Raw genomic sequence first — 57,320 nt, forward strand, 5'->3', positions numbered from 1 at the left:
ATAATATAATATAATATAATATAATATAATATAATATAATATAATATTAAAACGAAACAACATCTACACGAATTGCCCTTGTCGGCGTCGTGTGGCGCAATTTGGTGTCAGGTAACCGCGGAATCGCCGATATATGACACCCTTCGGCCACAACTCCTTCTTCATGAAGCTCGACAGATGTTCGGTCGGCACTCTCATCACAACCGAATTAAAATTCTCATTGTGGCGGGACTCTAACCGCTCTACTGTACTAATGCAGTTTGGAATAATGCAGTCACAACAGGTACAGCAGCGTCGTCGATATAGCCGGACGCACCACAAAATTCGCTCTTGTCGGTCCGGTGCCATAGAGGTTACGGCTGGTGGGCTTCCTCTCCTTCTTCTCCACCTTTGTGAAGGCGTCGTTAGGAAAGGTTTAATATTGGAATTTATGTTATAGCTTGGGACCAGGTATCTGGTATGGTAATCTGACACGTTATAAATATATATATTAGTAAATTTTTTATGAGTGTTGGATCTTTGTATTAATAATTATAACAAACTAGTGGGGTAATTTCACATAAAAATAATTGAATGTCAATTCAGTACAAATTTAAATACAATGAATAGCAACATCTCTGGCCGGGACTGGTAGCTATAAAAGTATCTAACTGGGTGACGAAATATCTTAGATTTCACATTGATGGCGCTACGGTTAAAAAGTCGTTGAAAAACAAATACAAAGTTACGACGCAAGCACACAGAAAAATTCCTTAGGTCCGCTGGTTCGTTTCGTGGCTTAGTTGGTATAGCGTCTGGCACGGTATCATAGAAGAGGTCGGTTCGAATCCGGCCGGATCGAAGGATTTTTTCTGAGTGTTCGATATTTGTATTAATAATTATAACGTTATTAGTAATTTATATTTATGTCTTCATAGCTTGCTCGTTGTTTTTTATTTGTCATTATTGTTTAAAAAAATCTATGGAAATACCATTTCAACGGAACTCTAATATCAAACGGAAAACAAAGCGTCGTAACCCACGATCTGCATTAGCCTACGGAAAACGCATGAACGCACGCGTCACTGAAGCGTGGCATGCACGCGATGCGACGGAAGCGTACCCAGCTTGTTTATTGACTGCTAATTAGTTTAACTTACGTACAGTCGATTATATGTGTTGTTTATTAGTAAATAATTCAGTTTTATTTGCTTAAGTGAGTAAGACACACGGTAGTTATCATCTTTCACAGCTAAGCAAGTGTCTCTTCCAGTGAATGGGTCTAGGCTACATTCCGCCACGCTGGCTCCTTAGCAGGTTGAGGACTTTACATGTTTCCCAGAGGTTGTAAATGTTTTCCGATATGCAGGCTCTATTGCGGTGATTTCTTTTACCGTCAGCGAGAAGGATTGCTACGTAACTTATAAATTATAGTCTACTATACTACTATGTTGACCTTTCGATTGAGAGTATGTAAAAATATACTGACACTCGCCACGTGTATTAATTTTTCCCAATCCATGGAGTTCTAATTTTTAACGCCGTTAAAACGACTTTACAATGCCATCTAAGGGTCGCCTCATTTTGCCGCAGCCAGGTGACGCGATGTTATTCAAGTGATGAAAATCGTTGACCGCATAACTAGTTCTTAATTTTTGGAAATAAATAAAAGTCACAAGGTGCCAGGTCGGGACTGTACGTGGGATGGCTTATAAGGTCAACGTTGTTCACCTTCAAAAATTCCTTTTTCTGTCTGGCCGTGAGAGAACTGGCATTATCGTAGTGCAAGATGAGACGGCGTTTACGGTTATTTTCACGGAGTTTGTTAATATCTTCCGGCAAACAAATGGTCGTGTACCAATCACTATTCACGGTATAACGATTCTCCAAAGCAACAGTACCCATGTGTTCAGTTTCATTAAAAAAAGGAGCAATCATCCGCTTAGAGGCACTTTGCACGCGCGCCACTTTGGTTGTTTTCGGCTCATCTCGAAAGACCCATACGCTCGATTGCTGCTTTGTTTTGGGATCGTAACTATAAATCCATGTTTCGTCACCTATTACTATGTTCCACACTATATTTGACGTTCCTTCGTTGAATCTGGTAAGCATTGCACCAAGTGACGCGATCCGTTTTTTGAGCCTCAGTCAAATTGTGTGGGATTCACCGAGAGCACAGCTTGTTCACACCCAATTGTTTGTGTAGTATTTGATTTATTTGATTGTATTTGATTCATGCCTATGCCTAAAGATGCCCGAATCTCATGGTATGTCACATATCTGTATGTTTTGATTATACGACGCACTGCATCGACGTTTTTGTTGTTTTGTTGTGTGACGACCGCGTTTGAACTCTGCAAACCAGCTATAAATAGTCGTCTGGCATGGTGCTTCATCGCCAAAAGCAGTTTGAAGCCGAGGGAAGCTCCGCTGAGAGCTGTTGAATTACACTTAAAGTCGTAGAAAGTCATACTACGAAAATTTTCGCGAGTGGATTTATCCATGGTGATGTAGAAAAACCAATTTCTAAAATGACACCACAATGTAAAAACAAGTGACAGTCAGATGAAATAAAGTGTATTCCACAGCAAAAAGTTCCATATTCAAATATTGTAATTACTTTTTAATATTTAAAAAGTAATTACAATATTTGAAAATGTTTATGTAAGTGGCCAGTTCCGGTAACTTATAGAGCGTCCTATGTATGACTGACTGATTCAATAAAATCTAGGCAACTTTTATCTATTAACTAAGTTAGGCACACGGTAATCATCATCATTCACAGCTCAGAAAGCGTCACTTTCAATGAATGGGTTTACGCCACAATCCGCCACGCTGGCTCCTTTGCACGAGTACTAACTACTTATTAATTTGAACTAAAATAACAATGTTTGGCAAAAAGGTAATACAATAATAATAATAATAACGCGCATACACTCATAGCCCTGCACTAGGGGAATTGTGTATTGCGGATGCCATGGACACACATAGACAACCACGAATTACACCTAAAATGTAAATGTAGGCCATACAAATATTTCTCCTGCAACGGGAATCGAACCCGGAACCTCTGCGTGGCAGTTCGACATGTTAACCGTTCGGCAGTTTTAGCAGTTAGTTAGCAGGTAGATCTTTCACCAAAAGCAAAAGAAAAATCTAAGAATTGAAATTTCTATTTTTATGCGTAATTGAAAATAATATAAAAATGGCAAAAACTAAATACTGGTAAATATTTTTGTTTACGACTGTATTATGTAATCACTAGACAATCTTCAACACTCGCACCACGCATGTAGACAATTACCTTTACTTTTCGACATTGTTGCTGTATTAGAACAGTATAAAATATTTAATTGTACAGTAAGCAATTTTGTCACAACAATATTTTTTCAAATTGTATTTTATTAGCTTGGGGTGTGTTAGAGACCACGCGATGTCTTTTCAAGAGTGTTATGGAAATACAAGAAATAGTACCGCAGAAATCGCATATTTGCGACTACCACATGTATTATCATCATTCATCATCTTGCGCTTAAAAAAAAACTGGTTGTAACAGCAATCTCTATTGTAAGGTCAACTTAGGTTTAACTTAGGAATCAATACAAACTCAACTGGCTTTGGTTGATTCCGCATAGCAGTGAAAATATTGAATCAATTAATTTGCAAAAATATGTAGTAAAATTGAGGATTAGTATACGGTGCGAAAACATGATTTCTAAAAATTTTCACGATAGAAAGAAAAATACAAAATTACCTCCAAATTTTACAAGAAAACTGCTGTATTCCATACGTATTTAACATATACCAATGATTTTTTTTAATATCAACTGAACTATATAGAACACGTTTACATTACGACAAACATTTTTCAAATGGCTTTAAATTCGTTTGTAAAAAATAAATTCTGAAATAAAGCCAGTGGCACCTGCCGCTCGACTCGCGCAATAGAATCGATTCAGTATGGAAAAAATTTAATTCGAGCTGAGGTAGTATCAACTATTAACTATAGTGTTTTTTAACGCCGTCTGTACTGAACTCCTTATTTTTAGCGAAATTGAGTTGTTAACATATCTGGGATCAGCGTAACGAGATCTGCCATTCGCTATAAGCGGTTTTTTATATTTAATTTAGTTTTTTCAGGTACCAAGGACACATACATAGATAACTACAAATTACATCTAAGCTCTTTTTTATATTACTAAGTGACGGTACGAACAGGCCGCGTGTCTGGTGGTAAGCGACAGGCCTATCCATAACACATGCCATTCAGAGCTTACATCGGAAAGATCTTAGGGACACTACCACTATAGCGATTTAAAGCTGTTGTTCGTCCTGTCACGTAGTAACATCAAAAAAACTGGTCTCTGCATCTTCTGGCTGGCAGCTGGCCGTAACCGTAATCTATTCTAAAATGTAATTCAAATTACGTTTTTATGACACCAAGTGACGGGAAGAAAAAATGCGCCTGGTTGTAAGCACCACGCCTGTCCATAGCAGTTGCAGTATCACTCAGAGCTTTAAATCGCAAAGGTCTGAAGGGCCTGCTACCTCGCTCGTCACACTGAGACATAAGGTAACAAGTCCCATGTGCCTGTAATTTCATCAATAGCATTCCCCTTTAAAACTGTATCACAGTAATAGTCACATTACTCCTTCACAAGGAGCTCTACTATTGCTTATATAGATTTTAACGGTACGTGAGATCACGAAAAAACCTTATTTTTATACCCAACGTAAAAAAGTGGGAGTTGTAAGTTTGAAGCTTTTTTCCCCAATCCATGGAGTTTTAATTTTTAACGCCATTAAAACCACTTTAAAAAAACAACCTAAGGGTGGCCTCATATTACCGTATTAAGGCGACGCGATGTTGCGACGCATTTTAAACGAGCAATGCGACATAGGCTTTATTATCTACAAGATAAGATTAAATTTATTTAAACATAAAGCATGTAGTGCCAGTCCGTGCAGTTCACTTTGCATATTGCAATGTAATATAGAACTTATATCCCAGGAAAAAAGTAAAGCCGCACCACCATAATACAATAACAAGATTTCATTTGTCAAAAGTGGCTTATTTTCTCATAGATTAATCAACATCACATCAACTGCCTGCATGGCCGAACGGTTACCATGCCGGACTGCTACGCGGAGGTCCCAGGTTCGATTCCCGGGCCGGGAGAAATATTTGTATGGCCTACATTTATTTCTCTCGTGAGTTTGGGTGTAATTTGTGATTGTCTATGTGTGTATCCATGGCACCCGCGACACAGGGTTTCCCTAGTGCGGGGCTATGTTGAGTGTGTGCGTTATTATTATAAAAAAAAAAGACTGACTGCTTCAATAAAATCTAGGATATCTAGGATATGGCTTGAATCAGAATATCGATGTTTGCCAAAAAAGTAGATCTTTCATCTCTATCGTATCTGTCTGTGGAATTGAGGCTCCCAAATTGTTGTTTTTTTGTTGTTATTAATTCACTTCTATGTCACTTATTATAAGACGCTCCTAAGCCAAAAATGTACAGTATAGCGTGCTCTTGACCATACTTTAGCGTGTGGACCGCAATTATACGCACTGGCGTACTGATGACTGCATAGAATGAAGTAAATTAGTTTCGTGATGTCGTTTCACTTTAGAAGTAGGAAATTAATCGAATACCTATTTGCCAATGAAGCAGGATATTAATCATCAGTAATTATGAGGAACTTGGAGCTAATGATTAGAAAAGCTTAGAAATTTAATTTAAGCAACTACAGGATTAGTAACTTTATACAAAAGTGAGTATATATCATAGCTGTCCAACGTGTATAGACCTAAGTGGTAGATTACGGCCTACACGCCATAACCCACCACTTAGCGAGTTGGCGAGAACGCATTTGGATTAATAGTAATACAATACATTAAGAGATGGAAAAACTACTTACGTTGTAAAAAATAAAATTATTGGGTATTGAACTGCTTACAACTTAAAATTAAAAGCGTGATTGTGTGTTTGTATTAAGAAGTTAACTTTTTGTAATACTTTTTGTTTAAACGCCCACATCTAAATAGATTAATCGACTTCTGTCAGTTCTGAAATCATGGTAAACGTCCAAGCTACGATTAGATTCCCGGTAGGATCACTTTAGAAAAATAACTGTTCTACATATGATCCAATTTTAATATTTTGGAAAATGCTTTTATTTATAATATCCAATGACGGGACGAACAAGTCGTGCGCCTGGTGGTAAGCGCCTGTCCAGTGCAGTGCAACTCAAAGCTTTAAGAAGAACTGAGGGGCATTGCTACTAATCCAGTCGCCCTGATACGTACTGTTGACAATTCCCATGTGCCTGTACTTTCACTAGCGCCCTTACCCTTCCAAACCGAATCGCAGTAACGCTCACATTACTGCTTGATGGCAGAAATAGGTTTGGTGGCAGTACTTCTCTGAACGAACACTTTCACTGGGAGCTCTACTGCTACTATAGAAGTGTTTGTAGCAGTAGACCTCCTTCAGAAATGTTATGTTTGTACGAAACAAGTCAAGTGTAGATCCATAGGGTATTTTTTAAATAAGGCCCTATTTTTAAGAAGAAGAATAATACTGCCTAAATCATTATCTTTTTATTCAATGCTCTACATACATATTTATTGAGTTTCTGGGTTTTCGCGCATGTCACACTTAGGAAATGAAACAATGTTTTCGCATCTAAACGTGTATATTTAATATTTTTTAAAGACTTTGTTTCGTTCCGTCGTCACTCTCTGCTTAATCTCTGAAGCGAGCACCAGGAGTGCTTATCTTCACCTCCTAATTTTCATCCGTTTACCAGTTTCCATTTTAAATCAAGTGCCTATTTAATACCACTAAAATCTAGTAATACTTGTAAAGTACGGCCCTTTCAGGCCCTTTCTTTTACCTTTATCGTATACAATAAATTTATGTGACCGAATAATCCATTTTATTGCTCCCTATTGGCGGTTTACAACCTTTTCAACAGGGCCCGAAACGTAAGTTTGTTTGAAAAAACAAATATACGCGCTTAAATCCGAAAAAAATAGTTTCATATTCCATTCCACATATTTTTTATATAATTTCCATTTTTGTTAAACCTTGTTATACAGCTTAACAAGTGGCTTTTCACTTCTCTGTCGTGTTTGAACCATTAATCTAATGAAAAAAGTGTAAAAAAAATATTAAAGCTATTAAAAAAGTTTAACAGATAAACTATTTTGAAATAGCGAACGATCAAATCCTGTATTACATTGGTTGTAGTACTTTCTGTAACTATGACGGTTCTTTACAATACTAGTTCTGTAGTAAGTTCTCTTAGATCTCGGTAGATGGCGCTGTGTTTAAAAGATTCAATTGTACAAATACAACGTGTACGGAAAAACGTGTTTACACTATATATTTAAGATTAGTTTAATTATACGTATATCTCAGTGGCGAATGATCTTTATGACGCGATTGTAATCTCCAACTTAGTAATATTGAACGTAAAATGTCTTGCAGTGTTTGCTGGGTAACCTCAATATCGGTTTCATCAACAAACCGTTATTCGTTACACTGTTGGACATGGGTCTCCTCTAATGAGAGAGTCCTTAGACGTGCAGGTTCTACCTAGGTGTTAACATTGACCGTTAACAAGAGGTGAACTAACAAACTTTCACAAATGTATGTAACTTTGCAATTAAAGCCGCACATACGTGTCAACCAGGGTTGTTGCAGATGCAAGGTTCTACACATTTTTTTTATAACATCAAGTGACGGGGCGAACTAGTCGTGCGCCTGATGGTAAGCTATACGCCTGTTCATAATAGTTACAGTACCCTTCAGAGCTTTAAATTGCAAAGATCTGAGGGGCATTGCCACTGCGCCCGTCCCCCTGTGACATAAGTATACAAATTCCAGGTGCCTGTAATTTCACCAGCACCTTAACCATTCAAAACTAGAACACAGTAATGCTGACATTACTGCTTGGCGGCAGAAATAGGTAAGGTGGCAGTACTACCCGCGACGTACTGCTACTGAATACACACATTGATCTTAATATTAGCGAATGCTGTTTTTATATTTAAAAAAGAAACGCGAAAAATATACATTCTTACTGAATCTATCTACCGAAAAGGCTTCCGATTTTCTTTGGTCAAGACCAATAAGTCATAAAATATTATGTCAGTAATTTTAAGACATTTATTAACAAAACAATCAATCTGCATGAAAACAATCAGTCGTGCGTAGCTTAATCGTAGTGGAATTTTGTTGTATTTTAAAAACAACAAGCGTGGTTATAATATACTAGATGTACGTCGGCATCCGCATTAGCTCAAATTATTTTTAAACTACTTAGAGGGTCAATCTTTAACCCTATACTGGAGAGGGTGTCTTTGTACGTGACAAATGATTATCTACGGAGGCGACGAAAACCGCGGTTGTTACCAGTGCCGCGTGGCCGGACTAATCTGAGCCAGAAGGCCCCGCTCACATAAGCTTTGCAAATCCTAGGTAATGTTGCAGACAGAACGGACCTGTTTTCATGTACTCTGTGTGAATTCACAAGAATAACACTATGTGCTATTTGCAATGTACAGGGTCAGATTTAAGACTTAAATCCAACTCTATGCCGCTTACGATAAGAACGGTCCAAAGTACAAAGTATCAAGCTTGGTGTGCTTTTGACTTTACATATTTTATAATAATTTTATACGAGTAGTTAATTTCTTTTTTAATTATGGATTTAATGTAAGAATCTACATATGAATTTGTACACTATAGCATTGTTTATAACTGTAATGGTAGATGTTAAGTTTTAAATAAATAAACAAAAAATAGCTGAGCTGTTTTTCGGCTTGCATTTTAGGTCATGTTACGACTCGAACATCCGCATGGAATAACGCAATTAATTGCAGAGTGTGACCCGGATGCGGATATTTTATTTATGTAGACTATGCGCGGATGTAGATGCTGATATTCATAACAATCCTGGTTCGAACCATCAATATTTATTCATTCGAGATATTACTTTTCATTAATTTATTCGTGGAAAACGAAGTTTTAAAAACAACAGCTTCATAACACTTAAAAGAATAGAAATTAAAACATACATTACGGATTTTCCTCCAATCATCATCATCAATCCATTTATACGTCCCACTGTCGGGCACGGGACTCTTCTCAGGCGAGAGAGAGGCCGTAGCCCTTCACGCTGGCCCAATGCGGGTTCACCGAAAAGCTCTTGGTAAATTTCAAATTAAATTTTGCTCATAAATTCCGGCTCAATTTACATTGCGGCGGAACAAAACGGAACCGAATTTTTGTGACGATATTATACATTGTATAATGAACTTTATTGTCAATTGCGTAACTTACAAACTAGATACGAGCCAAAATCTTCCGCGGAATGTGCGAGGATTGAGAGAATTCTGCAAGATTTTGGCTCGTATCTAATTTGTAATTTCACTATTGACCATAAAGTTCATTCTTCAATATTTCGTTCCGCTGCAATATAAATTGAGCCTTAGCGATGCGAGTTGGATTCGAACTCACGGCCTCTGCTTGGCAGTAAAATCAGGCTACCATGGCTTTTTTGTACTTGCAGACAAATCAAACATTTCATTCTTTGAAAACACAAACGTTTTAAATTAATGTTCATTAATGAAATAGGAACAATAAAGAGTGCATATTATAAAATTATTAACATTGTGTATCTACATTCAACACAAGCGTAGCTATTTTGCAGCTGACTTTCACTGGTTTTGCGTAGCAATAAATTGATTTATTACCATTTTTATTAACATGGATTTCCATAAAGTCACGCCTGAATGTATTAATTATTTAATAAACAGTATATATTAACAACAAGCACTTACCAACCAAGACACAAACACTTACAAGCAAGAAAACCAACCTATTATCTACGTCAAGAGTACATACTGAATTATTCAATAAATTTAAGACAATGTCTGTAAGTTTATCACAAAGAACATTTTTTGACTTGCTAAGGAAACTCACTTAAATTCAAAGAAATATTTTTTTTAAATGGTACCTATACGTACTAAAACATGGTTACAAAAATAATACGATTATCATATTGACGCTGGAAATATAAAACGTCTAACATGCGTTTGGAAAATATAACAGGAGAGCGATTTAAAGTTTTTTTATGAAAAAAAAAAACAACTCTAATTTTATTTGTTATATGGAAAACTGGAAAGTTTCAGCTTTTCCATATGACATATTAAAAAAAATACTTTAAGAGTGGTTACACACGACTTTTAGCAGCGATGCAAATGCTCGTTCGTGAAACGCGCGTTTGAATCGCTACGAATCGCTACGAAGGAATGGCGAGTTTGTATCAATGCAGTCGCGCGCTTGCATCGCGTTTGGATCGCAGCTTAAAATCACGCCCGCGTGAAAAGGTAGACGATTAGCGATTGCATCGTGTTTGCATCGCTGCTAAAGTCGCCGTGTGTAACCGCTCTTAATCGCTCTCATGTAATTTTTTCCAAATGCACGTTAGACTATTTACATTTCTAGCATCGCTAATGATAGCATAGGGCTGGAAAAAGCTAGGTCGTCGATGTTAACGCCTGAACTATATTACCTTTAGTAATTTTATTATTACATACATGCTTACTTAATTGTATTACATTCTTAACAGTCAGGATCTTGCATGCTACATTAGAAGGTTCCAGGTGCAATGACAGTTCGGACCAATTTAAGAAAATAAGCGTTTTGAAATTTGGTATTCAAATAGTTTTCGGTGAAATAACTCCATTAGTTTTTTACAAGTAATAACAAATATTTTATTAGTTTTTAAATTGATTATTGAATAAAAATAATTTACTGGGTGTTACAAGTAGTGTTCGGAGACAAGATTTTTTTAAATAATATTAAGTATATAATAATAAGACGGGACGAACAAGAAAAATGGTATAAAAATAGTTCGTCTAAAAGAAAAATGATAAGTTACACATCTGTCCATAAAAGTTAAGATCTGAGGCGCACTGCCACTGCGCCCGTCACCCTGTGAAATAAGTTGATAAGTCCCATGTGCCTGTAATTCCACAAGCAACCTTACTCTTCAAAACCGGAACACAGTAATCCTGACATTACTACTTGGCGGCAGATATAGATTAGGGTGGCAGTACTTCCCTGGGTGAACTATTTCACAAGGAGCTCTACTGCTACTGAATTTATTTCTGTTCAAATATCACCTCTCGTGCAATGGAATAAGATCCGTCGATGTGTAGCTTGATGTGCTGCTGTCTGTAGAAACTAGTCAACTAGACAAACCAGAATTAACAAGTTTTGGGAATTCCTTCACCTACCGTATCGTATTTAGTTTTTGCGTTACACAATTGATTGATAATATTATGCTATATACATACGGCAGCACATAAAGCTATGCATTGATGGGTCTTGTTCCGTAGCACTGGTGGCAATATTCGATCAAAAGTAGAGCTTAATGGTCTGTTTTCTGTACAATTTCGTTATAAATATTCCTTACCATTCCGTTCTGCGGCAATGTGAATTGTGCCTACATGACGCTTAAATGCGTGATACGCGTTTTGTAAATATAGAATTCTCTTGCTAAGAAGAAAAGAAGAATAGAAATACGCATTTTTTAAATTTTATTTATTCATTATCATCACGTCATAAAGTAAAATTGTCGTAAACAACATAGAAATGCATCATTAACTAGACATAGAAATACAAAACAAAAAAATAAATTAACACTCTTTAAAGCTATTGACGAAATAAATTAATTTTTCAAAAAAATAAGTTAAAAATAAAACAAACTAAAAACTTAAAAGTACAATAGCACGCAGGTCAAAAATTATAAATAAATTAATGAGTATTCAGGCACAAAAATGTTTCAAATAAAATATGTTATAAAAAATCCTTACATCTTCCTTATTTCTAGAATAAATATCTTTTAATAAAAAGTACTTCGTATTGTCTCTATGAGGCAATTTCATTTAAAAATAATAAGACGTCCCATATCTCATATCTTCCAGTTAGGTTAGTATTACAAATTAATTAAATTAGATAGCACATATAAATAACTAAAAATTACGAGACATATGTTTCAAATAAAGGTGGGAAATAAAAATAAAAACAAAATCCCCATTAAAAAAATATATCACTGAGTTTTTGGTGAAAACAGCCACCCCGTCTCTTAAAAATAACTAAAAAGTAAAAAAAAATAAACAAAATCATGAAACAAATGTCTCGTTGAAACTAGAAAATGACACATCTTTACGAATTAAAGACGGCCGATTCGGTTTCTAACTAAAAATTAAAAATTAAAGCCGTTTATAAAAATTGTTCGTGTCGAAACGCCTAATTGATTTTTTGAGCTACGTTAGATGCAATAGTCTCATTGATGACGGTTTTGTATGGAACTAGATAAAAAGAATTCAAAAAATTTGAATATTTAATTATTCGTTAGTCGAATTTTCTAAATTCTAAAAGAGAGCATGCCGTTATACTATAATTTGGCCCACTTTTCTTATATGTTTTAGTTGTTCTGAAGCCATTAATAACTTTATGTTCAATTCTAATAAAAACATCCTCTAATAAATGAATTAATAACATTACTTTTCTAAAAGTTCATAATATTCAAAACACAACACGTTTAACACTTTTACACGTATCTCATCTCAAAGACTATCACATCCCACTTCAAGAGCTTAGAGTTCTATTACAGTTTCTTATAAGCCGAATAAGCGAGTTCAGAGACATCGTTATAAGACCGTCTGTCCCAGCCACCGCTGCCACCACCTCCGGACGACCAGCCGTGGCTCTCGTGGCCGCCACCGCTGTTCTTCTGAGACATAATCTTTTTGAGCGCGATTATGCCGGCGAGGAGTAAAGCGATCTGGAATTGAGAAATAAGTAAATTCAATTAAAATTTCTTATATAATTTATGTCGATTTTATATTTTTTGTTGCATAAGAGTACCTGAAGAATGAGAATAGCTTGAAAAAACATTTGTATTGGATTACTGGTTCTAATTGTTATTTGTAAGTAAAATATAAATAGGTGATTAGTTATTCACAGAAACACAAGTCTGGTTTTTTGTATTAATGACAAAACTAACAATCGAATTAAAAACTTTAGAAATCGTGCTACAGAATTGTGATGCTTAACGACAATTTCAAAATAATGAACGTTATTACAAATTCAGAAATCATGCTATTTAAGTTATGTGAAAATCATAATACAGTAAAAATCTTTACTCGTAAAGGAGGCACTAAAGTTACACGATATCACTTATCCTCAAACAAACAGACGGTCGAACGTCACCATCATTATAAGAAAATCTCGTAGGGCTCAAGGAATACGAGCCGCACGAGATTTACTTGCAACGACAGTTAAAGTATTACATTCGCTTTACGAAATCGAGCAATGAAATTACCAAAAATAAACTCATATACAGTACGGCGGCGAAAGAGAACTACCAGTGTTACGGCGTGTTGCCTGTTTATTACAGGAATTACCCTATATTTGTGATAATTTTGTAATTATTCATGTAACGAAGCACGTCGATAATAATATTATTGACAATTAGTTATTCATCTTTTTCTTGGGTTAATAATATAATTGGGTTATAACTGTATACATCGTAAATGAAACTACGTAAAACCAACTTTTCGGGTCCTTTACAGGGTCAATGGCCACGTTAGTACTGTTTAAAAAAAACAAATGTACTCGATTAACATCCGAAAAAATAGTTTCATTCCTATAAAAAAATGCATAATTTCGAATAGATTCAGTGCCGGCCCTTTAGGGCCATTGACGCAGAACTAGGTCGTCAGCTGCTGTACTACTACTTTGTGAAACAAACGCATCAAACAGCACATCGAGTTCTTAGGTTTTGGAGATTGTTGTACATAGGAAATGAAACTATTTTTCCGGATTTAAGTCGCGTATATTTGTTTTTTCAAACAATCGAACGTGAACCGTAACCATGGAACCTGTAAAGGGTCTGAAACGTTGGTTTGTTTAAAAAAACAAATATACGAGATTTAAATCCGGAAAAATAGTTTAATTTCCTATCAAACAGTACTTTAAGAAAAAGTTGTGTATAATAATATGAAAGTTACATTTAACTTGTTTTGCACATAAGATATCAAAGACTTCTATCCAGTTATTATTATTTTACTTCGAATAATTTTTACTGCCTCTGTGGCTGAACGATTACCATGCTAAACTGCCACTCTGCGTGGTACAGGGTTCGATTCCCGGGCCGGGTTAATTATTTGCATGGCCAACATTTGTATCTCTCGTGTGTTTGGATGTAACTTGTGGTTGTCTATGTGCGTGTCCATGGCACCTGTGACACAGGGTTTCCCTAGTAAGGGCTAAAGGAAAACATATGTGTATTGAAATATTAATACATTTATTTTCCCCTTATAACAGTCGATATATTCTTCTTGTGGTGAAATTACAAAATACAACTGGGACTTGCCGTGTTTTGGTTCAACACTATAGTGTAACTCCAATAATAATAATAATGTGCCAGACAATCACACTGATTGCCTGGTTTCAAACTAATATTCCCTATACTACGAGTGCCAGTGCACTACCCGGAACATCTAGACTAGGATCCGGTACTTAATAGTGGAAATGTACTTCAAATAAGAAATCTGTGTTATTTAATTTGACTACAAACACCTTTTACCAAGCTTCCTGCATTTTACATACATACATACATGAGCTCACGCCCTTGTCCCACAGGAGGGGTAGACAGATCATGACACAACTTTCCAGCCTCACATGCATCAACTACCCTTTTCTTACAACTTGTTCTATTATTGACACTTCGGATCCCAGCGTTTTTGAGGACATCACTGATCTGGTCAATATAAATCCTTGTGAGACGGCCTCTTGAAACACTTCCATTCACATTCGCATCATAAATCTTTGTGGTAATTATTTGGTTTCGCAAGTTCTTTAAAAGAATTTGATCATTCAATTTTTTTACTTTCCTAAAATTGAAGATCCTTTTACTTTTTATGGTCCAAAGTATAAAAAAGATATTTTACCATAATTTAAAAAAAACCTCCATTATTTTTCCCGAAAAGGAACCACACAGTTGTAATCTATCAACACTAATAGAATGCACTACGTAAGATAACTAATGAAACGTATGATCAACAGAAGGCTATTATATATACACAGGTATATTGCAAAATTTATTCACTTCTTACCCGATGTACACGGCATACTCAACGCTATTTCCAACCAATACTTTCTAGTTTTGTTTGGCATTTCTTCTATGTTTATACTGATGTCATTATGTTAAGCCATATTTTAAATGTACTTTCTCATCATCAACCTTTCCACTTCTGGGCACGCATCTTATCTAAGATGCGAGTTAAAGTCATAAGTCCGCCACGTTGGCTCAAGTTGACAAATGTACTTGTAATTTCGGGTTTGTAGCATCTGAACACTGGGTCTGGAGCCCAAATGTGAGTATTCAGTGATCCCGGGATTGGTTGTTTGTCAAACATAATTAAATTTGAGTCGCATCCAGTCCCGGGTACAGTTGCACCTCGAGAGATTTTCACCAGCACTTGGCAGAAATAAATTCAGAGGCAGTACTTCCCTGGATGAACTATTTTACTGTTATTAATTTATAACATTTGAATAAATTGCCTTATTAACTCTAATTATTTCATCGAAAATTATTTGTGTGAATATTTTGATTTTTATTGTGGGCACGTAAGAAAGAAAGGGCGTTTAATGTAATTTTGCCATGTTATCGTTTACAATATCCATACAATATGAAAAGCTACACTTTACAGTGTTACCATGTCCAAATAATACGAATAAAAAAGCACTGTTAAATTTTTTAGTACTATTCAATTGAAATACTAAAGTTTCAACTCGATATTATCGAGACTAAAACATCAATCTTGTGTCTCTAAAATGTCAAAAAATCGTCGGGAATCTCGAAAAATGTCTTACCTAGTTCCTATGTCAAATACCTTTGCGTCTTTAGAAATTTGTAAGTTTTATGTATTTTAGAATGTAATAGACTTTACTTTACTTTGTCTATGCAAATAAAAGAGATAAATGTTAGTAAATAGTAGCTAAACCTTGACAGTATTTCTTATCGCGTACACAGGATAGCAGCATCACAGTATAACAATATATTCGCAGCATATGGGGTGGTTGTCTTAATTTTCTTTAATTGCTTCGTTGAACTCACTCATATAAGATATAATCATTACTATCTCGGTGGTCGAACGGCTTGCACTGTGGGCGCTGGATAAGAAGGTCCCGGATTCGATTCCCTATTTGGGAAATGAAATTTTCTAAATTGGTTCTAGTCTGGGTGTTCTGGGTAAGAGTGAATTTTGTTGCTTTGGTACTCATAGTACAGGGAATTCCCTACTTTAAGACTAGGTTTTTTATTTGTGACAGGACGAATAAGTCGTGTTGCAGTGCCATTTAGAGTCTTAATTTGAGGGACACTGCCACTGTGCCCGTCACGTGAGAAGACGTACGTTGACTAGTCCAAAACAGTTATGCTCACATTACTGCTTGGCGGCAGAAATGGGTAAGGTGGCAGTACTTCCCTGGACAAACTCTTTTTTAAGGAGCTCTACTGCTATTAATATAGTTTTTACGGTACGTGAGATCAGGAAATAAACCTTTATTATCCCTGACGCAAAAAGAGGGAAGTTGTAAGTTTGAAGCCTTTGTCGGTGTATATGCCTGTCTGGCTATCGTGGTACTCAAACTACAAGGAGCTGTACTGCTGCTAAACTATATTGCTACTAAACTGGTGTAGTTGCCGGGCATATTATTATTATATAAATGGTGTAATGAATCTGTCCTTTTTTAGCAAATCAAAAAGTTAATGAAGCCACAAAAACTATTCCACCTAATTCTAACTCGCTGTTTCTGAATGCATGTAATTATGATATTTTGAAATATATTTCAGTTATGTTTTCAAATTTAATCGCTTTAAGTTTGTTATGACTCTTTTGTAGCAGTGCCTCTCGTTAACGAAGAAAAATTTCGTGATAAAACTTACATGTCGAAAAAGATTGACTACCCCTGGAAAATTTGTGAAGTATCCGCATGTATTGGATTAGTGTGGCATACTATGAGCGTAAGTTTTTTTAAAGGAAACCCGTATCCAGTAGTAGAACGTGTAATGTGTTGACGATGATAATTGCTTAAGTTTATTTTAATCGCTTATAAATGCATTTAATTTTCCTAACTTGTCAAATACCGTACCTATCTAATCAATTACCTAACTGGTTTATGAGAGTATTGTTTGATAATAGTTATTTGTTATGCAAGGCTGCAAATTTATTGTTTGACACGAGTGCTTGTATTGAAACCTGAGCAAGCGAAGGATTCTAAGATTTTAAAAATAGAATCCTAAACGTAACGAGGGTTTCACGGCACGAGACGCAAAACAACTTTGCTGTCGTGTGAAACACACAACTTTTCACCTCACTATAGCGAGCAAAATGGTAGATGAAAGAAAAACAGTTGAACTATATCACACAGTTACACAAGTTTTAATAAATATGTGGTTTAAGACATTTATTCTCACTTAAGAATTATAAATAACTCGCTTACATGAGAACACAGAGAGACATATTATTACAATTTTTTTTCTTTTGAAAGCGTACAAGGACGGTAGTTCAACTATTAAATAATAAAGTTTTACCCGCATTCTAATATAATAACAGACAACACGATCTCAGGTGCTACTAACAGACTACGCCCACTGCTTATACTAGATGTGGCTCAGTATTTTAATTAACATTTTATTTCTTTTTAGACTTTTACCAAAGACAACAAATAATAAAAAATCTATATCATTACAGGTGGTATGTTTACTTTTCTTACATTTTTTTTATTTATTATTACTATTTTTAAACATAATTAGTTATCGTAGTCAATTTAATGTCATAAAATATACCAGCAGATTTATTTACAAAAATAATGTACGACAAATCGCATAGTTGAAAAAAAAAAAAATGTAAACAACACGTTTATTATGTTTTTTTTTTCATCGAAACAAAAAGTTAGGTGCACCACAGTGCATCGTCAAGTTTGAATCTCAAAAATCTTTTCCACGCTAGCGTGGAAAACAGGCTTTTGCGCGCAGATTTCTAATGAGAAAGAAAGCCTTTCCGAGCTAGTGAGGTGACAAGGTTATTTAATTACTTTAATTACATTTAATAACTCTATCGTTGTTATGAGAAACTTTTCATAGATCTATAGAAAATCCCTTAGAGTAATCAAAAGCATAAGAAACTTGAGATATTATGTTCCGCGACAGGTAATACAATAGGTGTGTTATTGCAACGTTTTTATTACTGTGTATATTATTTGCTCGGTGGTAGAGTTCCCTGTTACCATAGAGCTTGTTAGGGCAGGTACTACCACCTGTTTGTACCCCGAAAGCAGCTTTAATGTGTTTTAGATTAACTGCCTCAGTGGCTGAACTGTTACCATGCAGAACTACCATGGAGAGGTCCCGGGTTCGATTCATAGACTGGGATGAATATTTGTATTGCCTGCATATATTTCTCTCTCGTTTATGTGTGTCCTTTTCCCTAGTGCGGGGCTGTGAGTGTGTGTTATTAGTATTGTTAGATTTAATTATTCGGAGAGCCAGCGCAATTACATCTATAGCGTTAAAGATACGTCAAGTTTGATATCCGAATGCTGTTGACGGATCTATAATATTTGTATGACTTTGAGGTTTAACGATTCGTGGAAACATCGTTCGAAAATGTACGTGGTCTCCGAATTTTCCCGAAGTTCAAATACACTGAATATGTTTATTCGATAAGAGCGTAGGTGGCTCAGTGGGTTAATGGTTGCTTCTGAATGGCGGCACGTATTTATGAATTTAATTGCTAAATCACATATATTTGAGAATGTTTATTAGTTACGCTTCGTTACGCATCGGTCCATACCAACATCTAGAGAGTCGAAGGGTTAATTATTCCCTGTTGGTAATTGTTTGCATAAACCTTGGCTGGGTAGAGGTAACATACAAGATGCTTAAAATAATTTATCCGATGTCAGGAAACAAGTTTGCGTTATTAAAGATACTTTCTTAGTACCACTAATATTTATAGGCGATTGGTTTCTAAAAAGAAAATATTTCAGAAGACTTATCTCGTATTTTTTATGATACCAAGTCGTGCGCCTGGACGTAAGCGACACGCCTGTTCATAGCAGTTGTAGTGCCACTCAGACTTTAAATCGCAAAGATCCTAGAGGCAATGCCAATGCGCTCGTCACCCTGAGACATAAGTTGACAAAGCCCCTGTGCATGTAATTTCACCAGCACCATTACCTTTCAAAGCTGGAATGGAAACAGTAATGCACACATTACCGCTTTGCGGCAGAAATAGGTACCGTGGCAATACTTGACTGGACGAACTTTTTCACAAGGAGCTCCACTGCTACTAAATAAATATAAATCAATCTATCTATCTCTAGCCAGTGTCTGTTAAAAATAATATTTTCAGAAATAGATTCCAAGATTCCTAATTAAGGTAATCTTTAGTTCATTAATTTTATTTCTCATTATAACATCTCATTTTGCTGCACCGTTATTTACTAATGTAAGTTGGTATTTTGAAATTGAATTTTAAATTTGAATTAACTCTATTCCTATGATATAAACGGTCCAAAATGTAAAGATGAGTGTACGTTGAGGATGGGCATATCTTGGCTGTACCTAGTTATAATTTAAGTAAGTGGGTAAGTCAGGGTCGATACGTGAGGACTTTACTTTCCCCTGCCCTTTGACCTCGGAACTTTCTAGATATCTGAATTCTTGGCATCAGGTTGCACGCGAGAAATACATTAGCATGCAAGTTTTGGTTCAAATCATTGAAGATTACTTTTAGAGAGTTTTTTACTTTCTTTAGAAATGCAAGCACTTGAGAACTTGAGTACTTGCATTGCTAAAAGAAACTGTTTTTATTAATTCACACCGGTAGTGTGATAAGGCCATATCTGTAAATTTACGATTTTTCAGGGGATAAGTTTAATAGATTCTACGAATGAAATTAGTCGATGACTTTTTGTATGTAAAAAAGGGAGTTATATTATTATATTGCATTATTTTTATAGCTTTCATGTCATAGAAGCACTTTTGACGTAAGATCACGTGGTTTTATTATACCAAGGGTACAAATTAGGCTATATCAAATCCGTGAAAAGATTTTTGAACTTTACGTGGAAAGTGTAGCTGATGTTTTGAAAAAGAAAAAAATTAAATTGCATTTAGTTCTCTAAGAAGAAATTGTTCAGTATTATACGCAGATATGATTCTCGACTGAGAGGACGGTGTGACGTTATATCCGGCTCGAAGGACCATATTTAAGCCCAGTGGCAAAAAATGCTAGTGGACTGTATTAACTTACACAATCGAGAAAAAGCAAATTACGAGAATTAGCGACCCATGCGACGGCAGCGACCGTTTCGTGAATATTGTTTGAGTTTTTGTTTTCAATTTTACTGGCTACTGCCCGCTCGGAGCGCGGACAGTGTTGCTATGTCTGTACTAGTACATAAAATCATAGCGTATGTCTAGACATACGCTGTGATTTTTGTCTGAATTAACTTTATTGTTCACAAACAAGAACAAAAACGGTACATAGATAACTTAGTGCTAATGTGGGCAAAAGCGGCTATATCGGTAAGAGAAATCTCTTCTAGACAACTTCGTTGAGGCATGAAAATAGTATAAACATTAGGCAACATCACATACGTTGCTCTGATCCTAAAGTAAATAACTAAAGCACTTGTGCTATGGTAATCGGAAACAACGCTAGTACCGCAAACACCCAGATCCGAGACAATATTGAAAAGTTAGTTTCTACATTTATCCGACCGGGTCGAAACCAAGGACCTCAGAGATGAAAACCGGTGTGCAAGCCACTCGACCACGGAGGTCGTTAATTAAAAGTATAGGAAAGAAAAGTGAACTAAATAGATTTGCAAGAAGAAAAGTATGTGGATTCATGTGTGATCCAATGTTTTGTTCTGAAACATATTGTTATACTGTAAAAGTTTCAATTTGATCTTTACACCTTTTTGGGGTGGTTACGCACTGAAAGATAAGTCTAATAGACACGTGACTGCAATTTATTAGATAGCAAATTTGCTGTTACAATATTTGGAGAAAAGTGGTATAATAAATAATAAGTAGTGATCGGAATGAGCAAAGAGTGAATAACCTCCCTCTGCAACAGATATGAAAATTGTATATGAAATAGACATTTTTTTTAAATGTCCGTTGTACAAATATTTAAGTAGTACATACAAGTACATACATACAATTGATCTATTACATATTATACTTCAAATTATATCATTTCACAGATTTAGACGAAATAACCGACAATAAGAATTCCCTGGAAGGCAGCAGTTATCGTTATAATCTAGACGCTAGAAAGTTTGCCTAGGCCGAGAGAAAACAATGTGAGTAATAACCGACCTAGTTTAGGACGACAATGTCGAGGGCTTTTTGTCTAGATTCTAAGTAAACCGTACAGGTATTATGGAATACCATTAAACGACCACTAATTGTTTAATTTTGAGATTATAAACTTTTATAATGCTGTTTTGCTGCATAAAGGTTTTTGTATTGGTAATTACGGAGCGTGGTATAACATATGTTTACGTAAAATGTTTTTTGTTGTTGTAGTTGAAAACAATACAGAGTACTAAAAATCGACCTCAAAAGTCATTCATCCCCAAGTTTGCCTCCCTTAGAGGTGCAATATTTTCTTCAATAAATTTGAAATCGGACTACATCTGAGGTACCTTCTTTCCAACAAAAAAAGAATCATCAGAATCGGTTCACAAATGGCGGAGTTATCGCGTAACATACATAAAACAGAAAGAAAAACAAGTAAATAAACAGATTGAGTTTGTAATTTTTTACAATTCGTTAACAGATTTCAATAAGACTTGACAAATAGATGTAACTCCACGAATTGTTTATGTCGAGTTTTTTTTAAATTTACAATTATACTAATAAAAGGACTCTGTGAAACCCATCTGAGTAAATACTACCACACCTATTTCTACGACAAAACTCCACTGTAGCGAAATTAAAGTTAGAGAGAACCAGTGCAATCTTAGGAAACTTAAAAAGTTCCACGATAAGTAAGGCATTTGCAATATTAAGGACACTTCTTTTTAACAACAACTAACACCTCGATACTCAACACAATGAAGTCCAAACAAATACACTAATGATGACCCTTAACATTATTAATAACACATTCAACACTTTCAATCAACAATAATACAGAAAAAATGAAGATAAATGACGGGATAGGTACATGCTTTCACTTGTCAGCGGTATAATATGATATCAAAATGTCCGCCGCGGGTTATTCAATTAGTCTAAGGTCAAATGGCATCTACGTACGGAACAATTTTTTTTTTGAGTCACACCGACAGAAAGAACGGTAAACAAGTGATAATGGCACAAAATGGTTGGTTGTGTTGGTGGTAGTGCAGCATTACTTGCATCCAGTAGGGAGTAAATATTAAGTAATAATTATAAAACAAAATTCTTCAATCTGTATTGAACCAGTGCGACAGAATATGCCTTAAATCGTAGCATATAAAAAACTAACTAACTAACCAAAAAAAACTATGTGTTGTGTAGGAATAAAAAAAACTGATTTGGCAACATAGTTCTAAGTACTATGAATGTAAATAATAGTTTTGTTGCATTGCTGTGTTATTTGATTCATAAATTTGTTATAAAATATGAGATAAAAAAAAATTAATCTAAATATTTGAATATGAATTTGTATTCGGAGTGGAATTATTTTATCGCATTGGAAATAAAACTTCGTGTACAACTGATATTAGTACAATTTATCTTTTAAAAAATAAATGCACCCTAAAATCAATACACTAATCTTTTGTACTCTAACCGTTATCTATCTGTTCGTCAAATTCGAAGCTCTGTATGTAGACACATGAAGCTTAAAGCTCACTTTCGTTGACCTTTCGCAAATATCTAATTACAATTCACGCTCGAATCACGAATCGCACGCGTTGGTAAATTGTCGGTGTTGTATCATTTATCTCGCTTTCTATTTTTAACATGTGAATTTGTTGGTGAAGAGACTGAATTGTGAAAATAAACATCATTAACCCATTGTTCGTACCACTACAGGCCACGAATTTCCTCTGAGGAGATGGTAGAAGCCATAGTCAGCCACATTGGCTCAATGCGGGTTGGGGACTTCACCAAAATATTTGTATATATACCGCATTTAACATTTATATTATATTGAAAATAAAACAATTTTTCCGGGTCTAAATCATGTACATTTGTTTTTTCAACAAACAAACGTCCCAACCGTCCAAACCCTTACAGGTCCCAAGGTCACGGCTGAAACTATAATGGAAAATATGCTGGTTTGCATTAATATTAGATACAACAGGTTGATAACGTTAGTTGCTTGAAAAAACAAATATACACGGTTCAGATCCGAAAAAATTGCTTTATTTCAAATGTGTAATAATTTCAACAACTTAAGAAATCGACTTGTATTATAACTATTTAAAATATTTTTGTACAACTTCCTGCAAAGGTAATTTCATTTCGGGAAAAATGCGAATGAAAAAAAAAGAAAAGCGATATTTCATAATACAAAGGATAAATTACCCGAAAAATAATACGAAAGTATAGTAATGTTATATCCATACTCATAAATTGTAAAGGAATAAACGTATTTAGATTAGAACCTAAAAGATAACAGAATACAATGTGTTATCTACATAGTATCGAACACGCGTAAATCTCAACTTATGATAAGCGAACAGATCATAAGAACGAATTTTCCCCATTGTTATAGAGGCTCGGTATGACTTCACGTTCAGTTTTTCTAATTCTCATATCAAGTCATGGGAATGAGGTTCAGTGACCTCTAATTCACATCGATTATGATTGTTATTGTTTTCTTATAACGTGTAAACTGGCACAAATATCAATGTCACTAATGCTAAGCCGATATAAGGCCATCATATACAGAAAGCAATTAGATGTGAGAAAAATATGGAAATTGCTGTAAGGTGAATGACTACAATCATTATGTATTTATGTGTCAGTATGTAAATAATAGTACCGTGTCACCTCAAGTGGTCCTTCAGTTTATAACGGCCCCAAAAACCGGTCCTTGTAGGACTCCCGTGTCACTTACTCGGGTGTTTCACAAGGCCGGGGTTTTGGGCCTTAATATTATGCATTATATGTATAGAATTGCTTCTTCTATTCTTCTATTGCTTCTTTGATTAACGCTTCATTGAATGCATTTGATATGGGAACCTCATAAAGAATTCGACCAGAAAAAGACCAGAAATGACATTAATTTTCTTTAAATGTAATTGCGTTAAAACAGCTTCAGTCGTCAATAACGTACCTTTGTTGTGTAACGTACCTAACGCACTAGTGTTTTATATACGTGAAATTTATTAGATAGTTTTAAAAGTGCCCATAATCATAAATAACAAATGCTACTCTTATATTATGAATGACCTTTGTCACCTATTAGCGATAAATCATACGATAAAATTATCATACGTTAAAAGTGCTTGTATCGCATGAAAGTCGTAAAATAATACGAACTACATAAAACAAATTATGTTTATAATGTTATCGACTACTTTCGTTTTTAGAATCCTTAAACATCTCTTCTAAAAAAATTAATAAAAGTTCTCCAAACATTAATAAATTCATAAAACCATTGAAAAATTATTACGATGTGGACGAGTATTTCCAGGATAAATTATAATTTTATTAATATGTGTCTCTCTTCCTTAAACGTTGCGATGCCTGTCAAAGTGCACGTGTTTGTTAGTGTATAAGTATATTTTAGTCGACAGCACTATGTAAAACACTTTTAAATAAATAAAGTTATAATTTTGCAGATATGACGTTATATATATGAGGTGCTATTTGCCTTAATTTTGTTAGTCTATTTATAGTACAGGGTGTTTTATTTCGTAAACATCTTTATGGGACCTGAATATCGAAGAATGTCCCCAACCCGCACTAGATCAGGGGGAGTTATGGAGTTATACAGCAGTATGACTTAAGTGGATTGATGATAATGATAGCGATGGTGACACAGAAGGTTATAAGTTTATCTTTATTGAATATTTAAAGATATTTGCATCTTCACACGACATTGTAAGCAATTCGCCGCATCACGACTCTCGTGTCATTAGACGATATGCACAGCCACTATACAGCTTTTATAGACATGCAGTCATTATAGTAGCTACCATTATAACTTTCCCATCTATTTAGGTTTTAGAATCCAGGTCTCTGTTTTCTGTACATCATTTCTATTTAAATAAGCGTATGTTTGTATTAACTGGTAATTGAAGATCCGACAGTTTAAACTTTAGTTATTAAGGTTATTGCACTGCATAATAATGTTCGTGTGTGAAAGTTTGCATTTATATGGAATTAGTTGTAGTTTAATGGTTAACTGAACTATTAATTTAAAAAGCACTAAGTTATATTACGTAAAACTTCTATAAAATAGTATAATACTTTATTTTGCAGAAGAAAGAAGTGGCAATTACTTTCTGACTTAATTTCTTTTTTATTAAGCATAGCCCCATACTAGGGAAACCCTGTGTTGCGGGTGCCATGGACACACATAGACAATCAAAAATTACACCCAAACCTACGAGGGAAATAAATGTAGGCCATACAAATATTTCTCCCGGCCCGGGAATCGAACCTGGGACCCCTGCGTGGCAGTGGCAGCATGGTAACCATTCGGCCACGGAGTCAGTTAAAATTTGTTTTACACGTCATTTAAAATATGAAATAATGTTCTAAATATGCTTAATTCATAAATAGATTTGATTTCTTAAGGCCGTATAAACTACAACGGGAAAAGCACTAAACGTACAATGACATTAAGATGTACTAAATCTTTGACGATTTCCGCGGTCGAGTGGCTTGCACACCGGTTTTCATGGTGTCGCCATCTCTGAAGCCCCGGGTTCGATCCTCGGCTGGGTCAACGTAGAAAACACTTTTCTATATTGTCTCGGGTTTGGATGTTTGTGGTACAGTCATTGTTTCTGAACAAGTACTTCAGTTACTTACTTTGGGATCATAGCAACGTATGTGGTGTTGTGTAATGTTTATTATTACTTATAAACGTACTAAATATACATGCTTCAGGCCCCAGCAAATATGCCCTTAGTTTTGTATGAAGAACATAGTTTTCCTAATACCCTATAGTCATATAGAGTATAGAGCGCTAAATTTGGGCGTTTACGTAATCATAGGTACACTATTATCTGGGTCTGTATCGCTTCACATATTATGTACATTTTTATGTTAAAGCTGGCAATTCTATAGTATTACGCAAAATATTGCTTATGGTAAAATAGCATGTAAAAGTATTGAGTAAAACCTTTGTCACGTATAGGTAAATTATAGACTACTATAGACACAAAGAAGTAAACAAAAACTTCCATAAACTTTTTCTATCTAAACAGTAACGTGTAGGGCCTAACAACGTACACAATCATAGAAATTGCTCTTCACGTGTAAACTTGACATTTGCATTTCAAAAACATTTCGAGTAATTTACCTCGGTCAACGCTTTTATGGGCTAATGCCGACTATTTGTGTAGAATTTGTAAGTTTTTATTTTTATATACAGAGTGGAATTGTTTCATAATGAAAATGTTTTATGTGATTCACTTGTAATAAGACCTGTCTAGATTTAAACAGTGAAACCAAACTTGAGGATCGTGACTACAGCGTTCCAGAAATAAATAGAACAGTGTTTCTAGTCATGGGATGGAAACTTCGTAGCGTCAGAAGATAAAGTGATAACTTCGTGTTAATACACGCTGTCTTTTGCAAAATCGTCTCACTTAATTAGTCACGCGTCCTACGTTCCACGTACGTGTGTCCGTTATGATTTTGGTGAGAAAGATTTTAAAAATGAAAAAAAAAGAACTGTAAATATTAATTTAAAAAATATAATAAATTAAATTTGTCCTTAATTACAAAAAAAAAAATGAATTGTAACGCAACTGCACATATCGTTTTCGGACGCCACGTTATCAAAATCGTGAAAAAGACTACTTGTTTTGAATTACTTCTTGACTCAGCCTGAGATAACAGTATGTATTTTTTTACACTAGGAAAACCAGAATATCACATTCTTAATGCATTGAAATAACAGAATCGAATCAGCTGTTACAAAATACTTAATCTATCATAAACAGAAAACCACCATTGCCAAGCAACTTATTTATTTGTTGTGAAGCTGCATTTGATATAGACTTACTCGTCACGCATTCTAAAAACACCTGGTGTCCCTAATAATTTTGGTACTGTAGCGTCTTCACGCCACACATTATCTCTAACGCACACCTGTATTTTCATTCGCCATTAAAAGAAATACCAAAGTCGTTAGGGACACCGTGGTTCTTAAGGAATTGTGACGGGTTGATATTGATAGATATCCATGACCCTTGGCTCTCACGGGGGTAGACAGGAAATTCTTAATCCTGGACACATCTTCATGTGATAAGCCGAAAAATTTGAGGTATTTTTGTCTATAACTGGAATCTAAATAACGCATTTTTAGGTTTACGTTTGTTCATAATCGTACCTGACAGCCAAGAGCACGTTTCGAAGCTTTCGACTATGTTTGGATCGTTCTTGAATTTAAGTCTTACGCATCAAACTTGACGTGCCCTCCTGACCTTGTACATGCTCACCTAGAAGATACTTTTACGCTCTGATCGTAAAAATATCTAGGTGTAATAATTACTGACGCATGACTGCCAATAAAACTGAATCCGCTAACCCTACGTTCATGACGTTTACCTTTAACTTTAACCACAGTGCTGTACTGAATGCTTGTCAAGCTACGCTAGCTGGCTCGTCGACTATCATTTGCCAACTATGCCACTGTCACTGCCGCCAGCATTGCTCACATATTTCATTACTTACTTAGTTGCTCACAACACTTTAATCTGTCATTTACTTATACAAGTATGGGATTATTTGAAATAATAGGAACGAAAAATTGTGTTTACGAATACGTGTATGTTGATGTTTTAAAACTGATTTATAATCGCCAGAATGTCAAATAAGTTATAATAAAAAAGGAGAAGGTCCTCAATTCGACTGCTTTTTTATTTGTATGTATGTTACGCGATAATTCTTATTAACATATTAACTTATCGCATTTGTGAACCGAGTTTGATGATTCTTTTAAAGAGGGTACCTCAGTAGTATTCCCAAATGGGAATACTACTGAGGTACCCTCTTTAAAAGAATTTTAAATAAATTTGAAGAAAATATTCCACGTTTAACGGTGGCAAACTAGGGAATGAATCAGGGTTAACGGATTTTCCCGTGATCGATTTCAATAAAACTTGGCAAATAGATGTAATTCCACGAACTTTTGAGGTCGGTTGTTTAGTACTCTGTACTGAGTTTGTTCTTTAATTTCTACGAGTATTGTTGGAAAATGTTGAATTAATAAATAGGTGGATTCAGGCGTTGCTTTCCATTCATGAAACGGAAGTAAATTAATTTGCTATTCCGCGAACCCAGTAAAGGATGAATCCTGTGAAATAGTAGCGCTTATTTTAAATATTTTATCAACTTTATGCGGAGGGACGGTGGTAAAATTAAATGCATGATAAAATTTAACCTTCACTGGGTTATTGATACAAAAATTGGAAATTAAATTTAAATCCCATTAAAATGTACAGAACATCGCAATGGTTGCACGACTCAGCAGTTATAGAGTTTACGTTTTAATATTTTACAATATAATACACAATCTGCATAATTATAAGTATTGATTTGTAGGTAAAGATGTTAAACTATATAAGTGGTACTAAACTTTCGCTTCACTCTTTTTTACCCAACATGAAATAAGCAGATTGTTAACGTACCTATTTCAAATTTCTATACATCATTTATCAGTCTGTCAAAGCCCTTTATTGTCATTCGCAAGAAGAAAGTTGCTCAAGAGCTTATCGGTAAATTCATTTGTTATTTTTAAAATAAGGGTCAAGAGGTTTCGGAGTATTGTTGAGATTAAAAGTAGATAGAAGAACTCTTTAAGAGGGTTAAAGTATGTACAAACAAAACCATTTTTAACCAGCAAATTTTAAACACTATGCGTGTAGTGTTAATGTACAATTTTGACAGAGATTTTTGACACCTTGTGTGTTTTTAGGTGTGGCACACAGTAGGTACATATTATTGAATGTCCCAATAATATGCACTCGTCTTATTTAAATAACATTCAATATAAATTGTTTTAAGAAGAGTGAAAATAATAGACCCTATGTGACAAATAAATTATATTTTAAGTGTTTAAAATCTGAAATATTATTGCCACATATCAGCATATTTAGCATGAATACATCTAAGTTGCAAGTGTGACGGTAATGATTTTCTTTAGTTTCACACTATGTAATGTTGTAAATCATTCATTTTGATGACATCAGAGTAACCTCTAATGTGTTGGGAGAAACGATGTATGATAAATAACTCTATATATCAATCGAAAAGCAAGAAATACCTACTCCAAGAGAAATGTCCATAACAGCAAGACAACAATAAAATTTCCAGAAACTCAGTAGTAATGCGCCTGTTAATCTGCTCTAAATGGTATATTTCGATAAGAAGAAAGTTTATTTACACCACCATAAATTTATTTTTCATCAAGATTGAGAGAAAACTAAGGGCTAATTTCTCTTGGCACGTACCAAATGTAGTTCAAACTATCTATGTACAAAATCAAAATAGTACATTCCCACAAGATGCTTAGATGTTCGTACTCGTCGCTAACTTAATGACGTCATTCCCACGGTCTTTGTGTCTCTAACAATAAATCAAGGTTGCGGGAAAGTGCACCAATAAAATTAACGACAATTGGGTTTTTATAATTACCATCTTTCTCTCAATTTAGTATTGTCTTAAGTTTAGTTAAAAACATGATTACTTAGCGATTTTTTACATTGAACATGTTTTAAGGTTACAAGATTAGTCATGGGAACCCAGGCATCAAGTAATCTCGTGAAAGCCACGGCAATGATAGTTTTCGTGGTAAACGTCTATTATGTGTCACTTTTGTTCTTAAATTATGTCTATGATGATAAAGCAACATTTTTTTTTGTTTCCTGTGCTATTACGCGGTTGCGTATTGTTCTTTTTTATTTTGGAGTCATTGGAACTTCAATCTCATACGTAAACAAAGGTTGTGAGTTGTTAAACTGTTTGAACTTTTTGTTACCCTTCCAAAAGTTATAAAATATTGTTATGAAGATTGTAATAATTTATTTCTTGAAAGTGTTAAATTACCAGTTAAGCATCACAATTCTGAAACTTCTACTTAAATTTGAATTTGATGGTAGCGTCTATTTATTATTCGTTGTGGTCTGATCCAATTGAATTCGCAAACATATATAATAAGATAAGTTCTAATGTTTCATTTAACTATAACATCGGTTAACAAGGTACAAAACGATAATGAGGAAGGCATGGTAAGAAAAAACATTACCAGGTAAAGAAATAATCTTTCATACCTTTGCAGTGATGAGAGCTTTTCCAGCAAGGACGAAGAGACCAGCGATTGCGAGAGGGATCATTGCAGCCATCTTCATTGCAGCTCCCATCATCATCATTCCCATCATTTTTTTCATTTTGCCTCGTCCTGAAAAATTGCAGCATATAAAGTTAAAAGTTAAAAATTATTAAATATTTTTAACCAACTTCAAAAAAGGAGGAGGTATTAAATTCGACTGTATTTTTGTATATATGTTACGCGATTACTTCGGCATTTGTGAACCGATTTTGTGATTCTTTTTTTGTTGTACTTCAATATTGGTTCCATTTACATTTGAAAAAATATTCCACCTCTAAAGTTGGCAAATAAGGGGATGAACCCGATTTCGCGCACTTTCCGGAAACCGATTTCAATAAAACTTGAAAAATACATGTAATTTCACAAGTTTTCAATGATTCATATTTCAAAAAAGTTATAATTGTTCATGAAGTAATTAATTTTACTAATCCATAATTTGAAATATTGTTCATTTTTCCGTATAATTAATTCTACAGTAACAAGTTATGAAAGTAGTTATAATAAAAAATATGCAAAAAATAATATAATTATGATTTAGAATTTTAACTAACTAATAAATAATATTTTATTAATGTTCATAACATTCCACTGATTCTGCAGACGCCTTTTAAAATATTATTGCTGCCAATTAAAAAAAAACAAATGCCCATTCATTGGAAAAAATCCGTGCGTATGAACAGGAAACAAAAGAATTCTTTACAAATTCATACTGTGAATTACAAGCTAGCTCATATTACAAATTGAGGAACTGCAATTTGTTCAAAGGCAATCATCAGTTTTCTTTGTCCACTCATTCGTAAAAGGTAATCATTGCCTTACCACTTACTAATATTACCTAATGATACACGGTAACATTTCTTTTTTCTTACGTTACTACACGTTTGCTCGCGTGTTTGGTACTATATCCTGAATCTTGGGTTTTGTTGAGGGAAAACAGGAAGAAGGAAAATTTATGTAACAACATTGAAATGACACGTACGTTTAAGAGAGGTATGCAACATTGACTATTATTCAAGTCACTGAGGTGCTGCGTAGCGTCAACTGCTGAGTGAGGACATATTTGTACCACTCGCGATTACCATGTGGTAGTGTCAGTGTCAGTTCTTTTTAACCGACTTTTAAAAAAAGAGGAGGTTCTCAATTCCCTGTATTCTATTGTGTGTGTACGCTATGCGTTTATTCCGACGTCAATTTGTAAATCGATTTCGTTGTTTTTTTCTTTTTGTTGGAAAAGGGGTACGTCAATGTTGCTCCCATTCAAATTTGAAGAAAATATTCCACCTATAAGGGTGGCAAATTAGGGGATGAATCCGGTTTATTAAATTTCATACATTTTCCGATAACCGATTTCAACAAAATTTGGCAAATAGGTAGAAGATCCCACAAACTTTGAATGTAATTTTTTTTATAAAGTTATAATTATGTAATCCAAGTATAATGAAGTACAAACTATCTATAATTATGCTTTTCTATTTATTGCCTCGTTCAATATTGAGATCGATTTTCAAATCAGTATTTATTTTCGGGTTCTTAGGTATTCGCGATTGTTATAAATTGAAACTATTCCATTTTCGGATCCATATTGTATTAAATTGGTTTTTTCAAACAAACCAACGTTTTAGGCCCAGTTCAAGTCCCAAAACTAAAGTAATTTAAAACTAGTGATTAAAATGGTAAAGTCATCAACCAGTTACGTTTAATATTATTGCAAATCAACCTGTTTTGCACTTTCATTACAGCCGTGAACATGGGACTTGTAACGAGCCCGAAACGGCGTTGGTTAGTTTTATAAAACAAATAACGTATTTAGATCTGAAAAAAAGGAATAATTCCTGTATCTATTTTGTTGAGCGGTGTATAATGACTGATTTTTCTTTTTTCTTTCTTTCCAACTGAAGTTTATCTATCTATCTATCTATCCATAGAAATGAGAAAATGCGATCAGAAAGTTAATTTTCAATTTAAGTTAAGTTTTATTTCTCAATTCTATCATTTTCGAGTTACGACTATACTTGGTTTCATATGCGAAATAGAGAACTATGTATATACTTGCTAATTATTTTAAAATTTCTAATCTTTTTTGGAATCTATTTCTATAATTTTTCCACATTATTAAGTCCTTTTTTGAAATAATGATCTGCTAACGATCGCATAACTCAAGTTACATGTACAAACATGATTATTCTGCAGTTTTACGGAAGCGTCAATAAACGATAGTCTGAAATTAGAAATTCAAAGATCATTATAAAGAATTACTTCTGACTTTACTTTTCCTTTCAAAGCAATTTCAAATCGGTAATCTCACATTTCAGTAATTTCTTGAGCAGAAAAAATTGTTTTCAATAGGTAGCCCTTTGTGGCATATTGTTTATTCTCGATGTCTGTAAATACAGTCTCTGTTTAATTTTATTTTATATTCTTTGAAATTAAAAACGACGATAAAGCAATTCAATAACTCAAAATAGTACAAAGATTACACTACCTAACAAATTTTCAAAAAGGTTCTGTATATGGTTTGTATTAATTTAGCAGCAAGTATGTAGTAAAGAGTAACTATACCTCTGCGACTTTGCTTTTGTGGCTGTCACTGCATAGCTTCCTTGTTTTTTCTTATATATCTCCACACTATGGAAACTCTGTGTCGCCATTTGTGATTTTAATAGAATAACAAATATTGTCATGGTTTCAATATAATCTCAGTGGAGTAGCTAAGGACAGTGACCAGTGCTTTGAAGAAAATTAGCAGAATTAGGGCCCAGGTGGTCTCACTTGGTCCATCAGTACTACAATAAAAAAGTTGGTTTTTGAATTTTCATTGTCTAAAATAATAACAACGCATACACTCATAGCCCCGCATTAGGGAAACCTTGTATCGCGGGTGCCATAGACACATACATAGACAGCCACAAACCACGAGAGAAATAAACGTGGGTTATTCAAATATTTTCGAGCTTTTTTTAAATAGTTGTATTTACATAATCTCGCAAATAAGCACATTTCTACGTACTTTGTCATTAATTTGTAGAATGTTGGTTGAAATATGCTAATGAATTGAAATATAATGTTACCTTTTTGTTTTTAAATAAAGATATACAAGAAAATTTGTAATTTCCTTAACGATACGCGAATTTCAACTTTTCACTGTCCTGACTACAAAAACAACGTGAAAAGTTATTTCATATTTTTATGTTACAATCATTAAGAACCTATTGGAAAATGATATTGATATCCCAGAAACAAAAATCGTGTTACATGGTGTTATTTAAGAATTTATTGACTGTTTTTCGACTTACAGTCGAGCCATTATGGGGGCATATTTCCAACTCACGTTTTATTTATAATCTCATGAAATTATAACAAAAGATTACGCAAATCAGAAGTCAATACATCTTTTGTTGAATTATAAGAATAGATTCCAGAAAAATAGTAACGAAAACGAACTTTCTCTGAGTTTTGCGTGATGAGCAAATGACTGCTTTCTGTTGTTGTTTCTTCTTCAAACATCAAAGTGTACTATTCAATATATTTTATATAATTAAGATAACACGTTGAAAGTGTTTTCTTTTCTTACGTATTTAAAATCAAAATGATTCTAAAGTGAAAAGGTTTTTAATCTCCTTCCTTCATGACTTTAGAGTTATTCTTTTAAAAGTTCAAAATAAACTATATTTGCGGCAGTTAAGTGTTAAACGACATTAGAAACTAAAACTATACTATAGTCATTATAAAGTACATACTTTATTTTTATAGAATAAGTTTTAGTATTTAATTATACAAAGAAAATTACAATTACTTTAATTTTAAATTTTCCCACGCAAACCATTAAAAATAAAAAACTAGATTTTCAGTTTCCATTTATCTGTTCTTTATTTAAATTAAAAGGTAAAAGTTACGTGACTATTACTTTTAATGGGACTTAATTATTTGTGTAATACATTTTTCATACAAAAGACGCCATTTGAATTTGCGAAAAAACTTTCTTCGCTAATGATGTGTAGAGGTTGTTATAAGTTCGTAATAGAACCTGTAATGTACGTGTGAAGGTCTATGGGAAAGATTGTGACAGTCATACGCATACATACTATCATACATGTTTCTATTCTATAATATATTAACTATGAACATATACCAGCTGCTCTCCCTGGTAAATCTCTTTCACTTTCTTTACTCGCTTGATAGGCAAAATATAGACAAGTAGTTATATAAGTGCAAATACTAGACTAGAACGGATATCTTATTTGTCAAATTAATCGTCCTCGAATATATAATACTTTACGACCTTTAAAGTCTTATCTACCCTGACGTTAAATCTAATGAGTTGGTCTAGAAATCCGTGCTGTTCTTGCCACTAGCCTTAACTTTGAACAAAAAAAAGAACTTTCTTCTTTTAAAATGTTATTGTCTTTGGTCATTTTAAAAATAATCTGGCGTGTATTTTAAAAACAAGCTGGAAAGTTTTATGTTTATAATTAATGAAAAACGCCTAGAACTGGTGAATCATAAAGGTGTCATATTTCATCATGATAATGGAAACCACGGACATCTTTACAAAAAGGTAATAGTTTTAGTTAGGTTAGGATGTGTGTTAACCTCGTCCACTGTATTCACCCGACATATCCTCTCCGGTTTCATTTGTTTCAGTCTTTACAAAATTCTTTGAATGGACACGACATTGGTAAAGACCATCAATGACACTTAGCGCTGAATTTTACAAGTAAAAGCAGGAAATGATTATTTTTGTCAACGTTTTTCATTTATACTTCTATATCGCGTGGTCGTTTTTGACAACCCAATGTATCTTTTTGTGATGTAAATGTGAATTGCTTTCAACACGAGCGTATTTGTGTATGTGTTTGATAACTTTTTGTGTGTTCTTAATCATCAAGGGTTACATGATAGTAAATAATAAGAAAAGAACAGTAGCGAGGGCAGTGTGCCTCCATAATCCACTGTAGATGAGTCATAGACCCATTTCCCATGTGTGTCTATTCTTAACTTGTATTTTCTTTTTCTTGTATTGTACTGCATGTGAAATAAACTAATTTAGATAATTTTTTTTTTATGAGCTTATCAAGTTATTCCTAGTTTAAACCGACTTTAAAAAAGGAGGAGGTTCTCAATTCGACTTTATTTTTTTATTTTGTAGATATACATAGATTATATATGATTTTTTTAATTGGACAATGGGTAACTCATGTGTTCAAATCAGTGGTTCAAATTTAAAGAAAATTATATCCCTGTGGCAAATTTGGGGATAAATCCATTTCATTGGTTTTCACCCACTTTCCGTTAACCGTTTTCAACAAAATTTGGCAACAAATTTCTTTATATAAAAAGTTTTAATTATCTTCTATCGTATTGCACGTGAAATAAACTAATTTTGATATTTGTTTTTTAATGAGCATAGAAAGTTAGTCCTATTTTTTCCGTAGCAGAAAGACGAGAAAGAATTGGCGATTTCTGTGTACTATATATACATATAAGTGAATAATGTCTTCTTAAATTATCTTTTTAATTGACCAATGAAAGATTATTATTAGTAACAATAATAGTAATGTACCAGACACCCGGTTTCAAATCACGGCATTTCCTGTACTACGAGTACCAGAGCAGCGGAATTTAGAAAAGTTCATTTGCCAAATTGACCCTACCGGAAATCGAACCCGAGATTTCCTCATCCAGCGCTCACATCTTATTATAAAATTTTCAAACAACGAAAGTTAATGTCAAACAGCGTCCTGTGTTATCTCAAAGTGACTTTCCCTAACTCTTTAAAAGTCATCATGAAATAACGTTCTATGTTATAAACAACTCAATAAAAAGCGTTGCAAGATAAAAATCACCGTATCTAACGGATAATACGATTTTTACCCTTGAGGTTTCACTGATCATTACGTTTGATGTGAACTATTATACCAATGGATAAAAACATCAATGGAACGAGCTTGCGTGATTTTTTGCTATTGATGATTACCGATGAAAGTTTTTAGAAAATTAAAAGTGACGATCCATAGGTATCACAACACTAATAGTAATAACGGTTTATTTTCTCAACACAAAGATATACACTAATATTGAAAAAATAATAATTAAAAATTACTATATTATATATATATAGGTATATAAATATAACTATATTGTTGAATCTCTTGAGAGAGATTGGAGACCATACTAGGCAACTAAACCTGTGTTACAGCTCACCAGCCCCCAATAATTATTTAGCGCGATAGCAATTGGCAACATTTTAGTTTTGGTTTTTTCTTTGACAATTTAGCGCGATTGCATATGTGCGCAACATATCACTTTAGCAAGGATTCGTTTGTGGTTTTGGTTTAGTTTTGGTTTTACCGTTGACAATTAGCGCGATAGGCACTCTCAGAGTAGTCTTAAATAGCCAATAATCATAAAAGAAAAAACCTATATACTGTTGAGCAATAAAAATTGTAAATAATATCTAATAATGCTAAAAATACGTTTTAATGTGCGTAAGCTTGAAGTACTGTATAATGTTAAGGAAGTTATGCAAGCCGAAGCAACTGAAAATAAAATCTATCATAAAGATTTAGATCTAATTTTGAAGACGATTAAACCAAAGCAGCAATGATGTGAGCATTTTTGCTTTACGCTTTTGAAGGATAAGGATGCTGATGAAATTGCAGACATATAGAACTTGTCAACTTATGTTTCAATGGCACTGCAACTGCCATAGACAGGCGTGTCGCTTAACACCAGGCACACGACTTTTTCGTGTCGTCACATACACACACACACACGCACAAACACACACAATCATAAAAAAACCAATGCTGAGATGGAATAAGCTACAATTCTAAATTAGAACTTTGAAAAATTGTAATGTGTGACTCTTGCATTAAATGGAAGGAAATAGAGGAGTCTGACTATTTTTTACTCCAAGATCAATGTCGTGAAGCATCGAAATAAAAACCGGTAAATCACAATTTGATTTGTTCTCCTTTTTTAATGCTAAACTGTAGTTTTTATACGTTTCTATGAATAATTTATCCAACTTGAACAGCAGCCACTAAATTTTCCTTCAAAATACGATTCAAATGCATGGATCTGAACATAATGCGTCAAAGCCACTCAATGAGACTAAACGACATTAGAATTGAAATTTATCGGCTTTATCGGTTTTTGTTCCGAAGCTTTTTGAATGAATTGTATTTAATGTTCTTACTTAAATATTAGTCCTATTGAGGAGGTTATTTCTTGCACTAAATTAATGTGATTTATGTTAGCTTCAATGGTGTATGTAACTTAAAGAACCAGAAGGTGAATAATTTTGAATTTAATTTTTTTTACTTGTAAATATAGCGTGCTATAAAAGATTAATGCAAAAATTAAGTGTAACTGTTTCAGGTTATTTAGCCTGTATATGAAACCAAAGAAGTTTTACTATTGAAAAGGGCGTGATATCGTGAAAAAAGTTATTAATTTAATATTTTTTTTTATAATTTTCCATCCATTTGTCTGGTTAGGCTAAGGTTCCACCATACAACCTATTCATATATTAGTATATTTTCTTGTTTTGATGGGAAAAGAACAACTTTGACAAGTTCGTATATATAGTTTTTTTTATGATAATAAGCGGCAAGTCGAACAAGGAAGGGACAGCTATATGGCAAGCTGTAGTAAATACTGGTATCATGTTAACTTACCGTTATAGTAGTTGCAATTTATTTTGTAACACATATATTAGCAGTAATGTACATTGTAATTATTTTAAAGTTCTGTCTGATCAATAGAGAATTATTTATGAATGTAATCTGTGCACCTAATCATGTTTTAATTGAAAAAAAAAAACGGTATGTAGACAGGTGAAACACGTATGTTCCGCTATTTTTGGCTGTATAGATAACGGCACGTGTATTTTTGCCTATGAAAGAGAAATTGAACTATAGAGTCATAGGACACTTGTGGTTTAAGGGTCAAAAATATAGCCCAATATGGCGACTGTACAAAAAATGTATGATAAAAGATCTGCTGTGTACGAAACAAAAAATATTACCAAACACAAAGATATCGAATATTTGCGTTTACGATTTCTGATTAAAAAAAAATGACCTTGAATGAGAAAAACCAATACTAATAAACTGAAAATTATTTATAAAGCACCTCGGATTCTCTAATTTTGCTTTACAAAATATCATATCCCGAAAAATAACAAACAACAGACTATCTGGGAGACGCAAGGGCTGGCAGTTACCTTACCCAACTTATTAGTATAGCTATACAAAGAGGTACGTCAAAAATGGGAATCCTGGGCAGCTAGCCATAGTGACCCAATTTTGTGAATTTAATTTGATTCTAGCTTTAGTTTTTAAGCTTAGTGTAATTTTATACCTTTATTGAAATACACTAAATATTATTTGTCTTTTATACCTATCGCTTTCCTTGAGAAATGTTAAACCCTCAATATAAATGCGAAGAAAAACTATCCTATGCATTTAATAATTAAGTTAAAACTGTTACAAACGAAAGAACTTGCATAATTTCTAAGAAATAAGTTCTTGGTGTAATATTTATGTACATCATGAAATTCTGCTGAAAACTTTGAAGCTAAGTTTAGTTGAATTCATTTCAAAGATAAATAGTTACTGAAATCAATTTCCTTGTATCAAGACTGTGGTTTTATAAAAGCTGTTAATAGAAAATTAATGAAGTAAAACCAAAAAGATTTCAGACTTAGTTTTCATGTCTGTATAACGATGAAATTAGCAAAAAGACAAAAGTAACGAGCGTGCTGTACTTTTACGAATCGAAGATGTATAAGATGTTAAAAAAATGAAAAACAGTACAAGAATGACTGAAAGGACGTCGTACCTTCCTCAACTCCTCGGTTAAGCTCCTGTCCAGTCATCTTCGGCAGGGATAGCTGAACTGTCCTCGAGTTCGCAAACGACGCAATCCTGTCCCACAGCATCGACGACAACGCCTCATCTTTATCCTCCAAGTTCCTCGGCAATGTTGCTTCAATGTCGTTCTCACTGATTGGCGAAACTTCAGGGTCTGAAGTCTTCACAATATCAATCCCATCAATAAGGGGTATCGCCTCCATCCGCGCGGCTCTGTCAAAGAATAAAATCGCCTTCTTCTTCAAACAAGGAAGAACACCATCCGATCTTTGACAGTCTTCGTAAATCCTCATCAAATACTTGACACCCATATCTTCTCTTTGCACACCAGCCTGGATATACCCAATGGCAATGGCAAGTACAACCACCTTGGCGAACATTTTTTGAACTTTGACAGATGCGACGCGGGTGGAATAATAAAAAAGACTGTTGACGGACCCGCGTGTACGCCACTATTTATAGGCTATGTAGTGACTACAAAAAGAGCCGCAGCTCTGAGATCGGGGGTACAGTCTCTAAAGTTTGTAACACACTTAGTAAACTTCAAACGCTTCTATACAACCTTTCTTAGCGTTTGTGCGAGTTAGTTACCTCTCACCGCTTGCGTGCTCGGTGTGTCCCAACATTATAATAGTTTTAATGGTGTGAGTGTATTGTTATGAAGAAAATTGTCAGCTATGTATGCGTAGGTCGTGATGAAAAGGAGTTATAATAAATTAGGGATGGGTGTGTAGAAGTTTAAGATATTTTGATATTCGCAAAGCGTATCGGTGTTAATGAGGACACATTTGGTGCCCTTTGGTTTCACTTGAGTGAAATTCGAGTCAGTAAGCATTCATATGCTTTACAAAACATTATTAGTACGTTTTATAGAACGAATTCGCTGTCAACAAAATAAAAACAATTATTTTATTTTGTTAATATGTAGGGTATTTATTTAAAACAATCTCTTTAGAAGATTTTATTTAGTTGCATCCCCCTTTTCAGTTCTTGAATTTCTATCTCTCAGGTTGTCTGGGAAAAATTGCTTCTTACCAATAAGGCCGCTTATTGTACAATAGCTTACACTGTGATACTTACATTACTGTTCTGAATCAATTAATGAAATAAATAATTATTTTTTTTTACTTAACGTCCAATCTGTAAAGCAAACAGGCGATAACAATAACTAATTAACTAAGTAATTTTGACTGGACAAATTTAAACTGTTTTAGATTAAGTCCAATATAGTATATGAGATTGAAAACACGGTGCAATTCAGTAATAGCAATTAGAATCCCTATTTTGTTTAACAATAATTGTCTTTTACAGTCTTTTTATTTATTGTCACTAGTTACAGGTTTCTTATCATAGTTGACTTTTTGAATGTATTTTTGAATAATAAAAAGACAAGGTAATAAACTGAATACTGATGTTCCCGATTCCCGGAAGTACCAATTTGGGAAATGAACTTTTGTGAATTAGTTCTGGTTTGGGTGTTTTGGAAAGTGCCCCAAAGTGAATGCTGTACAGGGAATTCCCTAGTTTGAGACCAGGGAATTGGTATGGTTGTCTGGAGAAAAAAAAGTGAGTAAAATTTTATTTTTAATATTATTAGCCTTTTTTTAAATTTTATTATTGTCGTAGTTTTTATAATTATATACTATAGCAATTTAATTTTTTATACTGTTGATTTTTACCTCTTGGTTGTACTGTATTTACCTAATGATAGCCAGTGTGTTGAGGAACACTTAAACCCAAAATACAAGCTTTTGCTTAGTTTGGGATTCGGTTGTTTAAACAATTTATATAAGTAGCACGTACAATCAGTGAAATAAGTTTTTTTTTATGTAACATATCTATTGTTTTTAATTTTGCTGTGTGCGTATATGAATGAAATAAATATTATTATTATTGATTGAATTAAAAAAAAAAATTTTTTTCGTTTTGATTTTTGTTTTCAGTTAATGTAAAAAATAGGTGTTTTCAATAATTTTTCGGGTAGTAGGAGTCGAAATTTTTTATCTTGCTTAACCGCCCGGTTAGCCAAAAAGTTAGGGAACCTATGTCCTGGTTAAGTTACACGTCTGTTCATAGCAGTTGCATAGGGCTAAGCAGAGCTTTAAATCGTAAGAATCTGAGGGACACTGCCACTGCGCCTGTCACCCTGATACATAAGTTGATAAGTCCCATGTGCCTGTAATTGCACCTAACTTTTTATACAAACCTATAGTATATCACGTTTTTGAGAAATGCTTTCCTTTCCATTGTCGTGTTATCGATACATTTCCAGTTGTTATTAAACTCTAGAAATAATATCGCCTAATTATTAACTGCTTTAACTAACTATTAATCATTTTTCCATATGAAACCTCAATAACATGTCATATCCATAATTTATTCCTTCGAAACTCAGCACGCAATATGCGTTGCACCAAGTATTTCTTTAACGTGTAATTTGTGCTACGTTTATATGTTAATAATTAATGTATATTCAAAATATTGTCTACTGAACGCCTCAGAAATAGTTACGTGTCTTACGTGTCTCAAATGGTTTGACAGTAATAATGACACAATTTGTACACTATAATAACTTATAAACTACGCCTCTGATTAAAAATTAAATTGATGTCCTCGGAGATTTTGGGTTCGATTCCCGGTAGGATCAATTTGTGTGAACTTTTCTAAATTGGTGCTGGTAGAGTCGCACACACTCAACATAGCCTCGCACTAGGGAAACCCTGTGTCGCGGGTACCATGGACAAACACATAGACAAATACAAATTACACCCAAACACACGAGAGAAATAAATGCAGGCCATACAAATATTTCTCCCGGCCCGGGAATCGAACCTGGGACCTCTGCGTAGCAGTCCGCCTAACCGTTCGGCTACGGAGGCAGTTGACATAATTAAAGGTAGTGGTGGTAAATTAGTAAAAGAAAAATATTTTATTAATAATTATTTTTTCTTAATTTGTCATTTGTATTAAAGGCAGGGAATTTATTTTCTGTTTGAAAATATATTAGGAAACACGTTCTATTATTACCAGCTCTACTTAAAGAACGTTCATAGGCTCAGACAATCTGGGAGAACTGATCTAAATCGAGCATATTTCTTTTAAATCAAGTTTCACAGGCTCCATTGTCACGGCTGATTGTTGAAACGTTTGTTTTGTTTGAAATGTAAAAAAAATCCGAAATATCAGTTACATTTTCCTAACCTAATCATCAAATTAAACGGACAGAGACCGCAGTTCAAATTACACACTTTTGGTGATTTTACAGGCACTTGAGACTTGTCAACTTATGTCTCAGAGTCACGGACACATTGGCAGTGCCCCTAAAATTTTTGTGATTTAAAATTCTGAGTGGCAATGCAATTGTTAAGGATAGGTTATTGCTTACCACAAGGTACACAACTTGTTCGTCCTGTCACTTGATATTATAAAAAAAATTACTTAATTGTGAAAAGCATTACTTAATTTTGAAGTTTATTGAATGTTACGATGCTTTACTACCACGATATTTATTTACTTTTTGGGAAATCACGCCTTGCTAGTTTGTTATAATTATTAATACAAACATCGAACACTAAGAAATATTCCTTCGGTCCGACTAGATTCGAACCAGGGTCTTCAAGCGTACCGTATCAGATCTGGCATGCTTGAAGACGCTGGCTCGAATCCAGCCAGATCGAGAAAAAATCTTTGTATTAAAGTCAAAGTCAAAGTCAAAGATTATTTATTCCATAGGTAAAATAAATTTACACTTGAAAACGTCACATTTAAGCTACTGCTCGTTCACTACGCTGACCTCCCTGAGAAGAACGAGCAAGAAACTCTAGGGATTGCTCTTTTCAAATAAACTTAAATGCTATGGAATACACTTTGAATCAAATTTGTGTGGATTCTGGAGCCATGTCGTCTTTCCATACATCTTTGTCTAACACGTAGTCTTCAATTTTGTAGTATGATTTTTCGATCGAAATATTTTTAATGTAGTTTCTAAACTTAGGAAATGATAAACTTAATATATGCTCCGGAATCTTATTGTAAAAACGTATACAGTTCCCCATAAAAGAGTAGTTTACCTTGGTTAAACGAAATCGTGGTACCATGAGTTTGGACTTAGCTCTAAGGTTAATATTATGGATATCTTCTTTCTTATTGAAATTATGTATATTTTTACGGGCATATAAAATATTTGAGTAAATGTACTGTGATGCCACAGTCATGATACCAGTCTCCTTAAACTTTTCTCTGAGAGATACCCGAGAGCCTAGACGGTACACAGAACGAATCGCTCGTTTTGAATCTTTGTATTAATAATTAAAAGCATTTCTTGTTTCGGTGAAAACAGAAGTTAACTGTGAAAGCTACAGAAGTACCCTGAGTCAACGAGATCTCTATCTTTCAAAATATCTATCTAATTAATGATTTATATAACTATTCCTTATCTATTTAATTTGACTTTATCGGACATCCTGAACACATCCTCTTGAACATCTAATTCGCCAGAAAACATTTTTTCGTTTATTCGATTGTCGTCGCTGAAATATGGACCTTTTTGTTATATAAACAAGTATGTTTACTGCATATTCTACAGTGAACATTTCGCAACGTCCAATGATGAACAATACTTTCATGACAGTAGTCTTCAATTTGATAAACGATTGTTTAATGTACTTAACAAGGCACGTGGGCGGTGCGAAGGCGCTTTTATAATGAGATTGTGTTGTCGTAAAAACTTTGAACATTTTCTAGTAAGTGTTATTTTTCGTCCTCAAACTTATGTAAAAACTTTCAAAAGGTACGAGAAGTTATAAAGGTACCTGCATGAGGATGATATTATAAATATTTATACCTTTCCATAGTTCAACCCTTAGAGGTGGAATATTATCTTCAAATTTAAATGGGGCTAATACCGAAGTGTCCAACAAAAAAGAATTATCAAAATCTGTTCACAAATTTTACCGTGTGTATATATCATCATCACTGCCAAACACTGAATGAGCACCACGTACCTAAAAAAGCCAGGATCTGCAAGATTACGGCGGCCAGCCAGCTTCACGTGCTGCAATCTTGATTGACATCAACGCGAGGATATTTTGGTTGGCCGGTCGCGGGATGTTTTTATTGGCAAGCTCACTGTCCTTGATATTTGTATTTAACACAAAAGTTTAACGGTCTCGTAAGATATCTTCTTGACTTGATGAGCAGGACGAAACTTGCTCGTAGTGCTTACGCCCGCCAGTAGGGGGAGCCTTAATGATTGACATATTTAACATTGCAAACGGCGCGAAATTTAAATGTAAACCTTAGATGAATATGAAAACCGTACAGTACCATTGGTAAACTTTCTTAAATTGTATCTAAGCTTGAACATTCTGTTTTACATTCTTACATTATTGTACTGTATCGAGTTCTTAGGTTTTCGCGATTTTAATATATTGGAAACGAAACTATAGTTTTTCGGATCAGAATCGCGTATATTTGTTTTTCAAGCACACCAACGTTTCGGGCCCTTTGCAGCCATGGGACAAAAAATAAATATATAACATATATTCACAGGTTTCATAAAACGGCGTTTAAGCCCAAAGATCGGCAACAAACACTTATAGAAATTCGTGAAGTCTGCTAATTCGTTCTGTAGCTGAGTTGGGAAAGCCGTTAGCCCCTGTCTGGCAAACAGTCGCTGATTCGAATCCAGGGGGATAGAAGGAATAGCAGATTTTTTAAGATGTTAAGTCACGGGATGAACAAGTTGTGCGCCTGGTGGTAAACGACTCGCCTATCCGTGACAGTTGCAGTGTCACTCAAAGTTTTAAATCGCAAAGATCTTAGGAGCGCCACTGCGCCCGTCACCCTATACATAAGTTGAAAAGTCCCATGTGCCTGTGATTTCACCAAAGGTACAAAGTAATGCTCACATTACTGCTTAGCGTCAGAAATAAGTGAAGTGGCAGTACTTCCCTGGACGAACTATTACTGTTACTAAAAGTTAGGCGTGAACTAGGTTAGGCGTGAAAACGGAACAGACAGACAGACAGAGTAACTTTGCATTTATTATAGGTATTAGTTTCAATTTTCAATAAGATATTTTTTTTAAGCACCTATTTTTTATTATATTTTATTACTTACGTACCATAGAATTTCAATTTACATTCATTAATTGAATTTGAAACTATAACGTTTTGTAAAAAAAACATGGAAACTTCGATCCACAATAGTCTCGTGATGTAATAAAAAGATTCTCTCGGCATTACGTAATTACAAGTAATTCTCTCTTGTCTGAGTACGTATAGAATCGGAAAAGAAAATAATTTTCCACAAGATTGGTTTATAAACTGCACTGTACTGTCTGAAAAAACAAAAAAAAACAAGTGTTAGCGAGGAGGCAGCCGGTAAATAACTCATGTTTCGTACAGCCTAATGGCGTGGTAAAAACATCAACTACCATTGCATGTGTAGCAATGTAGAACACTTCATCGTGGAATCGTTCTATCATATCCCAAACATAATGATATCTAACTTCAATAAAAAAGTACAACATTAAGAACAGTCCCATATCATTCTACAAGTTTTTGTTTATAGTGCTCCTCCCTATCAACCTCTTGGATTTATATGGGAAGGGCACTATGATTTGTGTGAGCGAGCTCGCACAGAGACCATCTAGGTCAGGTCCTAACCCCGAATCAGTACGTTTGCACGTACTTCATCCGGCTCTCTGTAAGGCTAGTGCCTTAGGTGAGCCGCCCCGGGTGTAAGTACAGCACCCTCCCTATTTTTCAGATATGTACTGGAGCTAGTAGTAGGCACGCCCACTTCCCGTCGCGCTCCGTACGACTTACGGTTGCCACCGCTGAGCCGCCGGCTCTAAGCCGACTACCAAATCTCCTCAGTGGTGGCGGAGCTGTAAGGCACCTCACGCTCCCTTCCCAACGCCGAATGAACGGCGTCTCTCCAGTTTCCAGATTCCTACGCGACCCGAGGAACCGGAAGATGTCTAGCTCATCCTCTACTAGCTCTCCGGGCTAGTGCCGGAGATGTCAAGTGGCAGTGTCCTATGACAATGTCCGGACATAGCCACCGACTTAAAGGGTAAATCACGTGTCCCGTGCGTCTCCTCGCCTCAGGCTGTCAACTAGACTGCTAGTAAGACGCGCTAGCTGCACGCGGGACGAACGCCCCGGTCATACCCTACCGGAGCAGACGAACGTGTTCGTCCCTGCAGCTAACCACCAAATCCGGCGAGTCCATACCCAAGTCCGGGTCCGCCAGACACGCCCGTGAAGACGTATAACTGGCGGAGGGCTTGGCCCGGACTCCCGACGCACCCTGGTCTTGCCGTCGAACCCGTAGTCTCTCCGGAACACTCTATCTTTCGGGTCGATAGATAGGGACAACAATATTAAGAACAATAATAATTTTTGCCCTTTCCATCAATAAAACAAAAAAACAAATGCTATCGAGGGCTACAGCAGTTTAACATAAAAAATGCTGATGGCCAGCGTTATATTCTAACAGACTTAGTCATACTTTACTAGAAAAATTTTACAAGACATAAAACATTCTAAATTACATTCGCATTATTATCCTACATTACTATTCTATATGGTCACATTCAAAATTGTTAAAATTATAATTAATTATCCTATATTAATGTTATTTAACTAATGTGATAATTTATATATGGATTGTTTGATAATCAAGTGCTTTAACCTATATTTTAATAAGTCGTCTGAAGTAGGTAAGAGGCTACTAGATTTGAATATAACCTGGTTTACAATAATTTTGTATCCGATGTTTTTCTGACCGTTTATAAAACTGGTAATCGTTATGACCTCCACACTATATCAAAGAGTTAGAGTTTTAAATCTCTGTTTTCCAAAAATACTTCGTCAAAATGTTATCTCATTTTCCATCACAACTTGCGTGACCTAACCACAGTTTCCGGTATCATTATGTCATTTCCCCTATTAACCGCAACTGTTTTTACGTTTTTTTACAACTTGCCTAGGCACCATACTCGTGTGCATTAAACTTTTATAAGCTGCCAAGCGTTATAAAACCTAGCAGTGATTTTATTATGCCATTACTTACTTAATTACTCTGTATAAGCACTAAGAGTCTGTGAAGAGTTGAAGGAAAAGGAAATCATTATAGTGCTTTCTTTTTTATGATAACAAGTGACGGGACGAACAAGTCGTGCGCCTGGTGGTAAGCGACATGATACAGCAGGTGCATTAACACTCAGAGCTTTAAATCATAAAAGTCTGAGGGACACAGGTATTGGTGCCTGTCACCCTTTTTTTACGAGTGGAAATGCTATATGCATACTCACCGAGCCCGAGGAGGCTTAAGGGTTATGTGGGACTAGTCTTGCAGGTGAAAGGCATACCCATCAAAATGTGAATTACACAGAGAGCTGGTGTTGGTCGGGCGCGAGTTGAGTTATACACACCGAACGCGGGCGCGTGCATCTGTTTCGCGTCCGCGCTCGCTGTATTGCGGCATTCCGCAGATTCACCACTACGACACCCCTTGTGCCTTGATAGGCAGAGTGATCTCTGAAACATGAGTCGACAAGTTCCATGTGCCTGTAATTTCACCAGCACCCTTACCCTTCAAAACTGGAACGCAACAATGCTCACATTACCTCTTGGCGGCAGACATAGCTAAGGTGGCAGGACTTCCCTAGACGAACTCTCACACAAGGATCTCTATTGTTACGAAACGTTCTTGGACGTAATAATACACAAATAGTTTAAATTCATTAAGTTAAATTTTTGTTGTATCACTTTTTATAAAAAAAAAAAATAAGTGCGCATTTGACCTCCATCTCACCTGAAGGAAAGTGACGATGAGGTCAACGATGGAGCATGCATACCTGAATAATACCGTTCAGGAAACAAGTCTGCAGGCAGAGAATTCCACTCTATAGTCGTTCGCGGTATAGATGTGTCAAGAAAAACGCTTCATGTGAATTCATAACGGGGGTGGAACCCCAGTCTATATCTAGTTCCCCGATGAAGGAAAAGGAAAAGCGGAATTAAATCTCAATTCAATATACCTTATTGTTTGTAGTTAATCTAATTGATATAATTATATCTTTTGTCTAATAAGTATACCGTATAAAAAAACCGAAAGAAAAAGTAATTTAAGTTTTCGTAGATTGTGTCATAAAAATGACTACAATAATGTTCTCATTTCTTTTTGAAGGAATAAATGATGTTTAGATACAGCTGTAGCTTGTTGTTAAGTAGCGCAGCAATTTCTATCTTTCGTCTTACATGAGTAAGCAAATAAATAATATGTAAATATCAAGGCATCAAATAACAGAAATACAAATTCAATTATGTTTTTTGTTAAAGTAAGCTTTTGTTCGTTTAAGTCTCAGTTAAGCTTTTCGTTTGTCCATAATCTCACTTGATGGCAAGTTAAGTAGCGGACGAAAATGGTACTTGCGTAAATGGCCCTACGAAAGATTTTAGATTTAACAGAGACCAATCAAGCATATTTTTTATGCTTTATTGTGACCACGTCTTTGCTCCTCTTTTACATTATTAATCACTTATCTGTTTTTTAAATTGTTTTTTGTTATTTGTATATCAGCTACAGGCAAATAGAACGTTTATCTCTGTATTTTTTTATGGGCTATATTCCACCTCTAAGAGTGGCATATTAGGGGGAGAATCTTTTTCATTGGATTTCACCGAGTTATAATTATTAATATTCGTGCAAGGGAAATGCACTTACAATATTTGATAGACAAGTAATTGTTTTGTTAAAAAACGTAGTAAGAATGTAATTTTGCTTTTTTCTTCGGACATGTTTTTCATGCAAATAAACAAATGTGTGTCGCTAATTATTTTGAAAAATATTTAAATTTGAAAAAATAAATAGCGGTCGGTATTATTTTTAAATGGGAAATAGTCCAAAGAGGCTACTTTTCAGTCACCTCTCGTGTATAATGTTTTATCTTTCCTTCAATGCATTTAAGTAAGTGTTTATATCTAAAGATATAAATAAAGCAGTGAGAGTTATTAAAAAGATTTACTAGAAATATACGTCTCTCTCGTGGTACGTTACCTTCACCTTAGCCGGCTGCTGACCGTGCGACCTTTGAGTTCAAACAACTTGCCAAGCTTCACTGGAGGCTAGATTTCACTACGTCTATATGTGGTTATTGTAGGTAATTATAATTTTAACATTCAAACTATTACATTTTTATATGGAGTATGGTAAATTAAAAAAAGAATCGTTTAATTGCTTTCTTATGCGAATAATTACAGCTTTTGTTGGTAAAATAAAACCGATCTTGAAAGTTCGTGGAGTTACATCTATTTGCCAAGTTTTATTGCAATCAGTTACCGGAAAGTGCGTGAAACCGGATTCATCCTCTAGTTTGTCACCCTTAGATGTGGAATGTTTTCTTCAAATTTAAATGGGACTAATACTGGAGGTACTCTTTTTCCAATAAAAAAAGAATCATCCAAATCGGTTCATAAATAATCGCGTAACATACATACAAAAAAATGCAGGCGAATTGAGAACCTCCTCCTTTTTTTAAGTCGGTTAAAAAGATAAGATGGGCGCAGAATGAATGGCAGCGATAACAGCCACCTGGGTGCAATTATATATATTTATTATTAATTATATATTAATTATATTATATTATATTAGCAATTGGTGTCCAAGTTTCTTTTGACGAACAGTTAACCAGAAAGCATATTAATGTATATAAAAAAATAATAACATTTTTTTTAACGCACGCACTCATTGCCCCGCACTAAAGTGAAGTGTTGCGCGGGTACCTTGGAAACATAGAACACCACAAATTACACTTGAACTCACGAGAGAAATAAATGTAATCATAAGTACAAATATTCCTTCCGGCCTGGGAATCAAACCCGGAAACGATCTCTGCGTGGCAGACCAGCATTGTAACCGTTCGGTTCGTAATAGTAACCTTATTAGTAAATATTCTGTTACTAACTCTTGTTGATAAATGTGTGAAATAAAAAAAAATATTTTCGTTCTTTTTTCTGAAACAGCTTATTCCAGATAAACAACAAAATGTATATATCAATAGATACATTTTTGGATGAAGGAATAAATATTCTATAATTCACATTAAACAAATACAATGACAACACAATGGACATAAAATATTTTTTTCGGATCTAAATGGTGAATATTTGTTTTAAAATTTAATTGAACCCATTTTTATGCAAATGGTATACTTAAATTTTAACTTTATGCATAACTCGATTTAACTTGCTTTCGTAACTACCCCTTAAAGTTACGTAAAGGTTTGCGATATAGGCGCTATATGACGTGGTTCCAGGTTAGACTCTCGGTTGGAAAAATTTGAAATATGTTAAATAAATCCATGTTGGTATGATTCCATTGTTGGGGTACTCATGTACAGGCCGTTCTCTAGTTTGAGTTGGTGGCGCTGTCAGGACATGAAACTGTTGACCAGTTGGCTATTCCGTCGATTCGGATGAAAAGTTTGAACGTTCAAAAGTAGAATTACCATGCTATCATGCTAAGGTCCCAGGTTCGATTCCCGGGTCGGGAGAAATATTTGTATGGCTACGTTTATTGCTTTCCTGAGCTTGGGTGTAATTTGTGGGTGTCCATGCCATACGCGACACAGGGTTCCGTTGGTATGTTGTGTGTGTGTGTGTGTGTGCGCGTGTGCGTTATTATTTTCATTATAGGAGTTTTCAGTTTCTTTACAAAAACAACTCTGTTTCATTTATATCATCATATTGTTTTACTCTTTTTTGTATTATTTTTTATTATAGAATATCAAGTGACGGAACGAAAAAGTAGTGCACCTGAAGGTAAGCTACACGCTTCTCCATAACTGTTGCGGTGCCACTCAGAGCTTTAAATCGCAAGATTTGAGAAGCCCGTCACCCTGAGACATAAGTTGACAAGTCCCATGTGCCTGTAATTTTACCTGCTCCCTTATTCTTCAAAACCGTAACACAGTAATGTAACATTACTGCTTGGCAGCAGAAATAGGTAAGATGGCAGTACTACCCTGGACGAACTCTTTTGCAATGAGCTTTACTTTTAAAACTTTACTGTTTTATCTTAAAATTCGAAACTAAATTGAGATGTGGAAAACATGTCTGTATTTCCAGTACGGTACAACCTGGATAATTTGAAGGTCAGAGTGAACAGGCATTTTTGGGCGGACTTCTTTCTCTCCTCATCATCAATTTGTAGCTAAAAAAATAAACGAAAGTCATGGAGGTTGACGCCTACGGACACTCACGTTTTGCTCTTTGGATCTTTACGAACGGCTATGTGAAATTGTTCGATAAATGTGTAATTAATTGACATTGAGACCATTCGAATTGATTACTCAGTACCAAGACCAATCGCAGCATTACGTTTGATTATTAAATAAAGAAACCATAAGTTGTATAAAGTTTGACAAAATAATACTAAAATCAGTTGCCGTAAAATATTTGATTATTCAATACTAAGACCAATCGTAGTTTAAGGTCTGAGTATTAGATATTAACACCATTCGCGGTATAACGTTTTATTATTGAACATTGAGACCATTATACGTATAGGCATAGTGACTGTTTGATTGACTTCATTATTTGATATAGAGACCATATTTTATTTGTTTTATGGTCAGACTTTGAGAGAGAGCCCATTTCACATCTTGCAGGTTCGATGAAGGAACAAACGTGTTGCGGCGTGATCTTCGTGTAATCTTTGATGGATGTGGGGATGAAAATATAAAGGAAGAATTGCATTTAAATTGTTTTAACACAGAATAATATTTGAGACGTCTGAATGGCACGCATAGATCACATTAAAACGGATATGAATGTCAGTAATAAAACTAACATGAATACGAATATCTATACAATACTCTTAGAATTTCATGAATTCAAAACAATACTGATCTTTTTTACTTTACACTTAAATGCTATAATTGCATGTCGTTAAAGCTTTCTCCTTGTATGCAAGTAAAATAATTTGCCGTCATTGGTAATTATATATGTAAAAATACCAAGTAAGATTATGCTTATGGTGCTGTGGGCTAGAGTTTTAATGGTGCCATTTATTTTGGCGGAATAGCGTTCTTGTGTTTTCTTGTACTTGCCAACTCAATAGCTTACGTTTGATGAGGAGGATGAATTGTCCAAATTGCTAAGTGTGTGAAATTCGTGAAAATTTATAATAAAATTTTAACTAGGAACTCGCGGGTGCCATGGACATACATAGATAACCACAAATTACACCCAAATTCACGACAGAAATAAAAATAGGCCATAAAAATATTTCTCCCAGCCAACGTCCAGGTATCGAAGTCAGGAGCTCTGCGTGGCAGCCCAGTATGATAATCGTTCGACCACAGAGGCAGTTAAAGGTGTTTGGATTCTATAGTGTTTTTTGCGTATTGTTTTTATAATGGGGTATAATTTCTAGAAAAAAATATTGTTTCAAAAATTTATTAAGCACGAACATAATTTATCTATATTAAATTATGTTCACGTATTTTCCTAAAATTAATAAAAAAATTCAAAAGAAAACTTAAATCTTTCGAAACTGCATGCTTTTATTTTTTAAGTGAGCTACATAAACGTATTTTTGTAATAATTTACGTTGAACACTTATTATACATATTGGGGGCTAGCTTAGATTTTTTTGCTAATAATAGAAAAGGACAAACGGGAGAACAGCAGCATGTAATTAAGAAACTAGCGAAGTAGTCTCTACTTTCCACTTATTACCTTGTACAAACTATAAAATGTTAGCTTAACTTGTGTTTTTAAAATGTGTTATGGTGTAATTAAACCCATAAAAATTGTGTTTAATTGCTCCATGTACGTTATTATTACCTGTATGTAGATCACTGCTTATAATTTGGACTATCATAATTTCACTTCAGCTGAAGAACATAACTTGGGCCTTTTTAAGGTGAGAATGAATATTCATAATTAAGGTATGCATGCTACATAGTCGACATCATTGTTTCCATCAGTTGAGATTAGCTGGCAGTAGAAGAATTAGGGAAGTACGGAGTAGAAGGGTAAGGGTGCTGGTGGAATATAGGCACATGGGACTTGTCAACTAATGGCTCAGGGTAACGGGCGCATTGGCAGTGACCCTCAGATCTTTGTAATTTAAAGCTCTTAGTGGCACTGCAACTGTTATGGACAGGCGGGCCTCTAAACTCGGACAACCTTTAGGTTTGCAGACAAGTTAGGGAAGCACTCTCAACACTCGGCACCTTTTTATCTAGATTTTTATGACGACGCGTGCTATAGCACAGGTCGTCATTAATTGTAGACTCAAAGCGCTGGCTCGGTATTTAAAAAACGACATCAAATAGTAGACGTGTCTATTTTTGTATTTGTAGTAGTTTGAACAACTACTTACCCTTCAAAACCGGAGCACAGCTCACATTTCTGTTTGGTGGCAGAAATAGGTACGGTGGCAGTATTTCCCTGGACGTACTCTTTCACAAGGACCTCTACTGCTGCTGGTTTTTCTCCATTTCGTCCCTCCATCGGTATTTGGGTCGACTAACCGACTTCATAAGATTTAGAATTTGGTTCATAAGATTTAGAATTTGCCTATGTGTATTGCTGACTGTAACAAACATTTTTCCACCCAGCACTCCAAAGATCGTGTTTTAAAAATACACCATTGTCTCAAATATCTAAAAATAGGCAGTAGGTCAGATAAAAGTAAAAGCATCTAGTAGACAATATCAAAATTGAGATTAAAATTCTCACCACTTAAGTATATCTTCTATCCCGCAAAATCTCGACAAAAATAAAAATAACCAAGTTATCGTTACGAGGAAAAAACAATGTATTGATTCTTAAAACGTCGTGACAAGGAACACTAAATAACTTAAATCAAAATTCGAAACAATCACAGACAACCTGCATAGAAGGTGTGTCAGCAAACACATTTTCCAACAAAGTCAATTGTGATTTTTTCCAAATTCATGCAGTTGTACTGATCACATTCTGACTGCAAAATATCTTTTTTATGGCATTAAGTTAACATGCCTATCCATTAAGTTGAAATTGCACTCAGAGCTTTGATTGCAAAAATCTAAGGAGCACGCCACTACACCCGTCATTCTTAGACATAAAATTGACAAGTCCCATGTGCCTGTATACGAAACCCGTGCCCATGAATACAATTTATATGAGTTAATAAAGTACAAAAAATGTACTTAAAATAAGAGTCGGAATAAGCGGAATATATCGATATATAATACTTATAGTTCCTTTGCTTTATGTTGTGGACATGATCATCATCATAACAGCCGGAAGACGTCCACTGCTGAACATAGTCCTCCCCCAAAGATTGCCAGGCTAGCCGGTCGGACGCGACGTGCAGCCATCAGATACTCGCAGCCCTTACCAGGTCATCCGTCCATCTAGTAAGGGGCCGTCCCACTGAACGACTACCCGTTTCTAGGTTCCATTGGAGAACCTTTCTGCCCTAACGGCCGTTAGTTCTACGAGCTATGTGCCCTGCTCACTGCCACTTCAACTCGCTAACCCTTTGAGCGATGTCGATGACTCGTTATTTTACGGATCTCCTCATTTCTGTGGACATAAATAAAGATATTTATTATTATTATTTACCTAAATTTCATGTAAAAAGTGGGTCATAGAGTGGATAATCTTTTGTCTTCTTTCGGGTAATTTCAGGAATCCTCATTTGATTATCATCATTTGTCATTCGATGATCACTCCGTTACCACAGTCGAATCTATTCAAAGACCGAAACAAGTGAAAATCTGAAGGGGCTGTGTCGAGTGAATGCGGTAGATGTAGTAACACATCTCAGCTTAACTACATTAGTTTTTGACGACTTTGTAATAAGTGTGGAATTGTCATATAATACAATTTTCCGATTCACCATTACTGGGCGTTTTTCATGAATTGTAAAATTAAAACCCGCTAATTTTTTAAGTGAGCACTAAATTATTTTTTTTTAAATGACTATAGACAAAATAACGTTTGAAAAGGAAAATAAATATTTTTGTTTGAAGTTAGCTTATGGTAAAAACTTTTTTGGCCAATTCATTATTCTTTATTGACTGGTTTTAATATTAAACAGGCACTACCCGGGCTGATCAACAAATCAACTTAACATTCCAAGCCCGAAAAAAATCACATACCGTACATCATCATCTATCAATATTCGACCTTAAAACACCTTTTTAGATATTTCTTTTTAACTACAATAGCCAATTGAGTGATGGATCTTATAACAACACTTGAGGACAGTTTGCTTTGATCTTAGAAAACGAAAGTTAGTGAAATTTAAAGACGCCATTTTTTGAGGTGATGATGGGATCATTCTTTAGTTTGCTATCGTGGTAAAAATCGTTAATCACGCGCTGATTCCGAACAATGCAATTTACTGGCAGTGGGATGGTCCTTAGTTTGGGTCGTCATCTCACAGAGTCACAGAAGCATTCAAATAGTGCGTTATACCAGTTATATCCTACGTAGTATATTTAGTAGCAGTACAGCTCCATGTGAAAGAGTTTGTTCGGGGTGTACTGCCACCTTACCTATTTCTGCCGCCAAGCAGGGTGACAGGTGCAGTGAAAGTTCCCTCAGGTCTTAGGATTTAAGGCTCTGAGTGGCACTGCAACTCCTATGGATAGGCGTGTAGCTTATCAACAGGCACACGACTTGTTCGTCCCGCCACTTGATATTATAAAAAAAAACGTAGCCGAGACGTGGACATTGTGGGGAGTACCTCCCTCTGGACTATTACAGTCGATAGTACAAGTATTGAAGCTGCAGTTCAGAAATATATTACAAAGCTTTTTAGTTGCAGTACTGCTTCTTATGACAGAGCTCGTCCAGGGAAGTACTGCCACCTTGCCTGTTTCCCCATCCAAGCAGTAATGTAAGCATTGCTGCGTTTAGGCTGTGAACGGCAAGGGTGCTGGGGAAATTACAGGCATATAAGACTTCTCAACTTGTCTCAAGGTGACGGGTGTAGTGGTAGTGCACCTCGGATCTTTGTAATTTGAAGTTCTGACTGCCACTGCAACAATTATGAAGAGTCCTGGAACTCTACTACGAAATACAATACTGCGTCCGCGACGAAGTTCATACGTAGTACATATCGGGGATAGTGCAAAATCCGCGTATATAGCATTGGTACAAAGCGCGTATCTGGCCCGAACCAAATTTCACAGGAAATTTAACGTTATTACTTTGTTATTTAAATGGCTACGACTTTCATTTTTGCACAATAAGCTTTAATTTATGTTGTCTACGGAATGATAATAATAGAGTCCTGTAAATCACGTTAATTTGGTTGCCACGATATTAACGCAGATTTGATTGGCGAATAAATTATTGAAATGAAGACAATCAAATGCGAGCTATGCGTAAATTGAAAAATAAACTATCCCCGACGATATGTCAGTTATACGATGAAAGTAATGTCAACATTCGATACAAAAGCTGTTATTTGACGTTTTGTAGTAAGGACTTATGTCAAATCACGATCTTCCTACGCGTTTCGTGGTAGCCTCCGGTCTGATACGAAGCTAAAACGATGATCGTCGCTTCGTATTTCGTGTTAGACCTCATGTGGCTTACCACAAGTCGCACGACTTGTTCGTACCGTCACGTGCTGTTATAAAAGAAAAGCTCATTCATTAATTTAATAACCAACTTTAATAGCAAACAATTTTATTCATATACAAATAAATAACCTTAATTAACTACGTGTCAAGTTCAAGTGAAAACGAAATTGTGCATACTTCTCTCA

At 34.9% G+C, this 57,320-nt stretch overlaps 1 protein-coding gene across 1 annotated transcript; it reads right to left on the minus strand.

Moving 5' to 3' along the window:
- Nucleotides 1-11,802: 11,802 nt before the first annotated feature.
- On the minus strand, nucleotides 11,803-39,910 carry LOC113232454. The gene is made up of 3 exons (XM_026467195.1): nucleotides 39,499-39,910; nucleotides 30,596-30,723; nucleotides 11,803-12,848 (listed from the first exon to the last, which is right to left on the minus strand). The coding sequence occupies exons 1-3, from the start codon at nucleotides 39,908-39,910 to the stop codon at nucleotides 12,672-12,674; spliced, it is 717 nt and encodes a 238-aa protein (XP_026322980.1). The 3' UTR covers nucleotides 11,803-12,671.
- Nucleotides 39,911-57,320: the final 17,410 nt, after the last annotated feature.

Source organism: Hyposmocoma kahamanoa, unplaced genomic scaffold (genome assembly GCF_003589595.1).
Source record: "Hyposmocoma kahamanoa isolate Upper Pololo Valley unplaced genomic scaffold, ASM358959v1 76, whole genome shotgun sequence".
Classification (NCBI taxonomy): Eukaryota; Metazoa; Arthropoda; class Insecta; order Lepidoptera; family Cosmopterigidae; genus Hyposmocoma; species Hyposmocoma kahamanoa.

Bases quoted from the DNA above. Each gene is read 5' to 3' on its own strand.
- LOC113232454 (XM_026467195.1), bottom strand. From the start codon at position 39,910: ATGTTCGCCAAGGTGGTTGTACTTGCCATTGCCATTGGGTATATCCAG. The intron at 30,724-39,498 runs GTACGACGTCCT...GCAATTTTTCAG, and splicing joins TAACCGAGGAGTTGAGGAAG to GACGAGGCAAAATGAAAAAA. The intron at 12,849-30,595 runs GTATGAAAGATT...TCTCAATTCCAG, and splicing joins AAGCTCTCATCACTGCAAAG to ATCGCTTTACTCCTCGCCGG.